Consider the following 68,222-nt stretch of genomic DNA (forward strand, 5'->3'; position numbering starts at 1 on the left):
TGGCCTAGATGTGATTGTGTGCATCTACAGCGATTTTTGCTGGACAAAGGGGTGATCTTTGCCACTTCAATGGTGGCATGCTATAATTACTGGCCGGAGGGGTTTGGTTTGGTAACTTTTGGGTTCACGTAATTGGTTTATATTTTGTGGTATTGGAGTTACATTTTTACCTTTTATATAAATGATTTTGATATTTTATAAATTTGAAAACATTGAATTGCTACTTATATATTGTTAAAGCCAATTGAGCTTATTACGTTTTTAAGTATAATTTTATATTATTTTTTGACATATATTTTCTTAAATGAAAAGCATTTAAGTTTAAAATTTATATCTGTTCAGTTATTAAACTTGTACATACCCATATTATTTTATATTAAATTAATTTATCAAATATAATGAGGGTGCTGACATTAGAATCCGTGATTTGATTGGTCAATGAAACTCTGGTATCATGTCAAAGAACCATCTTAATCTAAATATTTAAACTATTGATTAATATTCTAATATTAGTTTTATATTATTTTCTAACAAATCTCTAAAAATATAAAAAATTAAAACATCTAAAAAAAATAACAGTTGGAAAGTCATAAAAACCATGTCTTATTGCAACTCTATTTCATTTTATATATATATATATATATATATAGGTTTTACAAAAGTATATTGTATCCTTTATATTTTACAAGTTGTTATTATATTTCTCAATTTTTTTCGTTTTCTTCTCTCTAGTTTTTTTTTTTGGGGGGTGATTTATGATGTTTTAATGAATTTTAATATTAACTGTTCTTCTAGTAATTGTAGGGCTTTTTTCTTTTAAAAAAAAATGATAAAAGAGAAACATGGGTAAAAAAATAAAAATACAATAATATATAAAAGTAGAAAAATTCTTAAAAGATACAAAAAAACTAATATACAATATTAGAAGGTTATTTGTAATTGTGATAGCGGTGACGGTTCAAAATATTTTTCGCTTAAAAATATATTAAAATTATTTTTAATATCAACACGTTAAAATAATCTTAAAATATAAAAAAAATTCATTTTAAGTAAAAAAAATTCAAAATTCAAAATTTTTAAGAACGTAAATTGCACCATATTTCCAAATACACCTTAAATAAATATATTAACTCTATTTTTTATTTTATTTTATAATAAAAATGTTCTGAAACTAGTTTTTATATACTTGAATTAAATCATCACTAAATTTTATATTGCCAGACAAGACATAGATTATTTTTGGTATCATTTATCCCATATCCCACTGGACTGCAGGGTTCAAGTTTTTCTTTGTATACAGTAAAAAGAAAAAACCCTTTTTTTTCAAATCATAAAATCATATATGATCCATACAATGGATCCATGCACAAGTGACCATGAACCAAACATATCAACAAAAGACCTTTCCTAGCAACATGATCATGATCATGATGATAATCATGTCATCCTGGTCAATAAAATCAATATCAATAAAAAAAAATTAATTTGTAAAACTGGTTTACTCATATTAAACTTCGTTTTGTTAATTGATTTGAAATCATATAATCTATTCATAATTAAAAATATTATTAAAAAATTACTTTTCACATCAATCCATAAAATAATATAAGTAAAAATTAGATTTGTTTTTTGAAAAGAATTTAAAATAATATTATTTTAATTTTAATTTTTTTAATAGACCCGGTTTAATTTCCGGTTTAATAGCTTGTAAAAAACAAAAGAGATCTTGATACTATAGGGATTGATGGAGCTAAGTAGAAGGGATCATGTCATATGTAATGTCTGGCAATTGCTTACGTGGCTCCACTAGACAAGCTTTTGTAATCTTGCAGGATCGGATTGTGTGTGACAGGTTGTACAGTGAATTAAAGTGTGTCGGGGAATCTTTCTCATTTTTTTCTATAATGTTACTATGTGGCTAGCCATGTAGTGATGCCCTTCCAGTAAGGGAATTTTCTTCATATTTTATTCTTTTATGTCAGATAATTGATTGACTTAATTTTTTTTTTTAAAAAAAAAATTTCAAGGGTGTAATTTAACTGATCAGGTTTTAAATTTACTTTCTATAAATTACTAATTTTAGTCTCATAAATTTCAAGGTTGTTGAAAATTTAAATAGTCATTAACTTCAGGGTTTGTAAAATTAGTTAAAGTGAACATAAACTAGTTTGGATATCATGTTAATAAAAAAAAATTAATTATTTAAAAATATTAGGATTTTTTTAATGATTTTTCCAGTCTTTCTTCATCATGCATGTTTAATTAGTGTTTTAAGATTAAAAAAATAAATATAAAAAAATAGAAACATGCCTGGTTAAAAAATTAAAACTAAACTATCATTAATCGAGTCAAGATCAAACGGATATAATGAGTTATTACATGGCCATGCATGTCTGGACTTTTTGCAAGATTTCTTCCTTCGAGCGGGTAACTGTAATAACTAGAAAAGTTTGCTTTCGGTGTGAAATCAAAACTGTGCTCAATCGTTCTCATGGATGTAGAATGTTTCCTCCATTAATATCTGTAGAAAGGACCTCGTAGATACATACCAGCGCAATACATGCGTCATATACAGGTTATGTTGACCATTTGTCCAAAATTTAATCGAGACAATACGTTGTTAAGCATCACCCAAAATTTATTTGGGTATTCTTTTTATACATGAAAAAAACAAAACAAAAAAAGAAAAAGAAACTAGAACTAGTGTTATTAAACTCGGCTTAATATGTCAGCCCAACTCCAAGTATAAGCTGACTTTTAAATTAAACCAAGTAAGAGTTAACTTGATGTGATCCGATCGACTCGGCAGGTTAACCCGCAACCCAATCAAAACTTGATTTGATTTTTTTTCAAAATAATATTGTTTTAACTTAATTTTTTTATAAAACACCGTAGTTTTAAATTGAAATGAATTATTCCACTTAGCCTATAACCTGGTTGAGCTTGATAACTTTATCTGGAATAGTAAAACAAAGAGTCAAATTGAATACCTTTTAAGTATTGTTATAAAATTCAGACCAGCCTGACAAGTCGACTCAAAAACTAAATCAGTATGGGTTTCATATAAAATAAAGGAAGAAATTGACCTGAATGACTTGAAAAAAATTTAAGTTGACCCGCGACCCGGATTAACCCATTAAAATTTGGTTAAAACTCGATCAAAATAATCATTGTTGTTTTTATTTTTATTTTTTTTAAATGATATCATTTTGATTATTTTAATAAGAAATTGAGAATAACCTTCCTGACCCGTGACCCAAGATTCACATTAATTCCATCCTTGTTTTATAGCCAGGTAATTAAAGGTCTGTTTGGTATTGAGGTTGCTGTTGTGGTTGCGATTTTAGAAAATTTGTTTTATAAAAAGTACTTTTAGTTGAGGTTGGTTTGAAAAAATATATGTTTGGTTAAAACTGTGGTTGAAATTGAGGTTGAACAAAAAGTAGTTTAATATGTTTGGTAAAAAAAATGCTTTTCAAATTGAGGTTATAAAATAATTAATATATATATATATTAATGATTTTTAATTTAAATATTTTAGATTTAACCACTGTTATTATATCATGAAATAAATAATATTGATATCAAATATTTTTTATTCTTCCATTAAACTATGTGCAATGTCATTACATACGAAATCTATCCAACAAGGACTATATTTTTCATGGTTTCTTAAGCGCACAACAACAAAAACTGAATTTTTTTATTACGTCATTAAACGATCTCCTTTTAAGTTTTTGAATAAAACACAATTAAAATAAAAATAAAAAACTGAATTTCTTTTTTATGTAGTGTTGTTAAATAATATTAAATACTAGTTTTTCAAGTAAAACACATTTAAAAAAAATTACAATTTTATTATGTACAAAATTCATTCGACAAGAACTACATAAAAAATAATTATTTGAGCGTGCAATAAAATTAAGTAAAATATTATCAGGAATAAAATTGAGATTACAATACGAGTAAATTTAATTCACCTTAAACTAATTTTTTTAAAAATAATACTGTTCATGTTCAAGTGAACAATGCAAGTAAAATCAATTAATTGCACTAATTTTTTTTTTTTAAAAAAAACTAAACTTCTTGCAATGTTTTTCAAAAAAAAAAAAAAAAAAAAAAAAAAAAACAAACTAAAACTGTAACAGTGCGAGTGAATTAATTCACTCGCACTATTGCAACAGTGGAGCCATGCTCCACTGTTCTGCTTTTCTACCCCACGAGCAGCATTTTGCTGCTTCTCCAAAATATATGGTGCGGCTGAGAATTTGATGGGTCCCACCATTTTGCTGCTCCACTGTTCTGCTTTTCTACCTCACCCGCAGACACGCTACCAAACAGGCACTAAGTTGAATTCAACTTAAGCAGCACCTCGTAATTGTAAAGCTTCTAGTTGGAGAATAGTATCCATTCATGCACGCAAGTTCTCACGCGTATTTATCCATGTATGCATACTATTTTCTCGAGTGACTTCCGGGTGCAGATTTCTCCGATACAGATAAAACACTACGTGACAATTTAAAATTCAAAAGCAGGTGCATGATTCTTGATTCACCGAGGTCCCCTGGCAAGATTATGAGAACGGAAATATGGCCTTTTCAAAAGGCAGGGGAGAAAAATCATAGCAGCTGCAATAATCAAGAAAGTTAACGCGGATTATCAAAATGATGACCCCTTTTCCTCATCATTTACCGGATTAAATTTGCAATCAGAGGGGGAGAGAGAGAGAGAGAGAGAGAAGGGCAGGGAATTTGAAGCTTTTTCCAGGCTCCATTGGCCCACTACAAATCACTCTCTCTCTCTCTCCCCTAATTAATCACCTCACTAATCGCAAATGTCTTGGTTAATAATGGGTCTAAACTCTACTTACTAATTGCAGTGGAAATTTAAGAGCATGGTAGACAGAAGATTGAGGGTCTAATCACAAAGATATGATATTTGACGAGGAATTTGTTGACCTGTTTTTGATAGCTATCTCGAAGAAATTTGGTGGCTTTCTAGAGAGTGAGAAAGGAATCAATCAGCTTCGACGTGTCTTTCGTGCAACAAGCAAATCTTGAACGAGGTGAGAAAAATCCCTCTGAGATCTAGAAAAAATCTACTACAATTCAAACTTCGAAATTTCAAGGAAAAATAGTCATCAGTTTCCATGTGAGGATCCGTGCTGTTATTATCGTACGAAAAAGTTATTTCTTCAATTATATGCGTGTTTAGCACCGTGTATCTGGGATACAACGTATTATTATTATTATTATTATTTTTTTTTTATGTTGGGAAATTAAAATCACTTAATTAATATTTTTTAAAAAATAAATACACTTTTAAAACTTACCTAATTACGATTAGAAGCTCATAGTCTCCAGGTGAAGCTACGTGTTCTTGTTTTTCCTCGCGTCAACAATTCAGGTCCCTCTATTTTTGTAATTTTTTTTAATACAATCCTTCTACCTATCATTCGTTGCTTAAATAAGTTCTTCTGTTTAAATTCGTTCGCTGGTTCCTGAGTTGTTATAGCAAATGAGACCCACTGCTCACCTTGTTTTAATGCTTAAATTCTCTATCTACACAACAATTTAATTATAAAATCATGATAAAATCATGTTGATTGATCATCAAAATTGCTAATCAATATCTATCATGGTTTTATAAGTGAGTTGTGTGTCAAACTCCAACCTAACATCCAAGGAGCCTCGGGTAAGAAGCTCGAGCCCATGCAGGGTGCACGTCCAATGTGAGTATAACATGCCTAGTACCCTTGATCATGAGGGATGCGTCCTAACACCCTAATAGACTCGGGCTTCCACATATCAAGCCCAATATGTTTAGGTCCAAGTAGCACATCTAGAGCTATTTCTCACTTCTAATGGCTCGAGCTTGGTACTGGCCATATATTTTTTTTCGAGATCCCATATGAATTTCTTAATATTTTATATTGATTCAATACATATTATTCTGAGTATAATATAATTCAAAATATTATAAAGGTGAAATAACACTCCATCCTCTCATTTTCATAAAAAAATAAGATTCGTAAGCTATAAATACACTATAAATAATTTAAGTCAAATGTTCATAGCCAGAACATTTTTCTTTATAATATTATTATATTTTTTCTCTAAAAAACAATATTTATTTAAGCATCGAAGAGTTTTTATTTCTACTAAAAAAGATTTTTTTACAAGTACTAGTTATAAACCAAATACCAATTATAAGTTATCAACTACTTTAACTACAAAGAATAAATAAGATTATTAAGATAAAGTAATTAACTGATTATCCAATCTAGAATTATATTCCTAGATTAATTGAATTTTTTTAATACATCATTATCGATAACAACAATAAGAACAAGAACAATATCAATATTAATATCATTAACATGATGAAAATCTGACCACCCTCCTTGCCCTACTTCTTCTCTTTTTTATTATAATATTGTTAGGTTTCAATGTGATTAACACTTAAATTCAAGTGATAAAAAAAATTCCAAAAATACTCTAGTTGTTAATAAAACAAGAAAAAAAGTGGATAATCCGGGGACCAGTTACTTTACTAGGCATCCCAAAGGGTTACCAGTCCTTCTCCAAGCTGTGATAAATTTTACCAATACCAATTTATATGCTGCCTCGATCCCCATTACTGCGACATGCTTTCTCCAAAATTCAGCCCCTCGTTTTCCTTCGAGGGACCCCGACTCACCTTACCTTATTAAAACATCTACGAAACTGTTTAAATATTTTAGTACGGTGACCGGTGTGAATTTTCAAAATATATATTTTTAATTGAATAGATATACAATTTTTTTTTAAATTTTATTTACCAGCATATCAAAATCATCAAAAAAATATCTAAAAATAAAATTAATCCTTTTTTAAGATAAAAAACAATTTAAAAAACAAGTTAAACTGCTTTACTCACTACATTTTAAGAACCGTTTAGGAGTGCAACAACTTTCACTTTTGGATAATTTTGAAAGATAAACCTGCCTTGAAAAAACATCAAACTACTTTTTTTTTTAGTATTTTTTTATGGTTTTGATGAGTTAATATTAAAATTTTTAAAAATTATTTTAATATATATAATCTTTTTAAAAACACCTTTCATCACTGTACCTCAATCAGATAAAATATTTAAATTTCATGTGCTAAGAAGACCGATGAATTGCCAGCTCTCCAGCTCCAGAGTGTGGTTAGATGCATGAACGCATTGAACATGAAAACATGAATGGGAAGTGAGGATGGATATAAAGAAATGAATAGTCAGTAAGGTTTTATGATTATCTTATGAGCTTGTGTGTGTGTGTGTGTGGGAAGCAAATCTTAAAAGGGAATCAAGGCAGAAAATTGGCCTCTCTTTGCCCTCCCCACCTGCTCAAGATATGGTAAGAGCCACATGATTTCACATTAGGGAGAAAAAGGCAACTATGCTTACATCACCTGTATCTCTGGAGAGGATTTTCATGGGTCCCACTTCCACCCCTTGAGGGTTTTTTTTTTTTTTTTTTTTTTTAAATCCAAAACTTTCTCACCGTTCTCCCCATTTTCTCTCTTCCCTCTCTTTATTTATTTGTGTAGTCCTTCTCCTCCTCCTCCTCCCCATCTCCCATGTTCTACGCGCTGGTTGGTTCCATATGTAATTTGAACCGACCTCCCCATCTTCCCGTCTCCTTCAACATTTCCCATAAAGATTTTATTTGTTTATTTTATTCTTTTATTTTTATTTCTATTGGGTCGTTGTGCATTTCTTTAATGCATTGCTTACCCTGTAATTCAATTCTAAAATCTACTTGGAAAATTTGCGAGATTTGAAAAGAAATCTGGTCGGATCTTGCTTTGTGGGGTGTGTGGATTTTGTTGGGAAGGTATCGTTTCATTGCTACAAAACAGGCCTCTCTCCTCCCTCTTATTTCTTATTCCATTATAGAAACAACACCGCAAAAACCAAACCATCAAAACAGAAACAGAAACAGAAACTAAAACAAAGCAAAAACCAAAAATTCTCTTCTATATTTTTGCTCTGCTGAGGTGATCATATTGGATCTAGAATTTGATGCAATGGCAATAACAGGAGATTCACGCTCACAGTTTCATGTTTTAGCTGTTGATGACAGCATGATAGATAGAAAGCTGATTGAGAGGCTACTCAAGACATCATCATATCAAGGTACTAAATTTACTTTCTTGGTTAAAAAAGGAATGATTTTTATGAAACGGGTTGTAACTGTTTTTCTTTTTAGTGTTTTTTAAGGTGTTTTTTTTTTTTTTTCCTGGGTTCTGATTGTTATGCCTTCCGTTATGTCATGACAGTTACTGCAGTTGATTCTGGTAGTAAAGCTTTAAAATTTCTGGGATTACATGAAGAAGATGACCAGAGCAACCCAGATACAGTACCTTCGGCTTCTCCTAACGATCATCGGGTAAAATTTCTTTCTTTCTTTCCTTTCTGTTTTTTCCATTTTTTCCTTTCTCAATGCCAGAGATTCCTCTCCTTTCTTGATAATTTTCCATCTTTTCTGGGTTTCTGATTTTTTTTTCTCTGTTTTTTTGTGCTTTTTTAGGAAGTGGAAGTGAATCTTATCATTACAGATTACTGTATGCCCGGCATGACAGGCTATGATTTGCTCAAGAAAGTAAAGGTAAGCTTTTTGGATTTCTATTCTCTTGTCTTCATTTTGAGCAATCATATATTCCCTCTTCTTTTTCTCAATCTTTTCCCATTTCTATTTCTAGCTAAAGGGGTACCTTCAAAATTCTTTCCCAGCTTGAAAACTTTCAGTGTCCAAAATGATGGTCGTTAGTTTAGCTGTTGTCAACATGTGCCCTATTATTGCCCACTTGCTTGAGAATCTCGAAGAAAATCTTATTGGAACACTTTGCCACCTATTTTGTATCTAAACAAATCTAGCTCAAGATATTCAGAGATTCTCTTTGTTTCTCATGTGGTACCTTCTTCTGTCATGCCACCCATCGAAGATTTTTAATGCACATTTATTTTATTTTCCAAGAAAACAAATAGTAGTTAAAGAGATTTATGGATTTTTTTTTTTCCTTTTCTTCTGATCTTGCAGGAATCGTCATCTCTCAGGGACATACCTGTGGTCATCATGTCATCTGAAAATGTCCCTTCAAGGATCACCAGGTGAAGAGATAAAATCAAGCTAGAATTGGGTTCTTTCTTCTTTCCTTTTTGTGGAAAAAAATTTGAGGAATATACCATTTGATTTTTTGATGTCAAGGAACTGACTAATGCGTATAATTTCATTACAGATGTTTAGAGGAAGGAGCAGAGGAATTTTTCTTGAAGCCAGTACGACTGGCTGATTTGAATAGGCTTAAACCTCACATGATGAAAACCAAAATTAAGAACGAAAAACAAGAAGATCAAGAAAAGCTTGAAAAATCAGAAATTCAGTCAGAACAGCAGCCACAGCCACAGCCACAGCCAGAGGCACAATCACAACCACAACCACAACCATCACCACTACTACAACAACCCAACAATAACAAAAGGAAAGTTATGGAAGAAGGGCTTTCACCAGATAGAACTAGACCTAGATACAATGGCATTACTACCATGGTCTGATAAATCACGGGGAGATTTTTCTACAATGTAATTCAGATAATCTTCTCCCCCCCTTCTAGATATTAATGCTGGTTAATACAGGCTCATCAATAGAAGTGTAGAATAGAGTTGCTTCATGTATACAGTTTTCACAAGAAAATATTTCCTTCCAATTTTGTTTTTGCCAATTAAACTACAAGAAAATGAAACTTCTGAAGAGTTTTGGGGTTGATCCAAGGAAAATTATAAAATGTTAACGCCTGTAATTGCTAGTCTGTAATAGTTTAATCCTAACACCTGGTAATAAGATAGATTAAAACAGTCCAAAATATATAAAAAAGAATAAAGATAATGCAGTTCAAAAAGTGAAATCATCCTGTTTGCGGTTGAATCAAGCATTTGCATGGACGATGTTGTTATGGATGGTTACTGGTTAGACTGTCTCTCTATGAATGAAAGGGCGTGGTCATTGCTTTTGTTGGCATGGTCTTTAACTGTCTTCTTTCATCAATGCATTTACATGTGACTGACTCCGAGTTTCATGGTGGAACTGATTGGCAGATTAGGCCCATATTGGTCGCTGAAACAAGTGGCTTCCCTTTCTCTCTGTCTGTTTCAATTTCTATCTTACCAAACTGATACGTTAAACACATTTATCATTTCAGTGTCCCAAATCCCATGTTTTCAGACTATGTAGTCTGTTCCCATTCAAATTTCATTAGAAGCTAGAGTTCACACTCTCAGATACCTTGTTCACATTCAAATACACTACAAAAGGATGTTTGATGTAATTGGAGAAGAGGGTTTCCGGTATCATTTTCAGGTTCCTTAACTAGTTTTATGATTTTCCAAGTTCATCTCCCTTGAACAGATTCACGTTTCTCTATTTCATTACTTACACGAATCTATCAAATACTAAAATATCCAATGAGCTTTACTGGGTCGATATCATGCAGGTAAGGGAGTAATCTGTGCAGTTGCAACTTCAGCCCTAGGAACCTACTGTTACTCTTGACACAACTTGCATTAGTTGATGGATAACAAATCTGTTTGAGTAGCTTAATCCTTGTAGTTTAGCAAAAATAATTAATTTACTAATAATAATTATATTAAAAACTATATATTTGATCCCTCCATTTTTAAATTCATCGTTATCTCAATCTTTTGTCCATTTCGTAAATAAGAAAAGAAAATTCTTGAGAAAAAATGTATTATTTTTATGAAAAAACACATTAAAATATGCTTGATCAACACCAGCCAAGACAATTAATTATTTCTTATATTACAAGAATCAATTATTTTGTTTCGTTACAAAAATAAATAAATTCTGATGTCAAGCCCCAGAGAGAAGAATTATATCAAATTCAGAATCTAATTAAAAAAATGAAAACACAATTTTATTTAATGCAAAAGACCAATCAACAAAAGCAACCACACCAGAGCGCAAATAAATGCTTCTGCAAACACCTAGATATAGTATAAATTATCACCATGAATTCTCATGGTGCTTGAAAAGGTAATCTGTTGCATTCTTCTGAACTTTTTTTTCACCCTAAAGAATCCTAATGTCAAGAGTCATCACTACATACAGCAGTCAGCGAAATCTTACACACGCCAATCAATCTCCTGCTGGTCTACTTCCGAAGCTTCTCCCATGCTAAATTGCTATTTACAAACCTGTTCTATGGATGAGTTGGACCTGCAATAACAAAACTGAAAAAGGGAAAAAAAATGAAAAAACAAAGTAAATGCTATAACAAATTCAACAGCAATGCGACTCTATGCATGATTCCATGTTTGTGGAAAAAAGCCAGTATGAATTCCTTTTTCTTTCAGAAAATTATAAAAACTGAAGTTAGATGCAAACACAGATCAATCCAAACATATATGACATGAAGACAGAACCATTTCTAGCAGTCTTAGGTATATAGAGACAGCGCAGAGACAGAACTTAACTCTGATGCAGCAAAGATGTATCACAGTATACTTAGCTGATTGGTAAATGGTACAGATAACTATCTAGTAAACAATAGCAGCACAAGCAACTCAACAAATTAAAAAAAAATTAGCACAAAGAACTCACCACGGAAATTTTATGGTTATTCACTTCCAAAATCATCATAACTCATGCCTTCTGATATAGTGTCCAGCCTTCTGTTGTCTCCTGCAGAATCATGGCACCGAATTAGTTTCCTCCTTTCTGATGTACCAAATATTACAAAGCCTTAAAATAAAATAAAATAACCTGGATGTTCTCTTTCTTGAGAATCTGGGTAGTTATCATTGTCTGCTGCTAGATAGGGTGATCTTGGGTAGTTCTCCAATATTTCTGAAAACAGAAAATGTAAGCGTAAAATTTGTAAATTGTCTACTAAATATTCCATTACATGCACACAGGACCAAATTAAGAAATGACTCCGCCAACTTACTTAATCACCCAAACTGAGTACTCACCTAAACAGATTATAATTGAGTCCGCTGAAAAGCATGTTGCCTAGCTTTTCAGTTGACCAACAAACAGATAAAATAGCAATCTTGTGCAAAAGAAGTGTGCTAGAGAGGAAGTCAGGGGCTGGTAAATAAAGAGATGGAGAGAAGAGGGCAGGAGGGTAGGGAGACAAACCTGAACTCTGGGTAAAATCAGCTGTCAGATCTGAAAGACTGAAATTTCGAGGAATCTGACTCAAAAATCCAAATGAAGAGGTGTCTGCATCCAGAATAGACTCATTCAAGGCTTGTGAACTGGACTCTACACTACTGAATGATGCAACAGATGCATCCGCAATCGATGGGCGTGCTTCTAGGACATTTCCATCAGCACCAAACATGTAGGGAGATGTACCCGAATAACCAGCTTCTGATTTGATCATTCCCCCATTCATTCCTTGCAGCAGACCTATGTTTGAGCTCTGCATTGAAAGCATGTTTGGTGGTGCATCAATTCTACTGGAACGGGCAGCAATTTCAACAGCAGCATGCATGCTTGAGTGCAATGATGGTCCACCATTAGTGTATGCATTAGTCAAACTGGAGCCAATGGGGTGATGCATGCTCTCTGGCTTCAAGGCTGGTCCTGTATGATCTGGACCATAGCATGCAGTATTCTGGTGCCCTGTCAAAGTAACCAAAATCAGTTCCCAAAAAAGTACGAATCATATGAAGCATAAAAGGGTTCGGAGAAAGCATGCTCTACCAAGAAACTACAGAAAAGACTCAACCAAACTATCCTTGTAAATGCACTATGGTATCATTTTGATCCGGACATTCAGATAACATACATTCAGCAATCAATTAGTCACATGTCAAAAAACCACCTACACAAGCAAACTTAAAGAGATATCCAAAAATGACTTCCAAAAAGTTCAAATTCAAATCCAAAAATAGAGAAGGAAATTGTGTTATTATCACGTTATATTAAGCAAACCTTTATAAAATTGTGGATTCCGCAAATACTGATTGATTGAGAGTTTTCTGAAGTCTATTTTTAAGGCAAAAATCAAGGAAATCACCTTAAGCTCTTTCCACTACAATAAAAATCCAATTCCTCCAACTCTTCCCACAAGTGGACTCCCATGTTCTACAAAATCATTTAAACGAGGGGGAAATAACCAGTATGAAGTCTGATACAGAGAGTTAATTTGCTGCCTACCAGTTATTACTATACTGTAATCACTATTACTCGGGAAACTTTGAAATATGCATCACGAACTTGGTATTAGGTGTGGATTTAATACAAAACTCCACAGAGGCCCCCCGTTTCTCCTTTCCTTTAATCTCTCACTTATAGAACCTTGCTTTCTTTCCAACCAAACAGTCTGTTTGGAAGATATATAATGATTGTGAAATCAAATCACAACAATTAGGAAGCACAACAGCGAAGCTGATTTCCAATTATGTGGAAAGTTATATATTTTAATTTTCTAGATATGCCAATAACAGCAGTAAAAATGTTCACGAGAAGAAAAACAGTCTTACTTGGTGGGATATGAGATCCATTAGAAGAAGGCATTGAAACAACTCCAGTTGAATTCAGGTCACGCATCAAGTGTGCCTGCTGCACAAGCAGCTTGTTGAATTCCTCTATTTGTTGCTTTACCTTCAACCTCAGATAATAAGCCCTGAAGAATTCCCGATTCTCTTCTTCAAGCTTTTGCCAAACTGGAAAACAAATTTACAAGTTGTGAATAAAGTAAGATCACCAAACTTGAAGTTGTTCCTATGATACAAAATATTGGTTTTAGAAGAATGTGACAATGGACAAAGGGGAAAATAAAAGGAATCATATTTGATGGGCCTTTGCAACTTTAATTTTAGAGGAAAGAACAGATTTGACCACCTATTTACAATGAAAGCTGGAGTTAGCTCTAGGAATTTTTATTTAACACCAATAATTCCTACATCTAATAACTTTCTGTGTATTCCTATCTGGACAGAGAGACTAATGATGCCTGAAATGTTCCTTTCACTAACTGATAGACTCTTGAAAAATCTTGAGAAAAGCAAAGAAGAATCTTGTGGTTTGACTATTTTCCATTTCAGTGATGGTTTCACCTTTTTTTATTCCCATCATTTGTGTTTTTTTGCTCCATTAGCATTGGACTACATACTGTTTTATCAAATAATTACACAAAAACAAATCATTTAGGGACACTAAAAAAGGTTGGGAAAACTCAGCCAATACATCCCTAACCCTCCTTTAATCAGCACTCTCAACAGATCAGGGAAACAATTAGCAACCCTCAAAGGTGCCACCATAGGAAAATAGCATGAGTAGAATCTAATCATCAAACATTCTGCAACATGTAAAAAAGGAGTTCCAGTATTAATTACCAAGTTCAGTGAAACCAGGCTCAATCTTTGCTTGAGCTAACAATGTTTCAACAACTTCATTCTGGTTCATGTACAGTTGAAGACACCGCTCAATGAGATTTTGCACCTGGAAACAAACATCAATAAGCCAAAGGAGAGTTATGAAGATAGCATGGTTATGTCACAGTTTTAAAGATTATTTAATAATCCCTCAACTCCAAGAAAAGAGAATTCTGATGCAGAAACCCATTTTTTCAAGGAAAAAGGTACATGTGAGTAACAATCTCTAATTAACAGCTCTTCATAAAGGTATTTTATTGGACACACCGGATTGTGCATAGCAGATATCCAAACTATCTTATCCTCAGTTATTTACAGCTATCTTTTGCTGGAGAAAATAATGTTAATGGCTAACATTGACAAAGTGCTGATGAGTTGCCAACACACACACACACACACAAAGCAAAGCTATCAGCCAAGTATTTAGACTAGTCTTTTTGTCAATAAATTGTTTTCCTTACACATCCTTTGTGGTGGATCAGTATCCAAAAGACACTAAATCACATGCAGTTCAAACTGACAATAGCAAACAGGGAATTGCAGACAGGGAATTTCCATGATATAAAAAGGAGAAATTCTATCTCTTTTTTCCCCCCAACTGACTCGCACATGCAGGCAAACAATATTTGATGGAACCTAGGGCAAAACAAGAGCAATATGTTCATCTTTGATTCACAGTCTCCTCCAGATACTATGATCCAATCAGTATTCAAAACACCAGATTTGTACAAGAAATTTTTAAAAATTATTACAAATCCTTTTCCTCGACAACAGCATTTGACATGGAAAAATGGAAAGTTTTCAACCAATAATTATTGTCCATTAGTTTATAAAATCTTTAACACAAATTTGAGGATATTAGGAGCTTATGTATAACATGAATGGCTAGAATAGTGTTAAGAAAAGGCCAATGGACCTGTGATGCTTTGAACTCCCAAGGATCTATAGACAAGATTTATTCCCAATGGGTATCATTAGTTGTGACCTTTGCATGGAGAGACAATGTAAATATTGTATGTTTATTTGACAGAAGACTCCACTAACTTAAGAACCTGAGATGTAAGCTCAAATGTGGGTGATTATCAACTGCTACTACTTCAAAATTTACAGTTTATGATTTATTTTTTAATTTAAGGACCTAGATTTCCTTATTAAAACTCCAACTATCCATTTCAGAAATTATCAGGGCAAGGCCTGGCCGGAGGAAAAAATCAAAACACGCTGTTGGGTAATACATAAGAAACTGCTCTCTAGCAATGAAGAAATGTAATCACTTCAAGAATTTCTGCATCTATCTCCTCCAAAGTCAGCTAGATCAATTCCAACAGAGGAGCAACCAAAGAAAACGTTTACAGCTGTTATACAAGATGCTCGAGGAAGCCAAAGGTCAAAACTAATTCAGGACACAGTTTTTTGTCGAAAAATATCAGCATTTTCAACTAAATAATCCCCATTGGCTGCTTACCTTATACAGAATAATTCTACTGCTAACATTAGAATAACAAGATTGAACACGACAAAAGTTCATCAACTCTAAAATTCAAAGATCAACAGCTTACCACTTGTATGTCTTTTGGCGAGACCCTTCTCACTGGTCCACTTGACATCTCTTGATATTTGAAATGAAAAAGAGAACGAGCAGAATAACTCTCTATGCCACAATATCCTTCAACAGTTTATTTTATTTCACAGGCTAAAGCCTTGAGATTTGATGAGAAAGGGTCTAACCTGAAACAAGCATACACAAGAATCAATATCCACGAATTAGTCCTCGAATGTTATCAGATGTAAACAAAAAACCAAAGATAATTTCCATCAAAATCAGCTATGTCAATAATGCCAAAAACAAATTGATTGTCGTAGAGCATCAGAGGGCTGCACTCAAGCAAAGAATTAGGTAGCGGGAATTAGAATAAAGGCCGGAACTAAGTAAATTCCGCAACCAGTTTCATCCAAAAGCAAAAGGAAAAAGGTGCTAGTGCGTGCGCAAAAAACTGTCCCTTACAGAGAATTAAGTTGGACTTGAAAAATCAATAACAATCAATACCAGCAACTAAACCTCAGAAAAATCAAATGACAGATTCCAGAATTAACAGTGAAGAAACAGTTCACGATTGAGATTTGAATTCCACTGAATCCAACCATAATTCTCCTTACTAACATAGATTAACGCTTGATTACCTAAATCCCCAATTACAACACAACCAAAAAAAGGTCTTTAATCCTTATTTCACCGAAGTTCATGCCTTTTCAAGCTTAACAACACAAATTAAAACTCAATTTTCCCTCTTATCTCTCAATTTTGAAACTTTCACTGACATTGGAAAAACAGTTCATACAAATGATTTGTATTCCAATTCATACAGCCCTGATTCTCCTTAATAACGCAGATTAATACTTAAACCTCCCAGGTCTCTAATTACAAAAAAAAAAAAAATAATAAAACACCATTCCAGCTCAATTTTCTCAGAAACCTTACACTATCCCTCTCTTTATATCTCAATTTTCTCAGAAACCAAACACACCCTGTCATGGTTCAACAAAATCACAAGAAAAATACAATTGATCACCATAATTCATTAAAAGAACCAAAACCCTAGAATCTCAACAACAAAAACAATATCAGATCAGACAAATTTTTTAAAAAAAAAAACACTTGCACACACATTAATTTAAAAAAAAAAACTAAATTCAGAATAAAAAATTAAAATTTAATTAATATAAGACAGAATAATAAAAATAATTAGACAAAATACAACGTTTTACCTTAAAAAATAAAACTTGTTAGAGAGAGAAGAAGAGAGAGGGAGAGAGAGTTTTCTCTTCGTTTTGATCCGGAACAGGAATATTATTTTATTTTTATTTTTATGGGTGTGATCTGTGAAGAAGCATGGAATCATGCCGCGTGGATTTTGCGGGAGATGTGGGGACCAGAGAAGAGATCAGGTGGTGGTGATTGATTGGGACTTTCTAGTTTTGTTCCTGTACTAGTTGCTCCAATGTCGGTCAACGTTTTTGGATTCTTTCTTTTATTTTTCTTTTCTTTTTTTCGGATGTGAATTTAATTTTTGATGGGAAAACAATAAGAATTTGTAGTTATGAGTTGCCTATAAAGAAAATCTTTGAACATGATCCCTTTGGTTTTAAAGAGCTTGTTTTAATTTTTTTTCTCAAAAATTTTTAATATTAAAACTAATTTCCATATTCAATAATTTTAACTTGAAAGAACATTTAAAAAAACACTTTTCTTTATTTAAAAAGAAAATATGAGATAAAAATTATAGAGGATGCAATATTCAATATGAATTTTAATGAAGGAAATAAGGTGATAAAGTAATTTAATTTATTTAAATGATTATAAAATGATGAAGATTGTGCCTGGTTTTGTAAAAACTGGAAGTTGATTGTGGTACAGGAAAAGGAGCAAATAATTAAGATTTTAGGTGGACAAGACGATCCGTATGCATGATTGCTTCAAGTATTGTACTTTCTAAGTTGACCCGTAGGAGTTTCCAGGCCTGTGACCTGGGAAGAAGATGACAGTGATTGATTGCTCACCTTGATTGAAAATAACTCAGCTAATGTCTAAATAGATTAAAAAAAACCCTCAATTTACTATTTTTATACTGTTATTTTGGGTTAACTCAAACCCAAAATAACAGTATAAAAAGAGTAAATTTAGGGTTTATATATATATAACAGAAAAAATGGATAATGCATCTTAAAATGCTCGACACATCCCAGCTTCAAAATCTTTTTCTAGCTGCCATGATATGTACCCAGGAAAACTTCAGGGGCAGTCGTAAAGCAATGCTACTTGCCTCGTCCTTTGTCACTTAGCTAAACACTAAGCATCATCTTGTAGTTTTGATTTGTTTATGATTGTTATCGTGATGTGCAGTGTGTTTTTAAAAATATTTTTGATTTTTGATATTAGTATATTAAAATTATTAAAAAAGTATTTTTTAATATTTTTTTTAAATAAAAAATCAGAAACTACCGCAGACACCCACTCAGCTGATTGCATATACCATTTATAGAAATGGACAGAAGAATTTATACGAAAGCAGCTGCTCCGCTCACTTTTATTGTGGTGAATGCATCCTAAAGAACACCGTCTCTCCAACATCATCTTTCACCATGCAGATTTCTCAGGGGTTTAATCAATTGGATTTTAAAATATTACCCCCACAAAAATATTTTCAAGTCATGATAAGCTTTGAGTAGGAAAAATGATTACCAAAACTGATTATGCTGAAATACTTGGTAGTCTCAACAACGCGCTTTGAGAGTGCCGGTGACCCGTTAAAAAGCTAAGCACAGATCCTGCACCCTTTGCCTGCAAGAGCTGTTAACAAACAAAAGGGCTTTCTTATGTAAGAGGTTTCACACTGCAAGAACAAGGTTCATATCTAAGCTACAATTAAAGTCAGGCACACCTGAGAACAGTGCAAATCACGTCCAGGATGAACAGGAAGACCAGCATACTTTACTTTCTTCATCCGTGGATGTGATGAAAAGACTCCGCAATTTTCTGTGCATTATCCTGCCCGAGGTAAATAAGTATTCTGTGCATTCTCCTGCCGGAGGTAAATAAGTATTCTGCAAAAAAGTATTCTGTGCGAGGTAAACAGAATGAACTGTTTGCAAATGCAATAAATTGTTAGGCATTAACGTTTGCTCACAAGCTCTCCACTCAAAAGATCAACATAATATTTTCAACAAGTACACGATTATTAGAAAAAGACTTCAAGATAGCAAAGGAAACAAAAGACATCCCTTACAATTGCACTAAGAAATACACAAGTTAGAGCCACAACCTTTCACCTTTTACCACAAGCACGCCTGCCATGACATTACTATGTCCAGCTATAAATTTTGTCGCTGAGTGCATCACAGTGTCTGCAAGGACAAGAAAAATTCAAAACTAAGCACTAGGAAGAACAGCAGTTCCTAAAATGTTAGGACCACAAAACATCGGCCAGACCTGTTCCAAGTTCCAACGGCTGTGATAATACTATTCTTTACCAATACAAGTGCACCATATGCACGAGCCATCTTTGCAATTTTCTGAAACCTTGACAAGACCAGCAAACCATCGTAAAAAAACACAGATATAAAAACACAAGAACAATTGACAGCACTTAAAAACTGATAATAAAAAAGAGAAAGGGGGAGAATAGTTATGGACAATATATCACAGCATCACGGGTCACTATTGCTCAACCTTTTTAATTATGGAAAAGATATACCAACCATAACTCTCTTTTTTCACAGTATCAAGCACAATTACCAAATTTCATTTTTTCATACATGCATAATATAAATAACATAAACCATTAACAGCAAACACTTCCATATGAAAAACTCACAAATGGTCAAATAAGGACACTTATTGACAAACAAATTTCTTCACTTTGAGAAAGTAAGACTCTTACACGAATATCAGAAATTTGTTGACGAGGGCTAGCTGGGCTCTCTAGCCACATGAGCTTTGTTCGGGGACCAATTGCAGATGCAACTTCATGTAAATCACTTGTATCTACCCATCTGCACATTGCTAAGCATAAGTATCTCAGATTTCAGATACAGCAGGACCATGATAAACAAGAAATAAAGAAATCATACTAACTTCACCACAATTCCAGTTTTTGGAGTTACTTTTGACAACAATCGGTCAGAACCACCATAAATGTCTTCTCCAACAACAATTTCCTGGCCTAAGATGACATTTGAACAGGTTAACATAAGAATTTACACGCAACTTTTGGATTAACTATCTCTGGCCATATTAAGAATGAAGTAGACAAACCATCTAGTAGGTGGTTCAGTGTTAAGAGCTTGAAACCAAGGGGTTTGCTTTCCATGTGGTTTTAGGTTCGAGCCCTGAGGTTGCTAATATTGATGGCTACTAGAGGTTTACCTGGTCATTAACTTCAGGGAACGTGGGGATTAGTTGAGGTACGCTCAAACTGGCCTGAACACTCCATGCGAATAAAAAAGAAAGAAAGAAGTAGACATTCTACAGACACAAGTTTGCATAAACATGTGCTAAGTATGGACCTCATAACCTTGAACCTGTGGCAAAATGTTTAGAGCCAGTTACAGATCTCCAGACCATAACAGGCAGGGGCTATTTTGAAACATAGGTAATAGTGTGGCATGGTGGATAAAATACTGGTTGTATGTGGAAAGAAGAGACAGCCAAAGGAGTGAAAAGCACCTCTTTCAACAAGATGAGTGACAGCAGTCAAAGCAGCCATTCCACTTGTAAAGCAGAATGCTCGATCTCCTTTTTCTAGCTTTGCCAGGAGGCTAAAAATTAGAATAAGAACAGAAATAAGCTTACGAGAAGGGAGGTGGAAGGAGAAACAACTAAGTTGGTCCTATAAATACTTGTGAAGACGGCTTTCCAGCGTTATATAGACCAACAAACAAAACGTATACCTTAACGTATACCTTTCTAAGGCATCCCTTGTAGGATTTCCACTTCTAGTATGATCATAGATTCATATTGACCATTTTCTATAGCCGATGGATGCAATATAAAGCATGAAAAACAAATTCATTAAAACCCAAAATATGAAATGATGTTAAGCATGTGTTATGTATGAAATACGAACAAGAAAATAGTAGATAAAAAAGGGAATTACGTCCATGTCGAAAGCATCCGAACTTGCACAAGCTTCTTGTACTAATATTGTCCATGATTAATTGAGCTCTCTATCCCTATTCTCATCACATGCAGTTCAAACTTGATACTTTCTAGCCCCATTTTCGTTATAAATACGACATGACAAAAACATCAAAATTTCACTTTTCATCTACCCCGTCATCTATAACACACAATGGATAAAGATAACACTTGAATTTTTATATAAAAGAGAGAGATTAAGAATATTTATTTTTCTGACATCTCTATAATTTTATTTGTGTATAAAAAAAATATATTATAATAATAACAATCTTGAGTTTTTTATTCCTGATATTGCTATATCTTTGATACAGAATTTTAAGGATAATACAAGACAATCAAATTTGAATTTGACCTTATATTAAGCAGCTTTATAAATAAGCATAATTTTTAATCCTATCGGTACTTACAACATTACCTGCTAAAATGTAGTTGTGTGGTAAAGTGGTGTCCTCATTGCACCATATGGATCAAACTTTTTCTCAAAGTTCATCAATTTTGTCGAAATACTAAGTTTCTTAATCTCAATTTCTGCAAAAAGAAGCATACTTTTCATTATACCCGTAAATTCAAATAACAATAACAATAACAATAACAAAAAAAGGCTTACCATTTAAACACTCTGCTACACCACCACCCAAAGCTGGATTCCTAACATGAATATCTCAATCTTTCAAGCAATTGACTTCGAAATTCTTTGATAACATCAAATTCTTTCCCTTCAAATTATTTTCCTTTTTAAACCAAATACTTGCAGGCAAAAACCCACATGAAAAACCCTGCAAAAGCACCCACAGAAGAAAAGGAAATTCAGAATTGCTAACCCATTGAATTTTAAAACAAACCCACAAAAAAAATAAAAAGAATAATAAGAAGAAGAGGGTATATGTTACGTAAAAGGAAGTTGCAATGTTGGCTCAATCACAGCACCAGTCAACAAGCATTTAACTTGCGATCAATAGTGATGGGCCTGTGGATTTGTCAAAGAATATATTTTTTTTTTCATATATACATATGGACCATCTTTGAGAAGCAAGACACTCGACCTATTTACCAAAGGGCTTATTAAAGGACTAATAGCGATGGACCTGTGGATTTGTCAGAAAGCAGCGGGGCCCTTTTTTTTTGTGAGCTCAGGTGGGCCTATCACTTTCTCAAAAAAATAATAATTTATATAGCAAAAGAGGGCGGTGTTGTTATCGTTTTGCAGCGAACTCTCAAATCTCTCTAATGGCATCATCTCGCTTCCAGATTCAACCTGACGAGTCAGTCCTCTTACGAGTCACTCACTCCAATATCAAGTCTTTCTCTGCTGAAATTCGCTTCTCACTTCAGGTACAAAACCCACAAACACTTTTAGCTGAATCACAAGTTTCATTCACTGAAACTTGGATAAATTTGTATTATTTTTAGTCTTCAGTGGAAGCTGTTAAAGATAAGCTATGGAGAAAATGTGGGACTTCAGTGAATTCAATGCAACTTGAGCTTTATGATGATGCAAACTCAAAAATCTCTAATTTAACTGATGATTCTAGACCTCTTGGTTTCTACTCTCCTTTTGATGGGTTAGTGTTTTTTTTTTTAAAAATGGGTTTGATTGTTGGAAATGTAGGTTTTTTGGGTTTCTCGAATTGAGTGATTAATGGGTTTTTATTTGTTGGGTTAAAAGGTATCGGTTGCATATAATAGATCTGGATCCTTCATCAGTAACAGCTGGTGGGTGGCTGGAAGATATTTCATCGGTGGAGAAATATTCAATTTCTGAAGAAGCTTATGATAAACGTGATGGTAAGCAATTGGATTTTATTTGTTCGGATTAATTTCTTAGTAATTATTTTATGAATGTAAAAGGGTTTTTTTTTTTTTTTGAGTAAATGTTGTTCTTGCAGACCACATTTCGGGTTTTACTGGTTAAGGAATTTATTTCTTCTTTTGCGCTTTTCAGGCACTTTTAGAAAATTTAAAGAAAAAATGGCAGCCCAAAATCCATCAGCTTTTGCGCCTAAGGTAATCTTCAGTGATTTGAGGTTCTTTACCCCTTGTTTGTTCTTTAATTTTTTTATTTATTTATTTTGGCAATAATATGAGTGGAAAATTTTAAGGAGGAGGAACAACCCAAGTGAGAGTAATTAATTATTCAGTAATTTCGGTGTGCGTATACCCTTTCTCACGTTCACTTGGAGTCCATTTGTGGTAATTATGAGTTCAAGTGAGAAAGCACCATGCCATGTGAGGTGAAAATCTGCATCTAGTAAGGTGCTCTATTTTCAAATTTGTGCCTGAAAATTTGAATGTGCTATTTTATTCATGATTTTTGCTTCGATAATGTAGTGTGGAAGTGTATATAAAATGGCCTCTTTCAGTGTGTTTGTTTATCTTGATTCAAAAAGTGATATTTTTTGTCAGCATTCTATGAGCTAGTGAGGGGAAATTTAGTTTTCTCTCATTTGTGTTTCATTCACAGATAACAGATGACTACATGGAAGAGCTTTGTGCAAATATCAAGGTCAGTTATTCCCTTCCCAATTGTTTTCTTTGTTTTGGTGGTTTCAGAGATGGTTGAGACTTTGGGTTAAATCTTGTATCCACTTTTAGGTACACGGCGTGAATGGATTCTTAACTTTATTTCTCAATTGCATTTTGAGTTTTTCCTTGCAGCATATCTGTTGACCATTTTTGTCCTATCCACTTCCTTATTCAACAATTCTTTTTTATATATATTTTCCAATTCTCCAAATGATTAGGTGGGTGATAGATGTGAAATTGATCCAGGGGAGAAAAGAGGGGTTGTCAAATATGTTGGTCGAGCAGAATCTCTCGCACCAGGTTTTTGGGTAGGAGTTCAGTTTGATGAACCATTCGGAAAACATGATGGCATGTATGTATACTAATCTCTCTCTCTCTCTCTCTCTCTCTGTTATTAATAGGAACTTCGAAGTGTGGTGCAGGAAAACAGGATAAATGTGCTGACATACTCTGTTTCAGAATATCAATGATGTTGTGTAGGAGTAGATAGGCAGTCTTAAATGTTATTTTGATTCAATGTTGGAATTTCTTGCAAAAGTCAGTATTACCAGATTCTGGTGGTAAATGGTGTCTGAATTGACTGTACATGAGTATGTTGGGCATTTCACCAATTCCTTTTTACATATGCAGTTGGCCTGCCCTTCACAGAATTACTGTTCTTTGATTAGTCTGTTGGACTGAAAATTTGAATCACCCAGCCTTGGGTATGTGTAGGTATATGTATAGTTCATGAACCAAAACCTCTTGAGTGATTTTGACCGAGTTAGCTGTCCTCATTTTTGGTATCCTGGTTTACATTGTTGGTGTTGTACTATGCTAATAGGCATTTAAAATCTTTCTCACAGATCATTCTGTGCTGCGTCCAATTATTTATTTCTTTCTTGATCATTTTCAGGGTAAAAGGAGTGCGCTACTTTGACTCTCCTCCACTTCATGGTGCTATGATTAGGCCAGACAAAGTAAAGGTTTGTATAGAACTATGTTCTCATGATGCTTCTGTGCCGGGTCTGTCCATCACTGATGATCCAATGAAAGCACACATCATACTGCTGTTTGAGACTTGGAGTGGATATAATTTCATGCATATGAAATCTAGATCATTCTAATGTTAAATGTCTGATATCAAACTGCTCATTTTGCTCGTGGATTTGATGAACAGAGCCTTCTCTATATGATTTCAGGTTGGTGACTATCCAGAAAGAGATCCTTTCGAAGAGGAAGAAATATAACCCCTTCGGAGAAGCGAGAATTATCCCTCGAACTTTTATCTTCAACGTAATCGATTTGTTTTTGGTTTTAAGATTGAAGAATGTAAACACATACAGTTATTCAGGTAACTCTGAGAGCTTGATTGTACAACAAAGGGCAGGTTACCATGCTTCCTCGGTTGGTAGGAAGTGAAGATATCTTGTATCTGATGGAGAATAGATCAATTTCTGAAATAGTTTGACCTGTTTTTTTGCCAGTCTGATAACCTGCAAAGTGCCCGACATTGCTGCAAAGTGACATCGTTTTTGTTATCATACTTGAATGCAATCAGAGTCTTGCCAGTTGCCAAAGCTTATCTTTGCTCTTCGCAAACTACCCCTTAGTTTTACCTAATTCCCTAGTCAGGGACATTAATGCATTTTAACACCACGTTGACACACGAAGATAATAGTATAATGTTGATTTATCTCACTGAACGAGCTTCTTAATCGTAGCTTATACAGAGATGTGGTATCATGCATGGTTATCAGACCTTACAAAGCTTGGGGTATTGAGCTGTCATATAATTTCGAGTAAACAATATTATTTTAATTTTATTAAAAAACTTCCTTTGTTTTAACCCAACTAGGTTTATTCAGGCTTGGCAGGTTGCGAGTTAATCTATTATTAAGTAATCTAGAATCTAGCATCAATGTAGAAATGGTTCATAATAAAACATGGTCCAAATTAAGCTCTAAATTGCTGAGTTACTGTATAAACTTTTAGGTCAAATTGAGTTTAATCTTTTTCAACAGTTATTTATTAAACTTTATTATTCTAATACTTAATCTTATAATTAATTCCAACATATATCAAACATTTCCTATAATCTATTGTTAATTTCTCACCTTAGAATTACTGTGTGGGTATGTTTGCAAAGTCATGTGGGTTATGTTTGCTCATTTTGATGGTGTATGAATTCTATGGAATCATCTATGATATTTACCCCCTTTAATCTTATGAATTCTATCAAATTATTTTCAAAAGCTTGTTCTCTTTTGATTGCATTCATGGCGTTTCATGGCCAATGACATCCTTCTGTCTGTATGCCTTCCTTGGAAAACTAACAAGAGTTGTGTTTTTATACAGACAAGGGAGAAAGAATTGAAAAATCATAATAACATGGTTTTATGAGATATATAAGAAAAAAACAAATTGACCACACTAAAATTATAGTTTGAAAATCCCAGGCATGGTCAATTATTTCAAATCAAAACTGAGTATTTTTCTAAGGTACAGACGCAATTTATATTTTATTTTAAAAAAAAGTTCAGGTTATAAAGTCATTGAATTAACCTGCGGCTCATGAAATCAACCCAAATTTATTATTTTTTTCTACAACATTTTTAACTGAAAAAATCATTGATGTTGACCTATATAAGTCTACACCATGATTAGTTGAGTCAATTAAATAACAAATCAATTAAATCAATGTTAAAATCGATTCAACTTGAAGCCTATTCTAAATTAGAATTACAAATTCTTTTAATCAACCAAACAAACCAAGCCAACTTTAACAACAATGGGTTATAAAAATTCAAACCATCAGTGTTTAACCCTTAAACAGTAGCAAGATGCTCAAATCTTTTATAGAAGGCTTAATGAATGACACTAAACTGGAAACGCAATCTAACTTGTATTTTAAAAAAATTTGAAATTGTTTATTTTACTTAAAAATAATATTTTTTATTATTTTTTAATTATTTTGATGTACTGATATTAAAAATAATTTTTTAAAAATAAAAAAATATTATTTTAATATATTTTTAAATAAAAAATAATTTAAACCCCAATATAATCTCATAAAGAAGAGAAGCGAGGGCTGACAGTAATGAACCTTGTTGGAATGCATCCGAGCCCCTTTTTTTTCTTCCTTGTTTTCTCAGGCGGGCCTTCAATGCTCAATTTCTCAAAAAACAAATCAAGAAATCAATTTTAAAGAGTAGCAACGGCATTTGTTTTGCAGCACTCTCAAAATTTTATATTCCTCTAATGGCATCATCTACGACGAGTCACTTACTCCAATCTCAAGTCTTTCTATGAACAAGTCTTCAATGTGATTTCAGGTTTGTTCCCATCACAGATAGAGATGCTTTCTAAGAGTAAGAAATATAATATAAACCTTTGGAGATGCGAGAATCATTCCTCGCCTTTTACATTCAACATCAACGTAATTTTTTTTTTTTTGGCTGGAAGATTGATGCATGTCAGTACATACAGTGAAAATATTCAGGAGCAAAGAACTGAAACTGAGCTTGATTGCACAATCAAAAGCAGGTGACGATGCTTACTATGTTGGTTGACATGATAGTTGATATTGGAAGAGAAGAAAATATATCAATTTCTGAAATAATTCGTTTAAGACCTGTTTTTGTTGGATCGTTTTTCAAAAACAAATACCAATGTTGAGAGGTAATAAAATTGGCTGAGATAATCTAAATCAAATAGAATCTTTACAGTGAAAATCGTAGACGTAAGTAGTTTTTAATTCATCAAGCAAAAAAGGGTAAAAAGTAAAACCTTAGTTCCAGAACTGTGTGGTGCATTTTTTCATTACACAAATGCATACAGACTGCAATACATCTTTGTAGCCATTCTTTAAGTAAAAGAAGCAATATGCTACAAATACCTTCTCAAAAACTTGAAACTTTACTTTTCTTCATTTATGGAAAAGCAAAGACTGGTCTGCAAGCTACCCCTACTTCTCTCTTTTTTTCTATCTGCATGATCACATAAAAAATTTGTCACTCTTTTATAGACCTGATACGGTGAGCTAGAACTAAAAGGTACTGGACAACAGCAACAGCTCTGACAATCATGGGTAAGGCCAAATTCTCGTGGATTGTTTTTTCTTGTGGAAATTTGTACACAAGAGCATGCGGCACATACATACGCATGGAGATAATATTTTGAAACCTACCTTTGCTTTGACCTGGCGGATCTTCTAGTTGATGCAGAAATATCACCACTCTCACCCTTCACTTTGCTTTCCGTAGCTCTAGATTTGGAGGCCACTGTAAAAGATAGCAGATTATAGCAACAGTTGAAAACAGTTGACTGTAGTTACAATAGAGTCAGAGAACTTGAATGACCTTTTGACTGCACTTCAGTGCCATCTGACTCCATGCCTGTCACCTCACTTGAAGTACCTGAATATTCACCTGACCTGTCGACCTCAGAATCCGATGATTTAACCATTTCTTCCATGGATGGATCATCGATTTCACCATCTGCATCATTGGTTACCAAGCGTAGGCAGAAAGTGTCATTTATAAGCACAGATCTTACAAACAGGAACACAATTCTTAAAAGGCTAGTTGAACCGAACATTCTTGGCTTAAAGGCCAATACCATATCCACAAACAATGCAGTGCGTCCAGGTAATATGGCCCTAAAAGGCTACACCTTCACTAAGGTTCCATCAATTATTTAACCCTTTGGAACGAATGAAGCCTATTCAAGATGGAACTAAATTTTAGAAAACAAAATGTGTTACATTGAAAAGATGAGATGTATTTGACATTAGTTGGAACCAAGGTACTGAAAGAGAAATTAGAATCAGTAAATAGTTCACCAAATTTGCGTTCCACACTAAAAAAACAAGATATTAATAACCTAAAAAAAAAACAGTGAAATCCTGAAAAAGACATCCGAGTCAACAAGTTATATCTTGAACTGGCACACAATAAGCAAGAGTACGATGCCTGGCAATATATCCTAGCACAATCCAAGGCTTAAGTACATCTAATCACCTAAAGGGACGAAGATTTGATCAGACCTATAAAGCATGTTGTGGAAAGGCTGAATCTACAAAATATCCTATCGATACTTCTTACCTTTTAGGGGTGTATTCATCAGCAGAAAAAGGATATCAAGAGTGTCATCTGACATGTACATTGTTTTAACTAGGTAATTCAAAAGCTTCCAAAATATAGCGATGAATGTCTTAGGAAAATCTGGAAGCACGGGGAAAGTTCCAAGGCATTAAACATTGAAACTAGCACCCCCTTCCAAAAAAAAAAAAATAAAAATATATATATATATTACTGTACCAACCTTCAATAACATCTGATCCTTCACTCACTTCTCCTTCATCTCTAGCCACCGCACAACCTTCCATGCCACCGATTTTCTGCTGATGAATTTGGGCATTTCTTGCTGTCACTTCCTGTTCTTTCTTCTCCATGTGGAACTTAGTAAGCTTCTCCTCAAATTCCTCAATGCACAATTTAAGTTCTGGTTTTGCAAACTTCTTAGCCTGTTTGCACATAATGAAAATGGAAAGCATACCATTAAATCATTACAAATGATGGGATGGAAGAGGAACAGGATTACAGAAATCCAATACCTTAATGATTATGCTTTTAAAATTGTCCATGACAGAATCCTCAGACAGGACATGTTCAAACGTCTTAAATGAATCAATGAGTTTTTTCATTCCCTTTTCAGTAAATGCCAGCTGGGAGAGGCAATACGAGATGTATTCCCACTGCCTAGTATCTGCAGCAATACAGAAGTCCACACAGTAAGGAAAAAATCATCTTTATACACTAACAAGCATGGGAGAAAATCATGTGCTACACGTAAAAACAAAAGGAACATCTCCATCCATGCATGTTTTTCTTTTTTTTCCTCTGTTTTGTCCTAAAAGCAGGGAGTGTAAGATTAGAGACCAAGTAGTCCAGGAAAAGTCTGCATGCAATTGTAAATAATAATCAAAAATGAAAAAGCAATGAGCATCTCCATCCATGCACAAGGAAATGAGAGTACATTTACAATCTCATGCTTATAAAGGAGATATGGTTTCATGCATCTACGTGAGTGATGGTTTTTAGAACAAATTTGAACAATAATTGAAATAGCTGAATTTGCAAGTATGGTTTAGCACATGCACCATACAAAAGTCATAAATCACTTAAACATTAAAATCAATGCTATCAAACAAGTTCGAATAAGATCATATTTTCTCAGCCAGTAAGTTCGTACTCAGTGTACTATTGCATAACGCAGCAGACTTGTATGATCTGACACCATACGATCACACCAGCTTGGTAAACACTATGTACAGAAGCATAATGAATAAAGACATACCTGTCACTCCACTGAACCTGTTGCAAAGCTTTTCAACAAGAGACTCCATTTGTTTGTCCTGGGGAGAATCAGGGAAGTATAATGTTCAAGTCATTGTTAAGGGCAAATACTTGCTAAATCAACTCAGTTGAGCAGTCTATACCTTTTTAATGGACCCAATTAAAAACTGCATGATGTTGCAGAAAGTCTCCCTTTTCAGCTCCTGGTTGGATAATTTGCCAAGTATATCTGGAAGTAAGTTGTATATAGGATTGCTTCCTGCATTATAGTTACGAAAACAATTCAGCATCCATTTTCCAAGAGAAATGACCAAATGACTTGGCATGGCATTACTAGTTAAGTATCAATATTTACCTTTCTTTGACAGCTCATGAAAGAAAAGTTTAGCGAGATTTGAAATCCTCTCCTGTTCATCTTCTAATCTTATAGCCATCTCATTTATATAACCTTTAACCTGATAAGCAAATGCCCAGAATCAGATATTGTATCATTAAAATAGCAGAGAAAGAACGGTAAAAGAGATTAGCAGGTTCTCTGACCTTCATCATATCATTTAATATGAGATGTGAAAGTACCAGCACAGCATTTTTCCTAACAGAAACCGAAGGATCTCGTAAGCGAGCATACATGTTTTCAGTCCATGGTTCTAACAGATTAGGAAACCGAACTGCCAAATCTCCAAGAGCAATAGTGCAGTTTGAACGAACAGTTTCTGATGGTGCACTTTCCACAACTGTGAAGAGAAGCTGGAGATTTGCATCACTGAGAACACATTCACCCCGAAGTTAGGCATAAGCTTTTCATGAGCGTGAGTGAGAGAAAGAGGACGGGGGAGGTCTCACCAAAAATCTGGATCAATAATCATAAATCGACAAAGAGCAAGCATTCCAGATGCCTGTAGTTCAGGATACTGAAAAACATAAAGTCCTGTTAGTTTCACTGAAAAATTGGAGGATATTCAATTATTCATGGAAAACAAAAGATGATGATCGCATCATGTCATACACAAATCTCTTAAAGAAGAAAGCAAACGTGAAGGCTTTGTAAAGCCAGAAAAGCTAATAGAATCACCTTTTGCATCAAACTAAAATTTCTACAAAGCTTCGACAGGAAAGGTGCACAAAGCCCTATCAAATATTTCTCTTTGGAACCACCAGCAACAATCTCTTTCTCTGCTCTCTCAGAGAGTGTATCCAGAATTGCATCTTCAGAGGCAGAAACACCGAGCTCCGCATTGATGTTATCCTGCAACAAATAGTCAAAGAGATATTCCAAATTAAAAGCTGGAGTTTGTTGTACATGACAATGATGTATAGTACGAAATGTTCAACCTACCTTTGGTGTATCATCTTGTTTTACACCATTATTTTGAGCATTCTGTCCATCAGCTCCCAATCTATCCCTCTTCAGCTTCTGTTTTTGGATCTTCCGAACACAGGTTTCTATGTATAGTAACTGATTCATGGCAACATGACTTGTGACAAATAAATATCTACTAATTTTTGCTACTTGAACTGTTGTAAGAATATCAGCGCTGCCACTTTCAATATCATTCTGCAAGTCATCTCCTCCACTACAAATGAAAACAGAACTAAGAGACTTCTTTACAAGATCAGCAGCTAGGGTTTCCGGAGTGGGATGAATTGTATATATGACACCTATTGCTTTATCAGCAGCAGCATACCATGTGTTTTCTGGAAGCCAAGAGCCACTAATCAAGTTCTCTAAGAAACCAAACACACGGCTACCATTACTAGCCAACAGCTTTTTCTTGTCCTCTTCTGACAATCTCTGAATGGCAATGCATGCTGTCCTGGCAAGCAAAGGGTCCACTTTAGCCCAACGGCCAAAGCCAATATCAATAATATCTTGCAAGTGTGAGCCAAGAACTCCAGGGGACGCTTTTGCAGCCATGCAAAGCACTGATAAAGCTCCACGACTTTGCTCTGGGGTTGTACCACTAATGTTAAAGCAAAAGAAATCCCATAATGCTGATATCTGCAAAAACAAATGCTTTATGAGAGATCTAAATGTGGCATGAACAGATGAATATTAAGTAAAAGAATATAAAGTAGCACCTTTTAACTTTTAATTAATTACTAACAGCAACTAAAACCTCCAAAATCATATGATAAGAGACTCACTGTGCTTGTGGAGATATCACCTTTGGAAACCAATGCATTGACAATAAATTCCAGAGCTGCAAGATCTCCTATATTTGAATCTATGGCAAGATCCAAAAGATTCTTAGCAGTATCTACTGGATTTTTCCGGACATAAATTGTAATGAAGGCATTCTCCACAGCTTCATAGATGGATTTATCCTGAGAGAATACCTGCAGAATCCAGCATTGATGACAGCATTAATTTCAACAGTTCAAAATATAAGTACAGAGTAGACAACCTTAAAATTAAGAATACATCATCTTTGCTTCCTAACTTGCAGTGTCACTATTTCCCAGGCATGACCAAAATTAAAAACATACCAATGGCAACATCTTACGGAGGCAAGCCTCTGCACCATCAATTTGGAACTGTTTGCACCTCATCAGCAACAAAATTGTGTTCTCAACATCGGTGGCTGAAGATGAAGCCATCAACTGGACAAGCGTAGGCATTGTGGCAGATACGCACTTGGAAAATATCAAGCCAGCCTCCAGAGATGCAACCAAAGCCCTGGTTTGCTCCAAATTCCCAATATCTGGCACTGAGCTATCCTTCTGAGGAATCCCTTCTTCCAGATTAGGCACACTGTCAGTTAAACTCTCCTGCTGTTCCTTAACTGGTTCTTCCATATTCACATCATCCACCTCACCTCCATCATAGGTCTCATTATCAGATTGCAATCCATCCAAAACACTTTCTGCAATTTTATCTGGTTCAAGCTCATTCAACTTCTTATTGTATTGTTCTAATGTTGCTTGAAATGAAGCTATTCGAAGCTGGGGACCAAATGGGTTATGCTGCAACATCATGATAAGCAAATTTAATGCAGCTTTTCTAACTATTGCAGATTTATCCTCCAATCTCCCAGCAGCAACTGCAGCAACCTCATTCCACAGACCAATTGAAACAGAATGCTCTTCACATAGTTCAGCCCAAACTTGAAGAACCCGACTCCTGGTATAGGCAGAAACATCTCGGCAGCGCTCAAGCAAGATTTCCAACATGGCTTGCTTTGTGCGGAGACGAACAGATTTAGAACTGACATCACCCTCAACATCCTTAAATGCCTTTGCCACCAACTTCCCCAGAACAGCAACAAGAGCATTCCTTATCTTATAAGATTCTCCTCCAAAATGTGGGACCAAGACCCCAATGTTAGTTGAAATCAACTTTGGTAGCCGATCAGCAAGCTCTACAAGAAAACGCCCAAGATTTTCAGCCCCAGCAGTGTCTTTCACATAAGCTTTTGGATTAGTCCTCCCAACCTCTCTGATCAAAGAACTGGCAAGGGTGCCATCAGCATACTTCTTCTCAGCCCCAGCAACCGCATCAGCCATGTGGGTAACAACATAGTCATATTTGTGAACTAGGTGCATGATTGAAGCACATGACTGTGCTGTATAGTGGTATTTCGTAGCACAAGCCCCAATTATTCGGCAAAGGGCATCTTTTGTCTCAGAGTCCTTTATAAGTGTTGCATTCTCAAACAAACCAAATGCATTTCTGTAAAACCCCAAATCAAAAAATTTCAAACACAGCACCAAAACATAATTATGGCAAGTCAAAGCAGAACAACATTACTAAGTAAGCTTACTTTGTAATGAAAGAAAGATAATTTTCATCAGGGTCTGTCGATCCAAAGAGCAACGCAAGGTTGATCTCTAGTGAATTAGCAATCAAATTAAGTATCCGACCCCTCTGTGGTTCCCAATTCCATGAATGTACCGACTGTTTCTTCCTATTAGGCCCTGTCATCTAAACCAATCCAACAACAATATCACACCCGACAAGTCACACACGCACAGGCACACACAAAATTCAAAAAAAATAAAACAGCAAACCCAATATCACTCTCACACCTAAAAAACCCTTGAGGTAGCATAATGGCAAATAGATTACCTTAGTTTTGTTATTTGAACTAGCACTTGACTCCTCAGATAGAACAATACTGACGAGGAAAAATGTGTAAATTTTAAGAGCATTTCGATAAGAAGAAACTCGATCAAGCACCGGAGGAGTCTCATTCCCCTTGTCATTATCATCATCCTGACCTTGAAAAACGCGCAAGAGAGAATCCACATTTGGTAGCAAAACACTTAGATTCGACCGAAGACTCTCCACAAGATTGACTTTACCAGATGGAGTTAGACTAGAAAACCCTTTAACTAACGAATATACGTGATCAAACACTTCTTGCTCCTCAATGCAGAATATCTCTTTATCCGACAAATCAAAGGATACTCCTAATCCAACCAAAAAAAAAAAATCAGAGTCTAAAAAAACATTAAAATTGAGCACTTAAAAATTGAATTTTCCATCAGTAATTCAATACATTCACAATTAAAATTATTTCTGATTCCTTTAAAATTAATTGCAAAAAAGCGTCGAAATTGAGCACTTTAATTACATTTTCAAAACACCTAATCCTATAAAAATTCAAAATTTTAAATAATATTTTTTAAAAAAACTAAATCTTTCTGTTTCACTCTGTTATGATTCATAAGAGCAACTAAGTTAAAGAGTTTATTTTCCCTATTATTAACAGTTCACTAAAATATGAAAAATTCGTTTATTTTCCCGCACCTTCTCGAGAAACAAACAAAACCAAACCCTTACCTTCTGAAGAAACAAACAAAAACAACAAGAAGTCCCAAGTTGAAACGAATTAAGACCTGAGGGAATGAATGTAATTAGTGGAATTGAGTAAGGATAGAGCTGACCTTTGACAAATTCTTCGAGTTCAGGAAGACGGAGAGAAGCGACGTCGGTTGGGTTCAGAACGTGGAGACGATTGTCTTCGTTTTCTTCTTCTAAGGATTTTAGATTTTGTGGAAACACAAAATAAGGAGCCATTTTTAGAGAGCCGGGGGGGTTTGCTCTCTGCTTCTCTTTTCGGATCTTCTTTCTTTGCTTGAGGTGGGGGATGAAATTTGAATGGGACACTGAAAAAGGGGAGGGAGCGGGAATTTGCTTGAAGTTATGGGCTCAGACCATTATATTACAGGCCTTTGTATGGGATAAACGGGCCTGGCCATAGAAGGCCCGATAAAAATGGCCCAGTGTGGAATCCATAAGATAGTCGTAAGCAGGTATTAGGGCTTTCATCTAAGTGGCCGTTTGGGAGTGTGTGGTTCACCCGCAACCACATATGATAGTGTTTGGTTAAGGAAAACAAAATGCATCTTGCTGGCGGGACCCGTTAAAATTAGAGATTGAACCGCAGGTTTTGAGAAGCAGCATTTTCCTGCTTCTCGTGGTGGGAAAAGGACTTAACAATGGAGCATGGCTCCACTGTTCACTTGAACAGTTAGTTTTTTTTTTTAATTGCTTTAAAAATTGTTGATTTTTTTTTAAAAAAAATTTATGTTTTACTCAAAAAACTAGTATTTAATATTATTTAATAATACTATATAAATTAGAAGGATATCGCATGATGACGTAATATTTTGTGAAATTTGATTGCAATTCCAATTATGTTATTGCCGGGTCTGGCCCAGTTAAAAAAAATTCAGTTTTTATTTTTATTTTTATTGTGTTCTTTTTAAAAAATTAGAAGAAGATCGCTTGATGACGCAACAAAAAATTTAGTTTTTGTTGTTGCGCGCTTAAAAAACCATGAGAAATATAGTCATTGTTGGATAGATTTCGTATGTGATGACATTGCACATAGTTTAAAGGAATAATAAAAAATATTTGATATCAATATTATTTATTTCATGATGTAATAACAGTAGTTAAATCTATAATATTTAAATTTAAAATCATTAATATTAATATTAATATATATATAATATTATTTTATAACCTCAATTTGAAAAGTATTTTTTTTAACCAAACATATTAAACTACTTTTTCTTCAACCTCAATTTTAACCACAGTTTTAACCAAACACCTATTTTTTCAAATTAACCTCAACTAAAAGTACTTTTTATAAAACAACTTTTTTCAAACCACAACCACAACAGCTACCGCAATACCAAACACACTCTAAACCAATAAGCATGACCTTGACCTCTTTTTTAAACTGTTTTTCATTTAAAGAAAATTTAAATTAATATTTTTTATGTTATTTAAATAAATTGAACTTGCAAAATCATATTACACCACATTAATAAGCACACACTAATTAAAAAATATCTTTATTTGTTACTAAAAATATTCAAGAAAAAACTCAAATAGGTTTAAAATTCAGGAATAAATGAGATTTAATTGAATTTTTTAAAAAATAATTATCTCAACCTATCTTAATTAAAAAACTTGGACACCATGATTTAATTAAATTTTAAAATTTCTAATCCGAATCTAACTTGGTTCAAAGTACAGGAGAGATAAAAACAACACTTCATCAGTAAATACCATACCTTTACTTCTCCTTAATCATGATTAGATAAGAGACAAGATAATAAATATTTATTTCTTAATATCATATAATTTAATTTAATTTTAACATGTAAACTCGAGATGTAACATCATCTTTATTTTATTTTATTTAAAAAAAAAAAGTTGGTGTGGGAGCCAAGAGAACTCTCGCCCAAATAAATATATGTTTTGCAACTTTATTAAAGATGTTACGTGTATTACTTATGGGTTACAGCTTTTCTTTATTTAATGCTTTTAACAATCAATGCTTTTATTGACATGGGTCTCATTGTCTCACTCGACAAGAAATGAATCCTTGGACACCATGCCACGTGTCTTTCATTTGCCAACCAGGTTTTTGTCCAAAAGGGCTCAGCTGAGCTTCCCTTGTAACATCAAAGATTGCCCCTGTTTTTGGGTGTAATTTTCCACAAAACCCATGTCCCAAGACAGAGCACTGTCCTTGCTTGCAAGACTATCAACCACAGCAAAGAAAGAAAGAAAGAAAAATCATTAAAAACAAAACTCCTAACTGGCTAATATTATTTTATTCTCAAATACAATCCTTCTAAGTTTCAATGGAATTTCTCAGCTTATTTGATAATTATGATAATTATAAATGAAAATAATTAGTTCTAACTAAATTAAAATTCATCGGTGTTACTTAATAAACTAATTATAATCAAAATAAATTTTAATTGCATTTTTAACTTAGTAGAACAAAATTTTGAGAATAAAATCACTTTCACAGATTAGGTGTTTTGACAAATAGAATTTTTAAAAAAATTCTTTCATGATAGATGACTAATTAAGAAATAGACAAAACAATTATATATATATATATATATTGAATTTTTATTGATGATTTTCTCCAAAAACTTTAGTTATCGAACTAACTCATTTTATTTTTAAAACTTTATTTATTGATTAATCTACTTAATTAAGAAATATTATTGAAATCTAACTTACAACAACTAACCTATTAAGAAATTCTATTGAATTTAAATAGACTAAAATTTATTATTTTCATCGATAATTATTTAAATAATAAGTTAAAGAATCTTAATAAAATGTAAATAAATTATTATTAAGAATAACATGATGTTAATCATTTTAGAAGAAGAAAAAAAAACCTTTATATTAAAAAAGAATTTTTTTTTTTTTAAAGAAAGTGTTGTTACTAAAAATACATCTGGAGGTATGCTAGCTTATCAAAAATTTTGTCGGGAGGTTATATTTAAAAAAAAAAAAAAAACAAAAACCCTCAAAAGTCTTTCCAAATCTTTGACTTCACCATCTGTAACTAGCAACTTTAGACAACAGGCTGTTGATCCTGAAATGGGGTTATCTTTCTCTCTTGAAAGCTGAAAACACAAGAGTGGACTTGGTGTCTTAAAAGGGAGAGGAAAGGAAAGAAAGCAACAGAGAGAGTGAGAGAGGAGAAATGGCAATGCCATGGAGCATGGCTATATGGATTGCAAATATGGTGTGGGTGGGACTTATAGGATTGGTTTCTACTTGCTTGACTGTTGCTGATGAGCTTGCTAGTTCTCTCAGAGCTGGAGATATTGGTCCTTTTCATGTTGGCTGATCCTCTTCCTTCAAAACTAGGTGACTCTCTTTTTGCCTTGTCTATTGCCTTATCTTTTGTGTACCTGCAATTTTCTCTCTTTTCTAATTCAATCGGGCAATTGCTGTTTCTTTATTGGCCATCCCAAATATCTTTCTTTTTCTTTATTGGGTTTCTGTTTGATACTTTGGTTTCAATTATTTAATCAATCTGATGTCTTGTGGTTCTTGTTTAATTCCACCACGGCTGCTTAACTTTTGGAATTTAAAATATCAAAATATTTTGGTGGTTTTGTGTTATTTTCTTTTATTAGTCTTGAAAGGCATATGATTTTTCATGTAACTCAATTGCTTCTTTAGCTCCTGCTTCTGCTAATAAATAACAGTTGGATGCATGATGACCTTCATCTTGTCGGCAGCATGGCTTTCTGTCCATGTTTGTGTTTGTGTCTTTTGAAGTATATGTGTTGTCTAGCAAATTATTGGTGATAATGATAAAGGAGACTACTTTTACGGTTCATGTAGTTTTCAGTACTTGCTTGGTGTAGAACTCCCTTTGAATGTGACATTGGAAAGAGCTGAGCTTGACAAAAATATGAAACTAGAATGGAATTGGAAGTTAAACTGATTTGTTCCTTGACCCATTGGACTTGTGGGGGCGGGGGTGGTCCTGCAGCACAAAGATGGGGTTATTCATGATTGTATTGTTACCAGGTTTCTCTGGCAAGGTTTTGGGAAACTTTGCTTTCTCGTCTGACACATAATTTTGTTATGTGTGCTTTGCATCTCCTTGTATATGCCTTAATATGAACCTCAAAATTTGGCAGATTGATCTGTCTTGTAATTGTTTCTGGTTTTCATGTATCATGGTGGTGGTGGTATGGTCTCATTCTGATCCTCTTAAGCTCAGTTGAGATATGGTTTTAGTATGTAGCTCAGTTGTTGCTTTCCATATTGCAAAATTTTGGGGAATCTTTGTCCTAGTTCTCTAGTTAGTTTATTGACAAACGACTTTTACCCTTTTCAATGGATTGCTAGCGTTGCATATCAAATGAGAATGAAGCTAGGTTCTTATAACTTGGTTGGTCTCATAGGTGCTTTTATGGTTCTTCCATTGCTTCAGGTTTTTGTTGGTTTCAATAGAGGACCTTTGCATCCTTGAGACATATATTCCATGTTGGTCTCTATGGTTTGTTTGACCCTATCCAATGTTTTTTCTGTTCCTCATAATCTGGTTATAGCTTCTTTTCAAATATCTTTGCAGCATATGGCCTTGTCTTTTCAAGGCAATCTTAACAAAAGTGAGAAATTTGTTTGGTTTTTGGTTATTGTGTTAGTCTAATTTACTCGTGCACTTGACAGTAATGATACAGGTAGAAAAAAATTAAAAAAACCATGATGAAGTTCACCTGCTGAAAAGCTTGCCTGAAGCCTTAATTGGCTATTCTTCTAGCCATCTTTTTCAGTGTCAATCTTTCAAATTTGTGCAGAGAACAAAATACAATCATAAACAGAGTGGCATTCATTACCTTGACAAATTATGTAAATAAACTGAAAGGCGTTCATATGCCAGAGATGTGATTCTTTAAGTTCCTACATTCTAGTTGTTTAGTCGAGTCTGCATCCTGCTTACACTTGAACCTTTGTTTCTCACTTCATCCACAAAACAATTGGTGACTGTCTAAAGTATTTTACTTCACAGATTAATTTGACTTCAAGGATACTAGAAATAAAGTGATGTGTATATTGAAACTAGGAATTCTTCCAGGATGCTTCGAGTTTTAATTCAAACATACTGGAATTGTATATCTCTTTTAATTTGACTTTCGAATATCATATCCACAGAAAGTGTAAGAAGATCAAGAGGAGATGATTCTGCAGAAGTTGGAGCTCTTATTCTTTTGTAGATCAGACAGTGAATAACAATAGCAGAATTTTCGTGACCAGAATTCTGTCTGACAGCAATTGTATTACAAATGTTTGCAAGGCATGAGATTTGAAAAAAAAAAGGTTTATGTTTCAGTTGTTTTTTCTATTGCACTGATGGTTGAACTGTTGCGATTATGAACTGTATATAGATTGTGGGGCACTGTAAAAATACCAACGAACGTACATTAGATTTAGTTTGTTCTTTTTATTTATTTATTTACGTGGGTGTCCGGGCCAGCTTGCGCGCACCACGACTAATCCCACGATTCACTGAACATCCTGCAAACCCAGTGAGCATGGAAGGCACCGCGGGGTGTATGATTTAGTGCTCCTTGCTCCTGCAAAGCATCACAGATATGAAATGAAATATCGCGTTCAGTTCTGCCTATGTCACTTTATGAGAAATGGAATTTAAGGCACGCCAATCTCTAACTTTTTTGTTTGTGCCACAAATTTACGCAAAAACCATCAAATGACCTCCTCTATTGTGGTGCTTCCACAGCTCCACTGGGTAGAGGTCTATTCTTCGAGTACATATGTGGGCGGGACTAATTAGACATGGAAATACACCTTTACTAAGAATCTAGTTAAGATATTCGAATCTAGTTAAGTTTATTAAAAGAATATTTGTGAGTTTAGTAGTTATTATTTTTAAAAAATATTTTTTAAAAAATATTTTTGATATTAATACATTAAAATAATATAAAAATAACATTAAGTAAAAAAATATTTAAAATTTGGCAAAATGGTAGTTGTAATGCCAGCCACACACCTCTAGGCCTCTATACCTGGGGCCCCACTCCCACCCCCATTGGGCTCTGGGCATGTTCTGTTAATACCCAGCGGTTATCCCATGCATTGCCCTTGAAAAAGGTGAAGGTATTCTTAGCTCTCAAATTCTCAATCAATCATAAGTTTTAAACTTTTATCCTCAACAGAAAAATTTCTTAATGAAAATCACATGATATATGATAAATTGATATTATTCTGAGATAAATATAGTTATCAACCTGTTAACTTAATGGTTATTGGGTTAATTATTTTTATTAAAATAATATAATTTATTTTTTCATTATTTTCTTTAATGCTGACCCAAACAATCAAATTTAGATTGAGTCAACAAGACACTTAAATATTTGAGTAGAAAAACCGAGTTTAACAAAATCAATTTCATATTTAATTTAATTAAAAATATAATTCGAATGAGATTTTTAAGTTTTAATTTTTTAGAAATTAAATTAAATTAAATAACAATACTTAAAAAATGATGCCCACGGTATAATGTCCCATAAATTGCCACAATGCTGGTGTGACGTCCTAACAGAATTTGTCTAGAAGTACCCTTCAGGAAAAAAGAAAAAAAAAATCTATTTCTTGTAAGCCTCTTGAATTGGAAGAAAGGTCTTTAGAGAATAATAGCGTATATTTCAAATTGTTTTTCATGGTATTTTTTTTAATGTTTTTATGTGTTTTTTTTATATATAATTATGATAATTAATGTAAACAAAAAACTAAAAAAAAATAAATTTCAATATATTTTTAATTAAAAAGTATTTTTGAAAACCACGCAACAAACGCATGCATTACTAAAAACGTATTGAATGCGTTGAAAATGGAGAATTTCTAATTTCTTGTCCATATATTATGGGTTGAATGGATAAGAAATAGTATAATTTTCCTGTAAAAAAAGGGAGTTTTGGATTCTAACCAATCATAAATCCCTTGGTGTTCATTCTTACCCTATATCTAGTTGAATTACCCTAAAAGCGTTACAGAACCATCTCCATCACCGATCTCAACTACCATTGTCGTTGAAATTTCAGTATTGTGTCAACTCGGAGCAGTTTCTTCACGACAAGTTACGAAGGATTCAAGCAAGCGGATGTGATGGGTATGTTCAATTCCATTATCGACTCTGATCATCTATTGCTTTTTGTTCCTCTTCCTCTTCCTTTCCCTTTATTTATTCTAACATTCATGATCTGTTCAATCTGATTCACGATAACATGACCTTTGTAGCCCTAGTTGAATCTTAGCCATGGAACAAGTTGACAACATGTGATCAGCTGAAAGCATTCTTGGGCTTTAGCCATACCGATTGGCAAGCCGGATTGAACATTCCCACTGGGTCACAGCTCATGTACTGCATATAGCTGTGATCACATGTTTTATACCAAACTGTAGCAAGCAGGAATAGAATCCTTGGACAGCATGTTTGTGTATCAGTACCATCTATGATGCTGTCAAAGATTCCACACTGTAACATTCAAGATGCTTCTTTTTTGGTTCATCATTCCTGCATTTCTGGATTTTGAAGATTGAATGAATTTTTGATGGCAGTTGCAGCCCTCACTCAAAATCTAGATGAAGTTCAAACACTAGACATGCCTGTATCAGTTGTGTTGGTTAATGTTCCAGGACAAAAATGATAGATATAGAAAAACAAAAACGTGTTTAGTTGAAGAGACAGAGATTGATTGAGATATAAAATAAAATCATCTCTGAATTTCAGTACTATCAAAACAACCAAATAACCAAATAGTACATGGAAACATGCTATCTTCATCTCTCTTGTCCAAGATAGCAACTAAAATGGACATCATGGGGCAATCTTATTATAGTTTCTCACAAATTATTTCATCTCACTGATATTATCGCAGCTACCAAAGCTGGCTAATCAGAGATTGGTTCATCATATGCAATTCTGAACACTGATATAGCCATTTCCCTTTTGTTTTAAAGACTTTGTTGAGATAATAGCAGAGCAGAATCCATGCTTCATGTTTTCCAGGCATTCAATTTGCACGTGCTAGCATTAATTTTGTGGACCAGAAAACTTAATGAGAGTTTCTCATCACCAAACAGTAATCAACCATCACCCACCTATGATATTTACTCTTTAATTGTTCAGTACATTTCTCAAAGTGGAGATTGATAATGAAGAAACCAATTATAGTAATGAGTAGATTGACCTAACAAATTTGATGAAACAAAAAAAGGGTAAGCTGGAAATTCCACGAAAGAGAGAAGAGGGATTACAATAACTTGAATAAACAAGAACAAGCACAAAAAATGTTGATTCGTATTGCATCCTCATTAAAGAGATGAGGAGGAATTATAGCCAACAGCTTAACAAATATGGCAAGAAAATATAAAGATCATGAAGATAAATAATTTCCAATGGCATTTGTAATCACAATAGTAAGATGAAGTTGCAATGTTGTAGGCAAGCACAAAAAGAAAGCATTAATTACAAGCATCGTCTATGAGCAGCAACCAGGGCAACGAATCAAGCCATTCTCATTGCAATCTGTGCACTTTCTCAGTTGCTCCTCTTCTTCATCAAACACTTTTCTACTTCCATTACAATTTGGACATGGCACAAACCTTGCGTCCCCACAACCCTCGCAAACCAACCTTGGATCTTGAACAGGAAAACCTTCGAACAGCTTTGCCAATTCACCAGCTTCATTTAGCTGCCTGATTTCCTCCACACCGCCAATATGATTTCCTCTAACAAAAACTTGTGGCAAGATCATTGCTTTCCCTTTAAGCAAACTTTGCAGCTCCTTTCTATATGTGGAATCCATTGAAATATCTCTTTCATCAACTTCAACTCTGAAACCTCTGAATATCATTCTAACTGCACAGCAATCCTCATAAGTCTTTCTGATTCCTCTCAAACTTGTAAAATACAGAACAATTTTTCCATCTTTATCATTCAAAAAGGTCCCCTTTTTACTTGATAAAGTATCACTCATGGAACTAGATTTCACTGGTGATGCATCCTTGGACTCTCTGTAACACCCCAGTTGCCTTGATGACAATGCACGCATATAACTTGAAGCCACATTAGGATCCATCTTTGAAAGCAATGATTCCTCAGACAAATGCTTCCATAATGGCTTTGACAATGAAACAGGCTTTTCAGCAACTATCTCTTCAAACTTCAGTGAGTCAAAAGAATCATGCAGCTTTCTAACAAACTTATCAGAACCCGGATGATGAAAAGAACTAGCTTTGGAGACAAACTCAATAGAATGACCAGAAAGTGAAGATCTTGGCTTAAAAGAGTTGTTCATTTCAAATTCAAGCTCATCATTCTCGACAAGACCATCCATGAGCTCCCAAGTGTTAATGACAGAGTCAGGGGATAGACACTCACAAGGGTCTTCATTAATTTGTGTTTTATGTATCTTTTTGGTAGATTTTCTTGGTGGTTGTGGCTGATCAAAGGATTTTTGGGTGTTCACGTTGGGGTCAATGAGGACAAGAGAGCCATAAGTGGTGGAAGTTAGAGACACAAGGTGATGAGAGTCACCTTTTCTTGAAGGTGGGTGGTGGACTAATGGGGTTTGAAGAGAGAGAGCTCTAGGGACAGTTGGTGAAGAATACTGTGGAGAAAACATGGAGTTATCTTTAGAAGGAGAAGCATAAGATAGGGTCTCTTCAGGATGGTGATTCTTTGTGAGGAGGGTATTTGGTCTTGAAGCAGAACAGCCCATGAATGAAGAGAAATGGATGTCTCTGTCTCTCTATAAGCTGCTTCTCGCTTGCGCAACTTTTTTGGAGAGCTTTTGCTTGTTGGAGAGCTTTTGCTTTCTCCAGTCTTTCTCTTGCTTTTTTGGTTCGAGTTTTAGGCCTGTTGCTTTGTCGGTATTAGAGGGTGATGGAGAGAGCTCTGGAGGCAAGTTCGGATGAAGAAGAGCGTGCGTGCTGGTGACAGAGAGCTTTCATGGGGGTTGGAAGTGGAAGATAGATCTCATTAAAGCTATTGGAAAGTAGATTTGGAGGCTTATTTTTGTAATTGATTGAGGATAAAAAGTTTGGTGTTTTCAAAGTTGGATTTTATCAGAGTAGGTGCTAAATTAGGAAATAAAATTTAAACCAAAGGATAAGATTTATCTTGGGCAGTCATGTTGATAATCCATGGTGTTTAAGATCTATCCTTTTGTCTTCTAAATAAGTTTTTGTTCGATGAAAATAAGAGTCATTTGAAATAAAATTACTTTATTTATTAATCTCAGTTCAAAAGGTTGATACTTAATTGATTTGATTTTTACATTTAGTTAAAGTTTTTTAAAAATTAATTTGAAGTTGATTTTGGTTGATTTAATTAAGACCATGTTTGATTTTTTAATTTGTTTAAATAATATTATTTTTAAATTTTTAATTTTTTAAAAAATATCATTTTAATTTTTTAAATCAATCTAAATTAATTTATTAAAAGTTAGTCGGGCTTAATTAACTTTAGAAATTACTACTATAATTAATTTTGATGGAAAAAAAATTAAATGTTAATCTAAATTTTTTATTATTATCGTTATCATCTAGGATCTTAAGGGTAAATGCATTCTCGAGTATTTGCGTTGTGAGATTGTTATTTTTTAGAGTGTAGGTAAAAGTGTGAGTATGATAGTTTTTTAAAATATTTTTTATTTAAAAATATATTAAAATAATTTATAAATATTAAAACATATTAATTTTAAAAAAAATTTAAATTTTTTAAAAATATTTTGAAAACACATAAATAAATGTGATACAAGAGCTGATTTTAAATTAAGAACAGAATCATCTTATCTTAGGAAATTATTTTCTTGAGCTTTGTTTTAATCTCGAAGAATAAAGTGAGGAGTGTGTCAGTTCTCGAGGAAATACTGAAGAGTCTTTTTCACTGTCAGTTCGCGGAGAAAAAAAAAAACATATTTTTCGCATCATGATCATGTCTTATCATTTCCCTCTACTCATTTACTCTGATCTCTCTTTTTTTTTTTTTTTTTTTTTTTTTAAAATCACATAATAAATTTAAAACATTTACAGAATAGTATAGTTTGAAAAAGAAAATAGGTGGAAATGCACAGTTTCATCATGTTGTAATTAAAAAAACACAACATTTCATAAAAGTCGTGATTCGAAATAGAGACATTTAATGAATTTAACCCCAGCTTCTCTCCTTCTTGATATCTAAAATTATATTAAAATAATTTTTTTTATTTTTTAAAATTATTTTTAATATAGCATATCAAAATAATCTAAATATATATATATATAAATAATTTTTAACAAAAATAAATTAAAATTTAAAATAATACAATTTACATTGTGAACAAATACTCTTAATTTATAAGTCGGCAGGTGCTAAGAGAATGATCACCCTTTATCAAAGAAAGAAAAAACATTATGATAAATATTTGGTAATTGGTTTTAATGAAGTGCTTAATAAAATTAGAAGCAAAGCAAGTACAATCACCAAATGATCGTGCCTGCATCTTATTTTGCTTGTTCGTTAATCAAGTATTCACACAACTTATTCATACTCGTGTGCCTTTTAGAGGGGCCACAATAACTTCCGGTTTTAATCATAATTATTACACCGCTTTTGATGGATGAAGATCTGGGTTATGAGTTAAATGAATTTAATATATTTTTTAAAAAATATTAAATCAAATTTTAATTAAATTGATTAAGTAATAATTGATTTATCATGGTAGCTCCAAAATTGATGTCATTACATATTTATTTTTAATATTTTTTTAAAAAATATTAAATCAAATTTTAATTAAATTGGTTGGGAGGGACATATTAAAATTAACCTTCAATGCTTGGTTCTTAGCTCCAAGATGAAGATGGATTGAAGGGCTTTTCAGGGAGCTTCAAATGCAGAATCCCAGCTCGAAATAGTGCTTCCAGCCAGGAAGAAAAGGAAAGAAAGCCGTGATCCGAGGTCGGAGGTCGAACCTGAACTTGTGCTCGTGACGATGACAGAGGATGCAAGGATGAATTTTTTCTGGGAATTTGAGTTTCCACGCCCTTTTCTCATCCGTCTCCAACTCTACTATTCACACCAACCACTCTGAGAATCCGTTACCAGACATAACACAACTTGATTGCTAGGGCATCGGCAATTTCAGTCACTGGTTTTTTTTGTGAAATTTCAAGAGTCAGGAACCCTAGAAAGTATTGGTCAGGAGGCTTTAGCAGAAGAAAATCATGAGCAACAGCAGCATTTGCCCAGAAAATCATGATGAATCCAAATTAATCCGTGTCTCTGTGTGTGTACACTAGTCACCAGGGGCGGAGCCTTTCACAAGGCTAAAAAGGGCTATAGCCCAGGGTAAAAAAAAATAATGGCCCACTTTTCCTTTTAATTTTTACACAGCTTACGTTTTATTTTCCTTATCTTTTACAGCAAATACATAGCATCTTTTCCAGCAAACCTAGCATCCCACTTTTCCTTGCAATTCAAATTAATTACTTGCCATCAGCCGCCACTTTACTTTCCCAGGTAATTAGCCACCAATCTTCTCTTCCAATACTAATTAATTAGTTATACTTTATAGTAAATTTATCTAAATATAAATAATTAATTGATTCATGTTTTTTAAATAACTTAGAGTTTTTAACTATTTTTTCTTCTCAACAATATATAGTTTTAGCTTGGATTTTAAAGAAGAATCTATACAGAGAGCCGCAAAAGTGTAAAATCATCAGGTAAGAATTTACAAGCCATGACTTTTCATTTTGAATTCAATGTTTCATATTCATTATAGTAGATTGTTAGTAGAGTAAACAGTAGACTGTATCCTAGAAATGAATGCATGCTAACACACTAGTAGTCTAATACTAATAATTTACTGATTATTTCAAAGTTAAATTCTCTAAATCTCGTAGTAGTTTGCATCACTAGTTTATCTTTGTATATTTTGTATTTTATAAATATTCTATTGTGGCATTAGTATCTTTTCATCTTGCATCTGACTTCCCTAATCCTTTTTACTTGAATAGGTTATAAATTATAATGGAAAATCAAGGAAACAAGAGAGGAAAAACTTTGTTTTCATTCTTTAAACCAAACGAACAAACATCAACCAGTAAAGGACATTCTCCTTCCAATGTTGATGTGTCAAATCATAGTGAACAACCCCCTTTCAAATCTCAAAGAGTTGAAATTGATGTTAATACTCTTGAACGAGATCCTAGGTTACGAATTCCAGTGTGGAGACATCCTATTAATCAACAAGATGAAATTAGAAGAGTTTATATCAAAATGGGTCCATATCAACCTAAGTTAGCAGAGTATCCAAGGACTGAATCAGGGAGACAATATCGTCGATTTCAGTACACTTGGTTTGATCAATTTCCTTGGCTAGAGTACTCTCCATCAAAGGATGCAATATTTTGTTTTCCATGCTTTATCTTTGAAAACAAAGTGCCTCGTCATCTCACATTCACCACCGAAGGCTTTAGAAGTTGGAAGAGGGTTAATGATGGAGTTAGATGTGCACTTTTGATGCATGTGGGAAGTCCCACTTCACCACATAATAATGCTGTGAAATCTGCTGGAGATTTAATGAAAGTAGGTAGACATATTGATAAAGTGTTGAATGCACAAACTGTTGAAGAAGTTCAGAAAAATCGATTGAGACTTATGACAACAATTGAAAGTGTTCGATGGCTTAGCTTACAAGCATGTGCATTTAGAGGTCATGATGAATCTTCAGCTTCTAATAATCGAGGTAATTTTTTAGAGATGATAAGACTTATGGGGAGACTGAATGTTGACATTGATGATGTTGTCTTAGAAAAAGCTCCGAAAAATGCAAAGTATACCTCACCTACTATTCAAAAAGAGATTTTACATATTCTTGCGAACAAAGTGAGGAAAAAGATTTGTGAAGAAGTTAGAGATGCAAAGTTTTGTATTTTGGTTGATGAAGCCAAAGATGCATCAAATAAAGAACAAATGGCTATTGTTTTGAGATTTGTTGACATTCAGGGTTTTGTACGAGAGTGTTTTTTTAGTATTGTGCATGTTTCAGATACTACTTCTTCAACACTTAAAAAAGAAATTTGTGATGTGCTCGCTCGATATAACTTGCATATTTTCAATATGCGAGGTCAAGGGTATGATGGTGCTAGCAATATGCGTGGCGCATGGAATGGATTACAAGCTCTATTTCTCAGAGATTGTCCTTATGCATATTATGTACATTGTTTTGCTCACCGACTACAACTGGCATTAGTTGCAACAGCTGGAAATGAGATTTTTATTTGGTTATTTTTCTCAAAATTGACAACCATTATCAACCTTATTTGTGCTTCTCCCAAACGTCATACCGAGTTACATTATGCTCAGGCTATAGAAATTGCACATATGGTAGCTACTGGAGAACGTGAGACTGGTAGAGGGGCTAATCAAATTGGTAATTTACATCGAAGTGGAACTACTCGCTGGAGCTCTCATTTTGATTCTATTTGCAGCTTAATAGACATGTATGGTGCAACTATTACTGTGCTTGAAAGTATGGTTCAAGAAGGATCTTCTAATTCTATACGTGGAGAAGCTGGTGGTTGTTTGATTGTGATGAAATCTTTTGGATTTATATTCATCTTATATTGATGCATAAAATAATGGGGATTACTGATTTACTTTGTCGAGCTTTGCAGCAAAAATCTCTTGACATCTTAAATGCAATGGATCTTGTATCAACTACTAAAGCATTGCTTCAAACTTTGAGAGATGCCGGATTTGATCTTCTCCTTGCAAATGTGCAATTTGTTTGCATAAAATATGAGATTGACATACCACATATGAATGCTTCGTATAAAAAGGCTACAGGTCGTTCATGTCAACAACAAGGTTCGGTGACAGTTTACCAGCATTATCATTATGATATATTTAACTCAACAATAGATTTTCAGTTGGAAGAATTAAATTCTAGATTCAATGATGAGACAGTGGAACTCCTTGTACTTAGCTCTGCTTTAGAACCTAAAGACAACTTTAAATCATTTAAAGTTGATGCTATTTACAAGCTTGCTGAGAAATTTTATCCTGAAGATTTCAATGAACAAAGATGTATTATTTGAGATCTCAGCTAGAGCATTATCAGATTGATGTGATTCATCATGAGAGCTTTCAGAATATGTCTACCATTTCTGAATTATGTCGAGGATTAGCTGAAACAAATAAGTCGCAGCACTATCATTTGATTGACAGGTTGATTCGTCTTGTTTTGACTTTGCCTGTTTCCACTGCCACTACAGAGCGAGCATTTTCAGCTATGAAACATGTTAAAACTGTGCTTCGTAATAAAATGAAAGAGGAGTTCTTAGCAGATTCTATGATGATTTACATTGAACGAGAGCTTGTTGAAGATATTGATTCGGATTCGATCATAGATGAATTTTATTCTACAAAACATCGAAGGGTGCAACTTTGATAGTATAATTTATTTTTATTTTTATTTTGAATTTTATGTACTTTAAATTTTATTTTTTATATATTTTATGTTATGTATTTGAATTAAAACTTTATTGTTAATTTGATAAATTTATATATTCGAGTGAATGATTAATCTTAAAAAATAATTTATGTATTTATATTATAGCCCAGGATAAGAAAAATTCCTGGCTCCCCTGCTAGTCACTAGTTTTTTTTTTGAAATTTCAAGAGTCAGGAACCCTGGCAGGTATGGTCAGGAGGCTTTAGCAGAAGAAAATCATGAGCAGCAGCAGCATTTTCCCAGAAAATCATGATGGATCCAAATGAATCCGTGTCTCTGTGTGTGTACACTAGTCACGACAGGAACCCTAACAAACAAGCTGAAAGGGACACATGACAAATTTGCTGGGCCACCATAGCCAGTAAGCAAAATTGCCCAGAACAGACCACGATTCATTTTTTTTGCAAATGTGAGGTCGAGCTGGTCGAGTCATTGTCATGCGATGCCCACTTTATTGCTCTTTAACCCTTTAAGCTTTGAAAAAAGAAAAAGAAAACCTTAAGAACCTAGCAGCACTCGTGCACTCTGTAAATTGTGTCTCATCTTAGTTTGCTGGAAAAACCAGGAATGATTCCATGCTTGATTCCTCTACTTGCTACCTCTGGTCATATCAAGCCCTCTACTTTAAATTGGATCAAATAAACTCCTTTGCTTCCATTAAAGGTGATATGAGCCCCTTAATCCAACTTTATTACTACATAAGTGGACAGAAGGATGCCATGGGTTATACTATAATTGGAAAAAGGGTACCATACCGTATTCAATTGAATGAAAAAAGGGGTTGATATGGAACAAGTTAAAGTGAAGGACTTGGTTTGAAGAAAACCACAGAGTAGAAGGACCAAATGTGATTTCAGCCCGTTTAGTTTTTTTTGCCCTTTTTCAGAATCTAGCCAATCTAGTTTTGGTGATGTAGAATATTATTGACTTGCAGGCTTGCAGCCGATGCAATAATTATTTTTGTGCCGTGGACCAAAATTGGTTCGTACAATAATTTATTTGTCCTTGGCTAAAGCTGCAGGACAGGAATTAATGAGCCTCGTTAATATAAAACTCTGGGGTCTCTCTCTTTTTTTTTTAGCAGCAATCCAGCCACATTCATGGTAGACGGGCAACGCCAATGGCTAGAAGGAAGATTGCGCCTACAGAACAACTAATTGATGATTATTAGTCCCTCAGTTTGACTGAATTTATAATGCAGTCCTTCTTCATGTTCGAAAATATGGATTTTGTTTCCTCGACTCCTGGTCACCTAGCCTCCTTATGAGAGCATTTGTTGGTGTTCTTCTTTATCTGAGAATTTTAATTCTTTGAGAAAAACCTCCATGGTTAGGGTTCGGAGGAAAATCAATAGACTTATCAAAAAGACGGCAGTCAGCAAGAGTAAACGGACTGTGCTATTCTTTCTCAAACTGCAATATCTTCAAGTTTGGCATCGGCCACCACCTGGTTCAAGTCTTCTGAATAAGACAAAACAATCCTTGCACTATATGAAGATCAATAGATATTTATTCCATCTTGCTCTCGTTGAATGCTACTTGAAGGGCATGCTTGATATCAGGATAAAAATTGCTTTTTAAAATATTTTATATTTAAAAATATATCAAAATAATATCTTTCTTGATATCTGCATATCAATATAGTTTAAAAAAACTACAGCAAAAACAAATAAATTTACATGTTTGGTAGTGTGATAGCAAGTTGCTTTTCAAATAGCTTTTCGTGCCGAAATACATTCAAATAATACTTTTTTTTATTTTTAAAAAATTATTTTTGATATCAATACATCAAAACGATCCAAAAAGTACAAACCGCACTCAATTTTAGTAAAAAAAAAAAAACTCAAAATTTGTCAAAACACAGGTGTAAATGCAGCCGCAAACGGGCTCGCCACGATTTCACACACTTTGGCAAATTCAAAATTGTCAAAGGCTGCTGCTATAGCAAATAATAGAATCTAGTTACAAAGAGTTAATGATTCAAAGATGGCCATACGGTACAACCAATTCATAGCTCCAGCCCCTCCTATTGTGGTAACTACAAACGTTATAGCATTTGTAACATAGAAAAAACTGAGAGATGCTATAGTTCACAACCTAGAATTATTTAAAAAGTTGAAAACAACAGGAGAAACTTATTTTTTATACATATATATGTATTTTTATGAGCATTGTAGGGGTTGAGAGTTGTCATTTCTTGCGAGCCAATGCTGCAGCAATTCCACCAGCTATCAGTCCCACGGCAGTAGCAGTGATGCCTATTCCAATAACACCATCTGCGTTTTGACAGACACATTTCGTATTGTTTAGATAAATCCCTGTGAAATATATTCAGATAGATGTTATCAGCTCTAATGAGAGTAAAAAAATTCAATGTATGAGCATGCCTTTAGCAACCCGATCTTCAAGTGTCTTCTTCAGGACCAAAGCCTGCCTCCAATCAGGTGCAATCTACAACAAGTTGAAATTCAGAATAAAGAACCAAAAATGAAAAGAAAACAGTATGCATGCACACACAAACAGAAGAGACCTCCAAACACTGGTCCACCAGCTGCCTGCTCCTTGAATATTCACCACTTCTGTAATATCCCACGGCCAGAAGATAAATCTTCTCTCTCTGTTGCAAAGGGGGGCTACTATTTGCCAATGATGCTGCAAATAACAGGGTTTTTAGTTCAAGAAAGAGCATGCAAATTATACATAAAGATATAGAAGTTAGAATCAAAGAGACTAGGCACAACTTCAAAAGGAATTTGCTGACAAGAAGAAGCAATTACATGAAAGAGGTGATGATTTATCGATGAATATTGACAGATCAAGGACTGTCAGTTCCTCAACTACATGGAACCCATTAGGGATTCACTGTCATGCCCACGATTTTCTTTACCTTTTCTTCTTTAAATACTTTCTTCTTTTTAGAATAGATTTCTCCAATATGCCTGCTATGGGTAGCTAGTTCATAAAGATAACATTTTCATTTACTTACAATGAGATGCCAAATGAAGTAAGAAGATACTGCAAATATTCCATCATCTGCAAAACTGTAGTAGTAGCAAGCAATGGACTTCCTAAATGATTTTAAGATTTTCAGTAGGAACATAATCACTGTAAGACTCCAAATCTAAATTCTTACAACAACGGGGATTATGGGTGAAGCAGAATAACAACTACTGACATAATCATGGTGACTGACAAGGCAATCCGTTAAACCTCAGAAACTAATGAGGATTTTGCCTAAAATACATACCCCAGATAAACTGCAAGAAATTTTCAAGAAAATGAGAACCCTAAAATTATGCTGCAGAATGCCATCCATTTTCTCCAATTACCATGCATGCCTATACAATGCTTTCCTCATCAATAAAGCCTTTCAAAGTGAACAACACATTTCAATATTTAGCCGCTGTACCTAAAAACCTGAAGCTTAAAATCTGTTTCAAATCATCAACTCCTTGCCACCAGCTTCACTATTCTCTAAACATGTTCAGATCTTGAACAATTTACACATTTTGCATCAATTAACCCTAAAATCCCCAGTTACTCCGTTTTCAAACGCAATGGGCAACTTTATCTAATTTGTCCTACTTGATGGCATCGAATGATGAAGTTGGATGAGAGAACACAATTTAAGTCGCTCACCTTCAAGCATAGCTATCCCACGCTGCACATCTTCTGGTTGTTTAGAGTGAACAAGAGCCCATGACAATCGCATTATGGTATCCCTTTTAAGTTCCTCTGAGTCACCCTCAGCAGCTTCTGCAACCTCCCTCTCACAGCCCTGGCATCAAAAGAACAGTGATAACCAAAATACGAAATTATGGAAAAGTGAAATAACCTATAAATTCATTGCTTGCAAAAACTTGAAGGTCCACTGGTATTTTATAAACAGCAAAGCTGACATAAAAGCTAAGACTTGAGAGAAAATGAAACACACAAACACACACACACACACACACATCACATCCAGAGAAAAAGCATTCCCACCTCCTTTCCGTTTTCTATTAAAACTATTCGCATTTCTCATGCTAAATGTAGCTGTTACATAACTCCTTTAGCAAACTAGGGCACTGAAGTTATTGAATCTAAATTCAGGTGAACATGTGGCATAAAAAGAGCAACACGTAAAATATCCAAAAGCAAAAAACAGTATGACATAATTCCATTCCCACAAAAAAAAAAATGACACTAACACACAAACTTTCAATCACACAAAATTGGATGATTTACAAGACTCGATAGGAAATGCCTCCAAAATAAATAAGAAGAATGAATTGAGGATCTTAAAGGGATACAAAGACCATACATTAAAGAAAAGCGAATCAGCTCCCGATGGATCTTTATTTTAGTAAAATTGATTTCCATTGCACCTTACTTAAAAACAAAAAGCCTGTCTTCTCTATCATAATTTTTTCACTCTTTCCTCGCATACCTCTCATAGTCAACATCAATTACCAATCCATGAATAACCCAGAAGAAAAATCTTCAAAAAGCATCACCAAGTTTTAATCTTTCTTTCATAACAATATTGAAAACACCAAAAATTTCTTGAAGTACAGCATGATTAAGCAGTCTAACATGTGTAGAGCATGAAATCTGAGTCTACATATCTTAAAATTAACAACTTTTACAAAATTTTCAAGCTCAAAATGAAAAATAACAAATTCTGGAAAACCCACAATTGTACTTACAGTAATGATGTCACGGTCGCACCATGGGATATGATCGCCGCCGGTGAAGAAGGAACCGACGGACTCGAAGGCCCCTCTGATCTTCGCTTCCATTAAATGATGATTTGAAGAGGTTTTGGTGTGTTTGTTTAAGGTATGTTTTTGTATTCAAGGTTTGCGTTGGGTTTACTTTGGTTTATGTATGTGGTTTTGGAGGCAAGAAAGCTTGCAAGAGAGGATGAGGATGGAGAGGAGAGACCAAGGATTAAGTAACTGATTTTTGTTTTTGTGTGTGTTTTTTTCTCTAATTTCAATTTTATGAAAAATATGGAAAGTGACAGTTATTAATTTTTTTTTTTTTTTAAGTTCCATTAGGACCATTACACTTATCTTTTATATATGTGTGTGTGTGTAGAATTACTATAACACAGGTAGTTAATCAGGTTATTTCATGTTTTAACCTAATATCTTTCTACATTTTGCCTTGATAAAATGATTCTAAATTTTAACCGATCTGATTAAAAAAAAAATAATCTAGTTCATTCCTTAAAAAAATTGGTTTGATTCATTGACCAAACAAAAACTTGATCTATAATTCATTGATTTTTTTTTAAAATTTGATTGAAATGATATATTTTAAATTTTTTAAATTTTTTTTATACAAAGTTGACCTAATAAGTTTTACAACATGTATCATGCATAAATTTATTAGTAGAGTTTTAGATCTAAAACATTTAGATCCATTTAAATTTTATTTAAAATCTATTTGAAAGTGTAATTATAGTTATTTTTTAAAATATTTTTATGCTGAAATATATTAAAATAATATTTTTTAATTTTTAAAAATTATTTTTAACATCAACGTATCAAAATAATTCAAAATGTAAAAAAAAAATAACTTTTAATAAAAAAAAATTAAATTTTTATGAAAACGGTGCCTTAATATTGGTTGAATCGTAGTTTCAAAAATTAAAAAATTATGTACTGCAGCATACTGCCTTTAGCATAGTTCAACCTATGTTGTGGTTCAACCGTGATTTTGGCAGTGGATGCACCGCAGCCCACCGCCTTTAGCAGTGGGAAACTTGGACTAAAACATTTATTTAATGGAGTGTTGTATTCAATGCTCTAGCTGAGATACCATCCTGTATAAAACTTCCATTATCATAAGCAGATGGAACAGTAAAGGATCTCTTCTTGCTTTCACTACATTAGGTGTATCATGAATCGGAAGGGAGTGGGTACCAATTGGATTGGATCTGGTATCCTACTTCAGTGCCTGTACAGCTCTCATCATGCTAATGATCTGCACCTTGAAATTGTTTCCGACATGTGTTAGGAACACGGCCTCGTCGATGGTGAGACAAGAACTTGTACTTGGAGCTGTGTTTAGTCCAGTTTTGATTTCTGCTTGGAGTACCACCAAGGTTTTGTCATATGGAGTGTCTGGCTCGGTGATTTTGTATTATAGAGTGTTTGTTTTCTGTTTGCCAGAGATAAGAGGTCTGACGCTCTGTGTACCATAGATGAACAAGAAGACCAGCTAGCTATGTGATGGCTATAGAGAAAATTAATGCTATTGACTTGGGCAAAAAGATCCGAGCAGAAATTCTGGGCTGTACGAGGTTACCACATCTTTGGTCCGGACCCCTGTGAACGGGTCACCATTCATCATAAAAGAAACGGAAACCATGAACTACTTCTTCAGTTTGGTGCCATGGAAAGAACTCGAAAATCAAACCAACAAAAGCTGAACAGAGAGATTTTCATTAAGGAAAACTGAACAACTGTGTTCAAAGAAATGGAAACGTATCAACTTTCAGTCTGAGTTGAACCGGTCATCATTCATCATAAAAGAAACGGAAATCATGGACTGCCTCTTCAGCTTGGTGCCATGGAAGGAAGTCAAGAATCAAACCAACAAAAGCTGAACAGAGAGCTTTTCATTAAGGAAAACTGAACAATTGTGTTCAAAGAAATGGAAACATGTCAGCTTTCAGTCTGAATTTATTTTTCAGCTACCTCGTTAACCATTTGACTTGCTATCTCATACGTTTCCCACCTTGCCAATCTTCAGGTGAACAGGAAACCTGACAACTTTCTGGCCATGCCCATCTTCATTCCAGGCTCGCTTGAAACTTTGAATCACATCATCTCTCAGTAGCTCCACACCCTTTGCCTTAGCTGTTTGATACGCAGACCATGACCTTATGTAGGTAAAATACTCATCTAAATCCATCATCTTCTCTGTTACAAACTTGAATGGTCCGGTATTGTCAGTTCCTTCAACTGGTTCAAATGGAAAATCAATGCTCATATACTTGTTGTCGACCAATTTACGCTGCGGTTCCCAATAAGGATCAGAATCAATGGAGTAAAACGGATTGAAGACCGAGTCGACAGAGTCATTGACTTCAGGGATTGTGTAGCACCAAGCAGCAACGACTCCATGAGGTTTTTTGAGCACCCATTTTACTTGTTGGTAAAACGAAGGAAGATCAAACCAATGCAAGGCTTGGGCAATAGTCACTAGATCAACACTAGATTGTGTTGACACAGTCTGTTCAAGCTCACCCATTGACATCACAGGAGGAGTCTGTTGGTATCTCACATTGGCAAGTTTTGGTGCAAATTCTAGCTGTTTTAGGCTCGTGTCTGTGCCTATTACATTCTTGTAAATCCCAGCTAGCTGAAAGAAACTTGTATTAGAACTTTACAGGTCTAAACAAAAAATACAATAAACATAAAATGTCATCCTAGTGGCTTGTAATGATCACTTCCATGCCCTTAATTTTCATAAAAAAAAAAAAAAAAACCTGCGCGCTGTCAACAGAGAAATAAACAGAAGAGGGAGGGTAAGAGAACTCACAGATCGAGCAGCTTGTCCACTTCCAGTGCCAGCATCCCATACGAGGTCACGAGAGGGTGTTTTTGAGGCAATGAATTCGAACAATTCTTGTGCATAACTTGGCCTTGTCTTTGCATATTGTTTTGCTTGCTCAACGAACAATTTTGCCATTTCTTCCTCTCTTTTTTCTGGGTTTTTTTTGCTCTTAAAAATATATGTGATTTGCTCGTCCTCCTCCTCCTCTTTATATAGCTTTCATTTTTCAAGTGTGGAATAATAAATAAATAAAATATTAGACTGCCGGAAGTCCAGCAAGGTAGGAACGAGGGAGTAACTGGGGGTGTGTTGTCTATTTTTAATGGGCAGCCAATTTTGACGACGTTGATAAAAAAAAAAAAAAGGAAACAAAAATTGGTTTGGCTACTTATTGTCTCTCTATGATTATTATAGTATAAACGAAAAGAAATAGAGGTTTCTTACGTATCACTGGATTTCAATATTGAATGTTTTAAAATGTTTTAATTAATTCCTCAAACTTTTATTTTATACTATTAAACCATTTTTAGCTCAGAATTAGAACTTTGGATAGTGTATTTTTTTTTTCATTTTAATCTTTATTATTATTTTATTTTTTTTTATTAACGTGAGTGTATAGGCCAACTTACGCATACCACGACTAATCCCACGGGTCCTGAAATTAACGACTATGTAAGTCTCTAGTGATCATTATATGAGCAATCACAAGGCTCGAATCTGATACCACAAAGAAAGTAAACCTCTTAATCCCAAGCTCTTATCACTGGACCACCTCCTAGATGATTTAATCTTTATTATTTTGGTTTTTTTTGTTAATGTTTTTGCTATTTTCATTTAACTCTCAAAGTGAAAATTTGTTATTTCCTTTTAATTAATTAATTTATTTTGATTTTAATCTTTATTTTTTTTATTTTAGCTTTTTTATGTAATATATTTTTTTTCTTTTAAAGTTTCTTTATTTAATAGAGATTGAGCTTCATAACATAGTTTTGAAACCTGATCCGGCGGGTCGACCCGAGACTGAAACCGGACCGGGTTAAAGAAAAAAAGAAAAAAAGAAAAAATCCAGTATGACCTTGCGGGCTGACTCGGCAAGACCCGGCCGCAAACCCGTTGAATTTTATGTTTTTTTTACTAAAATAATATTATTTTGATTTTTAAATTTTTTTTTTGACCCGACCAACCCGGTTAAAATCCAGAACCCGGATCTTAGACTGAGTCAGGTTTTAAAAGTATGCTTCCTGATATCTTCATTGGCTTGAAAGGCTAACTATTAACATCCTCTTTTTTTAATCTTATTTTATTTTTAATATTATTGTTTGATATTATTTTTTTAAAATAATTTTATAAAGAATGTTGCTGACATATATGGTGACGAAGGCAATAGAAGTTCAATTCTGTTCATGCAAGTTATTGTTATCTTATCTATCACGGTATGTTCTCGTCTTTTTGCGTCTGCCTATCCGGGCAATTGCTTGGAAAACTCGTAGCAACACAGTGCCAAAAAAGCCCCTCCATAAAGGAGCAATGTCTAGATGCAAAATCCATGTTTTGTAAACGTGTGTATTTGAGATTGTATTAAAAATTATTTTTTATTTGAAAATATATCAAATTAATATGTATTTTTTGTTGTTTAGAATTTATGTTTAATATAAGTATACTAAAATAATTAAAAAATATAAAAAATTAATTTTTCTTTGTAAATACTATTATCTTTTTATACATAAGAATATGGTCTAAAGCAATGATTTGGAGATGATATATTGGTCCAAAGACTTTTCTGCTGTGAATGAGTTAAAATAAATAAATAAATAAATATTGTACCTCTCTTTAAAGTAAATAGAAATGAGCAAAATTTGTTTTTAATAAATCTCATGTTATGTTGAGAATGATATATGATCAATAATGGGCCTGTTGGTATGCTAGCCCAAGTATCGTGCAGCCAAAACCCATAATGGGTCATATGGTGCTAGCCCGAGTGCTATAATCATAGCCCGGCCTAATACAATTTATTGACCTTCATGCTAAGCACAACCCGTATACAATCAGGTTACTCATACTGTCCATGGACCAACTTGAATATTTTATATATTATTATTAAACTCGGCTGTCCAACCAATTCTTGATGTAGGTTTGATTTTAAATTAAATTTTGTAGGATTTATTGAACTCTACAAATCACAAATCAATTTATGATCTGATTAACTCCATCAAATCTTAATTTTATTTTTAATTTAATATCTTTTTATTAAAACAATTATAGAATAATATCCTTTGATCAATTTATTTGAATCAACTTTTCAATTTATAAAATTAAAATAATTTTATTATCCTATGCACCATAAATGAGAAAGAGATCATCGGTATATCCACCAAAATAGTCTGGTAGATCGAGATGAACAAACCACGTTGAACCTACATAATTTTGTTAATTTTTGTATTTTAAAAGTGTTTTTGAAAAAAATTAAATTTTTTTTATTTAATTTAAATAAATATTTTTTGGTATTTTTAAATTATTTTGATATGTTAATTTTAAAAATAAAAAATTATAATTTTAATATATTTTTAAATAAAAAAATATTTTAAAAAATAACCATAACTATACTTTCTCCAAAATAATGCTTCGATGTACAACTGAGCATACTTGAACCAACATATTGAAGAGAAGGAGCATTTCTTTTATCAAATAGCAACAGCCACGTTGTTCTTTTAATTTTATTTATTTATTTTTTTGTAAAATCGAAGGCCAGAGCATCAATTGACCTAACTAGGAATCAAGATTGCTTCCTTTTGACCCGCTCATAATGAGCATCTCCCGTTGCTCCTGGCTCTTTAACATCCAATAAGTGGCTCAAAGGAAAAAAAAAGAAAAAAGAAGAAGAAAAGAGGCCGTAATGTGTAAACGTAACTTGATCAACAGAATCAAATCTATGAAATATTTAGGGTAGCTGAACGAATTTGCTGATAAGAAAATGCATAATTTTTAATTTTAAACATTGGCTTGCACTAAAATTTTTCAAGCATATTTTACATGCTTGGTTTTATATGATATCAACTCTCTAAAGCTACTTGAGTTTTATTTTATATTTATATTTGACTATTAAATTAGACTAAAATTCTCTATTTAAGATATATAGTGTCAATTAAAGTGGTAGAGAAGTTGTACCTTAAAACAAAAAAATAATAATCCCACACCCTACAACTAAATGACTGAATGAAGACATGAATAATACAACAAAATAATCATGGATAAATGCTCATTTTGTTTTTAATAAAAAAATAAAATTTTTAATAATTTTTGATGTGATGTGATGACTATTTATGCATGTCATATACTATTGGACAAATCATATCAATATGATATGAATGTTGTGCATGATAGAAGACATAATAATATATATATATATATATATATATATATATATTATTTTGAGAATTGATTTTTGATCGATAAAGATCTAAAAGGATTCATGATTGTGACATCATGATTGCTTGAACTTAAGGATGAGTTCTTATCGATCCATAAAAAATGATATAGCCAAGTTTGTAGAGATTAAAAATTCTGAGTAGTTGTCCATGGATTTATTTTAAACAAACCGTGTGGATAACCTAATAAATACTTTAATAGACCAATGTGATATATTTAGGTTCAAAAAAAAGATTTAATCACTTCAGATCAAGGTAGTTGCTAATAATTATAGAGATAATAACAGATTTGAACGTTTAATTAAATTGAGTTTATATTTTTACAGGAGATTCTACAAGCTATTTTTCTTTTATTTTTTTATGAAGAGATACTAATTTGTTACTCAATAGATTAATGGATCTCCCAAAATTAGACATAGAAGTTACCATTTGGGTCAATTTTATTAGTTATTTTTCTACTTATTCTTAGATTTTTTGTTTTATTTCAGATTTTGTGTTATATAATTTTATTTGTGTTAGGATTCTGATTTTTTTTTTTTCTAATCTAAGTTGTTTTATCTGGCCTAAAAATACATTGTAAACCTCCACTTGGTTATGTTAATATTTAAGAAATAAAATAAAGTTGAAGAGTCATCTTGATGTTTTAAGTACCCTATGCGTGTTTTCATACTATTTTTTTTTTTTTTTTTAGCTTTAGCAAGCTGCCTTTTTCTGTACCCTTATGCCAATATGGGATTTTTGGTGTCCTAATAATATAACCTCAGCTTTAACAAAGTAAATAAATACTAAATAATAACTTGATCCCTATTGCCCACGCTTTATCTAACAAAGTTGGGGTGGACAATGCTAGCTGTGTCTCTTTAATTATCTCTTCCATGCATTTCGCATTTTAGCCTGCAAAACTGATCATCAAATCGGGCCAGTGATCACTTTTGCCTCAAGCAATCTCATCTATCTTGATTTCTTCTCGGTTCTTACTAGCTAGCATGCTTGAATAGCTCGAGCTAGCTTTAGGGTTTTCTCCACAAACGTACGTTAGTTCACCTTATCTGCAAGTATTCAATTTGCAGAATTCTTAGGGCACACGTTTTTTATTATAGAATAACTTTAGAGCTCTCTGTTCTGCCACTATCTCGCATCCATTCTTTACTATCTTTAAGCTTTAGTATCTGTTTCTTCAATTTTTGGTTGCTGAAGCTTTAGCATGTCTGTTCTTTAATTTGTGCTGCTTTCTTAAATCCAAAACTGAGCTTTAGAGCAAAGAATATAAAAAAGCATATATAGAAGCTTGATTTCCACATAACCTACAATTCTTGTTTACTGGTGTTAAACTTTGATTACTACTCTGCGGAAAAATAATGTCTTTCAGCATGTCTGTAAACCCTATATTTTCCTTTATTCTTTTCTACTCAAAACTTGTTAACTTTAGGCTTTTCATTAAAATTTGATTTTTTTTTTTACTTTAAATTAATTTTTTCAGGTATTTTTGGATTGTTTTGATGTCCTTATATCAAAAATAAATTTTAAAAAATAAAAAAAACATTATTTTAATGATTTTTCTAGAAAATACAAACTTGTAAATAACATTTTAGACAAGGTTTAATTAGAATAGTTAGATGTGAATTTATTGCAATTGAACCACATGAAAGGCATAGCTAACACACTTTGCAACCGACAACAACCATTATAAATAGGAAGACTTGTCCTTTATTAATTCTTCATCGCTAGAGTGTAATGGATGGTGATCAGTGGTGAGAAAGGTCAGTGAAATTTGTGAAAATTTCTGCGTTAGTAATGTTCTTAATTACTCTTCTATTCTACTAATATTTTACATGATGCTAATTATCCCCGTTTTAATTTCTTTAATATTATTTCAGTAGAATTCCAACAAGCAAGGGATAGCTAGGTTTCCTGGAAAAACTTCTATCCACGTTCTGTTTGTGTGCGTGTGTATGACTGCATGAGATGCACTAGTATGCTAAACTAAAATTCTTGCAAAACACAAACACGAGTCCGTAGATAAATAGTCCACATATTAATACGTATGTATATATGTATGCATGTCTTCTTCTGCTACTGGTTCCCTTCTATGAACTTCTAAATCTTATCTTTAAGTGTGTGTTTGTGTGCGCAGAAAGTAAGGGATCGAGCGCTGCGCAGAAACAAGGAGCACAGCTTGGAACAAGGGGATCTTTCTTGTATCGAGTCTAGTCTTTTACTGCTGTCCTTCAGCTATTATCAATATTTTTTATTAATCCTCCAACACTGGATAGTAGCCCTGTTCATTAGTCTGTGATAGCTGATAACAATGCCCGAAATGCAGCTAAATGAAATAAGAGTTGATCCGTTGACGAACAGGCAGGGAGATCCTCCAGCAAACAGACCTGAACAAGGGTCAAAGATGGCCATGTCAGAGATACAAGGCACCTCATCGCAAACAAATGAGCGTTCTTTGTGGCTTAGCGGCATAATGAGAGGAGTTGAAGACGCTAAAACCAAGCAACGGTACTCAGGGCCAATGATTCCAAAGGTTCCAGATAAACTGATCAAGCATGAAAACGAGGATTGGTACAAGCCCTCGGTCGTCTCAATTGGTCCTTATCACTATAAGGATCGTCAAAACAAGCTCCATGAGGTGGAGAAACTGAAGGTTCAGATGGCTCGTCAATTCGTCCTGGATAGTAAGATTAAAGACATAGAAATCTTATACAGTGAGGTTGCAAAGGTGGCAGAGAATGCAAAGAGATTTTACGAGGGGTGCTCACTACATTGCTTTGATGATGAGCAATTCACGCGGATGATGTTTCTTGATGGTTGCTTTATTCTCCAATTCATCCGTGATGTTATGTACAATAAATTGGATATGAGTGATCAACAAATTATCGATGTTAAGCGGGACCTGCTATTGTTGGAAAATCAGCTCCCCTTTGCAGTCTTGAAGTCATTGATGAGCTTGATCAAGAACGATAAAGATGATCGTGGAATGGAAATCAATATCAATGATTTTCTCGAACTCCAGATTCTCCAACAAAGTGATCAACGACGTCCAGTGTGGGTGCTCAATTGGCTTGTTAAAGGGTATCTCCTGTTACTTCTTATATATACTTCAGTAGTTTACCCTTTCCATATTCTTCAAGGCAAGCTGGACTCCTTTTTTCTCTCCCCTCTTTTTGGCATCTTGGTTGCTGGCGTGATTTTTGTTTGCAAAATGGCCGCCTCGCTTTTGAGGTCACTCCTATGTGGAAAGAAATGGCAGGCGGCGGAATATAATTGGCCCCCTCATCAAGATCCTGCTCATATTCTTGAACTTCTACACTCCATGTTCACACGTTCTAAAAAAGAAAAACATATGCAGTCTCCAAGAAGCTGGTGTATTTATCTCTTGCCTGAGCGTCTTAGGAATTTATTTCATAAATCCAAGCTGGGCAAATGTGGCCACAATTTGTATTATTCTGCTAAGGATCTTCAGAAGGTGGGAATCCACTTTAAACCTAGCAGGACAAGCTCTTTGAGGGATGTCAAGTTCGTGTCAAAATTTTTCTATGGAAAATTGAAAATTCCTTCAATTACTATAGAAACAGCAACCAGCTCCATGCTGTTGAACTTAGTGGCCTTCGAAACAGCTGCTTTTCTCGATGATCTTTGGGTCACCTCTTATATATGCTTCATAGACTCGCTCATTAATGATGCTGAAGATGTGAGGGTGTTGAGGTCAGAGGGCATACTTGTCAATTATCTTGGACCTGACCAGAAGGTAGCGGATCTCTTCAATCAAATTGGCAGTTCCCTAGGACCTAACACTAATAGTGTTTATAATAATGTTAAAAGAGAGATTAATGTTTCGTGTGATAGCATGTGGAAGAAATGGATAGCTGAGTGGCTGCAAACTTATTTTATCAGTCCTTGGGCCTTTATTGCATTTGTTGCTGCAGCTGCTGTCTTGATTCTAACTGCCACTCAGACATACTATACAGTGTATCCCCGAAAGTGAAGTGATTCAACTATGTCACTTGGAACCTGACAGATTGTCCGTTCGTGGGCTCCAGTTCTGCCTGGTGGTTTGACCATTGCTAGAAAATAAGGTAATATGGGCCTTGGAGAAGTTCTACAACTAAATTGAGCCTTAATTACCAGTACAGTTTTCCTAAGAATGTTTCGAGTGTGGCGCATCGTGTGCTAAATCAGCTTGTTAAGAGTATCTTTTTATTGATTTTTATTTTTATTTTGAATTTTGCTTGAGGGCTTTGCAATTGTTGGGATTTTTTGTGGCTAAAATTGTTTGTGTGGCTTGTTTTAAAGCTAGCGTGTATTGAGTTTCATCCTTCTCTCCACATCCAAGAGAATCCGAAGCTTGTTTGCTAGTTTTTCAACCTTGGTTTGGGACTTAAAGTGTAACTCTCCTTTCCAGCTATGAAGATTATTTCTTGTCTGGGATCGAGTGCAGCGATGAGTTTATGAGGACGAGTTTGTAATTCTTGTGTGTGTGTGTGTGTATGTTGCTTGTCGAGGAAATTTCTATAATCATGAAACCATATGACATATGAGATAGAAGAATAGGCTTCTCTCTCTCTCTTTTTTCTAAAATATTTTCATCAGAAAATGTTAAAAGCTGCATAAATTATTTAATTTAAGCATACGAAAGAAAATATAAAATGAGCTTGGGATATTAATTTTATATTATTTGAATCAATTCATATGCTCAAAAATATAAGATTTTTGGTCTGTATTATTCTTTAAAGTATTTTTTGTATCGAAATGCATCAAAAATAATATATTTTTTTTATTTTTTAAAAATTATTTTTAAATCAACGCATCAAAATGATCTAATATATATAAAAAAATTAAAATTTTTAAAAACACAACTATTATCACATTTTTAAATATAAATTTACTGTAATTTACTTCTTCATGGATTTCTAGTAAGCATGTATTTAAGCTTTTAATTAGTGGTTTGACAGCAAAAGCAATAAGAAATGTTGTAGTATATATAGAATAGTATTTCCAAGGTTACATGATTGATTAGCAAAATTAATTTTTTTAAAAATATAATTTCAACCTCTTTCCAAACGCCACTTTTGCTAACAATTATGTAATTACATAATTTTTTTTAATAATATTATACTTAATTTTATAGTCACTTCCATTTTACAAATCCCGTATAGATCATAATAAAGTCAAACCTTAATCTCTCCTAATTAAATTATACTTTCTTCAAAATATATTTTGATTGAGAAGACAGTTTAAAATAAGGATTTGGTTAAGAAATAATAATAATTAAAAAGAACAAAAAATAGTAAATCCAACCCAAACCCATCAAGCCGCTTATGGGAGCCTAAAAACAGCCGCCCATCAAGACTTTGCTCGTAACTCGACAATCTGCACGCACACAGTACATAAAGCAGAAGACTTCTCATTTGTCTCAGCTTCAGTGAACATCAGCCTCGTATCAGAGTTCCAATAACAAGAACAAGAAAATGGAGGCGACACAGTTCTTAGCTATACAAACAGAGACATACAAGTTGGGTTTTATTGGAGCAGGTAAAATGGCAGAGAGTATTGCTAAAGGAGCTGTTCAATCTGGGTTTTTGCCGCCTCCTCGTATCTCTACGTCAATTCACTCCAATCCTGCTCGCCGTCTCCCTTTTGACTCTCTTGGGGTCAAAGTTCTCCCTCAGAATCGCAATGTAATTAGAAAAAATATATTCTTTATTTAACTTCTTGATTTGTGATTGATTACTTTTTTTATTTTTATTTTTTATTGCTGTTGTGGTATTTGCAGGTTGTTGAAGAGAGTGATGTGGTGATTTTCTCCGTCAAACCACAAGTTGGTAGGATTTTTTTTTAGTGAAAAATTAGACTATGCGCTAAATATGTTTTCGATGATGATTTTTTGTGGCTATTTTAGGAAAGTTGTGATTTTTTATGGGCTACTAATTATGCTGTTAATGATTATTTCTTTTGGGGTTTGCGTGGTGTAGTGAGAGATGTGGTTTTGGAATTAAGGCCATTGCTAACGAAGGACAAGCTTTTGGTTTCAATTGCGGCTGGAACAAAATTGAAAGATTTGCAGGTTTATTTGTTTTCTCACATTTTTAGAAATTGTTGCTATGCTTGTTTTATTAGGAAATTTATCTGTTCTTGGCTATCTTTAAATTGTTTTGGATGTCTAATATTTGTTTTCTAATTGAAGTAGAACATTTTTGTTTAGTTTAGGAATGGGCTGGTCATAGCCGATTTATCAGAGTGGTGCCTAATACTCCTTCAGCTGTTGGTGAGGCAGCTTCAGGTATAATTTTTTTTTTTTTTTTTTTTTTTTATGATTCTTACTGATTGAGCAACATTACACATGTTATTGCATTAAAGAATACCGTGTTCAATGCTATATATTACCGAATCATGAACCACGTTATGTTGGTCTTATTTTGTCTTCATGATCAACTTAGCAGCTGAAAGATTTTGCCTTTTTTTGTTGCTCAGAATTTTCATCCATTTCTTTGTGTGATAATATGCACCTTTCAACTCTTCAAGTCCCGCTGCAGTTCATGTTTGTGATCAATTATTTACATCTTAAGTTTGTAGCAATTTGGAAGAAGTGGTTTTAATTTGCCTGTTTCTTGGATAGTTATGTGCTTGGGTGGAGCTGCAACTGAAGAAGATGGAGAACTGGTAGCTAAATTGTTTGGATCGGTTGGCAAGATATGGAGAGCTGACGAGAAATTGTTTGATGCAATTGTTGGCCTAAGGTATGATGTTTCTGCAAAGGGTAATAACATACTGATTTTGTTAATATCTTGAGAAAGGCTCTAAATCAATCAAGTGGCATGCACTAATTTCTGTTGCTTTGCACATGTTTTTCTATTTAAATTAATAGAGATTGTATAATTGGATTCTGCTATAGTGTAACTCTCTTTCTGCGTTCATGATCAGTGGAAGTGGCCCAGCTTACATA

At 33.8% G+C, this 68,222-nt stretch overlaps 12 protein-coding genes and 1 long non-coding RNA gene across 18 annotated transcripts in view; 7 read left to right on the forward strand and 6 right to left on the reverse strand.

Annotated features, from left to right (window-relative positions):
• The first annotated feature begins 7,583 nt into the window (after positions 1-7,583).
• LOC118053098 (two-component response regulator ARR9) lies at positions 7,584-9,790 on the forward strand. The gene is made up of 5 exons (XM_035064257.2): positions 7,584-8,163; positions 8,307-8,416; positions 8,558-8,635; positions 9,068-9,138; positions 9,267-9,790. The coding sequence occupies exons 1-5, from the start codon at positions 8,055-8,057 to the stop codon at positions 9,580-9,582; spliced, it is 684 nt and encodes a 227-aa protein (XP_034920148.1). The 5' UTR covers positions 7,584-8,054; the 3' UTR covers positions 9,583-9,790.
• Positions 9,791-10,936: 1,146 nt separating this feature from the next.
• On the reverse strand, positions 10,937-17,537 carry LOC118053048 (uncharacterized). Its single transcript, XM_035064184.2, has 8 exons — positions 17,197-17,537; positions 15,990-16,158; positions 14,392-14,497; positions 13,537-13,719; positions 12,185-12,673; positions 11,807-11,890; positions 11,645-11,725; positions 10,937-11,274 (listed from the first exon to the last, which is right to left on the reverse strand). The coding sequence occupies exons 2-7, from the start codon at positions 16,035-16,037 to the stop codon at positions 11,661-11,663; spliced, it is 975 nt and encodes a 324-aa protein (XP_034920075.1). The 5' UTR covers positions 16,038-16,158; positions 17,197-17,537; the 3' UTR covers positions 10,937-11,274; positions 11,645-11,660.
• Positions 17,538-18,893: 1,356 nt separating this feature from the next.
• LOC118053136 (cystathionine beta-lyase, chloroplastic-like) lies at positions 18,894-22,029 on the reverse strand. 4 transcript variants are annotated; one of them, XR_012170128.1, is made up of 8 exons: positions 21,735-22,029; positions 21,543-21,655; positions 20,654-20,745; positions 20,063-20,150; positions 19,869-19,980; positions 19,418-19,507; positions 19,251-19,332; positions 18,894-19,032 (listed from the first exon to the last, which is right to left on the reverse strand). XR_012170128.1 is itself a non-coding variant. In XM_073409914.1 (8 exons), exons 3-7 carry the CDS (start codon positions 20,691-20,693, stop codon positions 19,290-19,292), a joined length of 366 nt encoding a protein of 121 aa, XP_073266015.1. In that variant the 5' UTR covers positions 20,694-20,745; positions 21,543-21,655; positions 21,735-22,029; the 3' UTR covers positions 18,894-19,032; positions 19,251-19,289. The 4 variants fall into 4 exon arrangements, 2 of the variants coding, with proteins under 2 accessions (XP_073266015.1, XP_073266016.1); XM_073409914.1 differs by having other exon boundaries at positions 19,418-19,500; XR_012170129.1 differs by having other exon boundaries at positions 18,979-19,032; positions 19,258-19,332.
• Positions 22,030-22,299: 270 nt separating this feature from the next.
• LOC118053052 (tubulin-folding cofactor B) lies at positions 22,300-25,115 on the forward strand. The gene is made up of 8 exons (XM_035064190.1): positions 22,300-22,459; positions 22,538-22,689; positions 22,794-22,912; positions 23,070-23,131; positions 23,589-23,630; positions 23,869-24,002; positions 24,546-24,615; positions 24,832-25,115. The coding sequence occupies exons 1-8, from the start codon at positions 22,355-22,357 to the stop codon at positions 24,877-24,879; spliced, it is 732 nt and encodes a 243-aa protein (XP_034920081.1). The 5' UTR covers positions 22,300-22,354; the 3' UTR covers positions 24,880-25,115.
• Positions 25,116-27,324: 2,209 nt separating this feature from the next.
• On the reverse strand, positions 27,325-35,078 carry LOC118053037 (condensin-1 complex subunit CAP-D2). 2 transcript variants are annotated; one of them, XM_035064167.2, is made up of 17 exons: positions 34,876-35,077; positions 34,055-34,398; positions 33,750-33,910; positions 32,476-33,658; positions 32,134-32,325; positions 31,325-31,987; positions 31,061-31,234; positions 30,832-30,899; positions 30,529-30,751; positions 30,344-30,443; positions 30,132-30,247; positions 29,990-30,047; positions 29,247-29,398; positions 28,955-29,156; positions 27,991-28,128; positions 27,819-27,912; positions 27,325-27,618 (listed from the first exon to the last, which is right to left on the reverse strand). In XM_035064167.2, the coding sequence occupies exons 1-17, from the start codon at positions 35,006-35,008 to the stop codon at positions 27,615-27,617; spliced, it is 4,005 nt and encodes a 1,334-aa protein (XP_034920058.1). In that variant the 5' UTR covers positions 35,009-35,077; the 3' UTR covers positions 27,325-27,614. The 2 variants fall into 2 exon arrangements, with proteins under 2 accessions (XP_034920058.1, XP_034920059.1); XM_035064168.2 differs by lacking the exon at positions 27,325-27,618 and having other exon boundaries at positions 27,815-27,912; positions 34,876-35,078.
• Positions 35,079-37,781: 2,703 nt separating this feature from the next.
• Positions 37,782-40,111, forward strand: LOC118053057 (uncharacterized). Its single transcript, XM_035064195.2, has 2 exons — positions 37,782-38,125; positions 39,929-40,111. The coding sequence occupies exon 1, from the start codon at positions 37,959-37,961 to the stop codon at positions 38,103-38,105; it is 147 nt and encodes a 48-aa protein (XP_034920086.1). The 5' UTR covers positions 37,782-37,958; the 3' UTR covers positions 38,106-38,125; positions 39,929-40,111.
• A 2,963-nt stretch (positions 40,112-43,074) lies between these two features.
• On the reverse strand, positions 43,075-44,870 carry LOC118053047 (uncharacterized protein At5g39865). The gene has a single exon (XM_035064182.2). It carries the CDS (start codon positions 44,515-44,517, stop codon positions 43,276-43,278), a length of 1,242 nt encoding a protein of 413 aa, XP_034920073.1. The 5' UTR covers positions 44,518-44,870; the 3' UTR covers positions 43,075-43,275.
• A 1,768-nt stretch (positions 44,871-46,638) lies between these two features.
• On the forward strand, positions 46,639-48,424 carry LOC140955748 (uncharacterized). The gene is made up of 3 exons (XR_012170230.1): positions 46,639-47,297; positions 47,443-47,503; positions 47,798-48,424. It is a non-coding gene; the product is annotated as an uncharacterized lncRNA (long non-coding RNA).
• Positions 48,425-48,554: 130 nt separating this feature from the next.
• LOC118053137 (uncharacterized) lies at positions 48,555-50,235 on the forward strand. Its single transcript, XM_035064294.2, has 3 exons — positions 48,555-49,373; positions 49,460-49,871; positions 49,973-50,235. Exons 1-3 carry the CDS (start codon positions 48,555-48,557, stop codon positions 50,233-50,235), a joined length of 1,494 nt encoding a protein of 497 aa, XP_034920185.2.
• A 1,985-nt stretch (positions 50,236-52,220) lies between these two features.
• Positions 52,221-55,285, reverse strand: LOC118053054 (mitochondrial fission 1 protein A). Its single transcript, XM_035064192.2, has 5 exons — positions 54,986-55,285; positions 53,937-54,075; positions 52,828-52,949; positions 52,685-52,748; positions 52,221-52,573 (listed from the first exon to the last, which is right to left on the reverse strand). Exons 1-5 carry the CDS (start codon positions 55,076-55,078, stop codon positions 52,488-52,490), a joined length of 504 nt encoding a protein of 167 aa, XP_034920083.1. The 5' UTR covers positions 55,079-55,285; the 3' UTR covers positions 52,221-52,487.
• A 1,425-nt stretch (positions 55,286-56,710) lies between these two features.
• On the reverse strand, positions 56,711-58,046 carry LOC118053050 (uncharacterized). Its single transcript, XM_035064188.2, has 2 exons — positions 57,834-58,046; positions 56,711-57,653 (listed from the first exon to the last, which is right to left on the reverse strand). The coding sequence occupies exons 1-2, from the start codon at positions 57,981-57,983 to the stop codon at positions 57,012-57,014; spliced, it is 792 nt and encodes a 263-aa protein (XP_034920079.1). The 5' UTR covers positions 57,984-58,046; the 3' UTR covers positions 56,711-57,011.
• A 4,784-nt stretch (positions 58,047-62,830) lies between these two features.
• On the forward strand, positions 62,831-65,745 carry LOC118053043 (UPF0481 protein At3g47200). 2 transcript variants are annotated; one of them, XM_035064177.2, is made up of 2 exons: positions 62,831-63,033; positions 63,408-65,745. In XM_035064177.2, the coding sequence occupies exon 2, from the start codon at positions 63,582-63,584 to the stop codon at positions 65,262-65,264; it is 1,683 nt and encodes a 560-aa protein (XP_034920068.1). In that variant the 5' UTR covers positions 62,831-63,033; positions 63,408-63,581; the 3' UTR covers positions 65,265-65,745. The 2 variants fall into 2 exon arrangements, with proteins under 2 accessions (XP_034920068.1, XP_073266005.1); XM_073409904.1 differs by having other exon boundaries at positions 63,434-65,745.
• Positions 65,746-66,608: 863 nt separating this feature from the next.
• Positions 66,609-68,222, forward strand: part of LOC118053049 (pyrroline-5-carboxylate reductase) — a 2,872-nt gene continuing 1,258 nt past the window's right edge. Inside the window, exons 1-6 of the mRNA XM_035064187.2 lie at positions 66,609-66,957; positions 67,053-67,101; positions 67,252-67,343; positions 67,487-67,559; positions 67,896-68,016; positions 68,201-68,222. The exon at positions 68,201-68,222 is cut by the window's right edge and continues 84 nt beyond it. Coding sequence (XP_034920078.1) covers positions 66,748-66,957; positions 67,053-67,101; positions 67,252-67,343; positions 67,487-67,559; positions 67,896-68,016; positions 68,201-68,222 — 567 coding nt within the window. The 5' untranslated portion in view covers positions 66,609-66,747. The remainder of the gene's footprint in view (positions 66,958-67,052; positions 67,102-67,251; positions 67,344-67,486; positions 67,560-67,895; positions 68,017-68,200) is intronic.

The sequence above is a fragment of the Populus alba genome, chromosome 6, assembly GCF_005239225.2.
Source record: "Populus alba chromosome 6, ASM523922v2, whole genome shotgun sequence".
Lineage (NCBI taxonomy): Eukaryota > Viridiplantae > Streptophyta > Magnoliopsida > Malpighiales > Salicaceae > Populus > Populus alba.

Coding starts and splice junctions, on each gene's coding strand:
- LOC118053098 (XM_035064257.2), top strand. CDS start 8,055: ATGGCAATAACAGGAGATTCACGCTCACAGTTTCATGTTTTAGCTGTT. Junction 8,417..8,557: donor CTTCTCCTAACGATCATCGG/GTAAAATTTCTT, acceptor GTGCTTTTTTAG/GAAGTGGAAGTGAATCTTAT. Junction 8,636..9,067: donor ATTTGCTCAAGAAAGTAAAG/GTAAGCTTTTTG, acceptor CTGATCTTGCAG/GAATCGTCATCTCTCAGGGA.
- LOC118053048 (XM_035064184.2), bottom strand. CDS start 16,037: ATGTCAAGTGGACCAGTGAGAAGGGTCTCGCCAAAAGACATACAAGTG. Junction 14,498..15,989: donor CGCCAAAAGACATACAAGTG/GTAAGCTGTTGA, acceptor GTTTGTTTCCAG/GTGCAAAATCTCATTGAGCG. Junction 13,720..14,391: donor GCCTGGTTTCACTGAACTTG/GTAATTAATACT, acceptor TTTGTTTTCCAG/TTTGGCAAAAGCTTGAAGAA.
- LOC118053136 (XM_073409914.1), bottom strand. CDS start 20,693: ATGGCTGCTTTGACTGCTGTCACTCATCTTGTTGAAAGAG. Junction 19,981..20,062: donor AAAACTGGAATTGTGGTGAA/GTTAGTATGATT, acceptor AGCAATGTGCAG/ATGGGTAGATACAAGTGATT. Junction 19,501..19,868: donor AACAAATTTCTGATATTCGT/GTAAGAGTCTTA, acceptor TCAAGGTTTCAG/AAAATTGCAAAGATGGCTCG.
- LOC118053052 (XM_035064190.1), top strand. CDS start 22,355: ATGGCATCATCTCGCTTCCAGATTCAACCTGACGAGTCAGTCCTCTTA. Junction 22,690..22,793: donor TTCTACTCTCCTTTTGATGG/GTTAGTGTTTTT, acceptor TTGGGTTAAAAG/GTATCGGTTGCATATAATAG. Junction 24,616..24,831: donor TTAGGCCAGACAAAGTAAAG/GTTTGTATAGAA, acceptor ATATGATTTCAG/GTTGGTGACTATCCAGAAAG.
- LOC118053037 (XM_035064167.2), bottom strand. CDS start 35,008: ATGGCTCCTTATTTTGTGTTTCCACAAAATCTAAAATCCTTAGAAGAA. Junction 30,248..30,343: donor TCATGAGCTGTCAAAGAAAG/GTAAATATTGAT, acceptor ACTATAATGCAG/GAAGCAATCCTATATACAAC. Junction 29,399..29,989: donor CAGGTTCAGTGGAGTGACAG/GTATGTCTTTAT, acceptor GTATTGCTGCAG/ATACTAGGCAGTGGGAATAC.
- LOC118053057 (XM_035064195.2), top strand. CDS start 37,959: ATGGCAATGCCATGGAGCATGGCTATATGGATTGCAAATATGGTGTGG.
- LOC118053047 (XM_035064182.2), bottom strand. CDS start 44,517: ATGGGCTGTTCTGCTTCAAGACCAAATACCCTCCTCACAAAGAATCAC.
- LOC118053137 (XM_035064294.2), top strand. CDS start 48,555: ATGGGGAGACTGAATGTTGACATTGATGATGTTGTCTTAGAAAAAGCT. Junction 49,374..49,459: donor AAGCTGGTGGTTGTTTGATT/GTGATGAAATCT, acceptor CGAGCTTTGCAG/CAAAAATCTCTTGACATCTT. Junction 49,872..49,972: donor AGATTTCAATGAACAAAGAT/GTATTATTTGAG, acceptor GTCGAGGATTAG/CTGAAACAAATAAGTCGCAG.
- LOC118053054 (XM_035064192.2), bottom strand. CDS start 55,078: ATGGAAGCGAAGATCAGAGGGGCCTTCGAGTCCGTCGGTTCCTTCTTC. Junction 52,950..53,936: donor TGGGATAGCTATGCTTGAAG/GTGAGCGACTTA, acceptor TGTTATTTGCAG/CATCATTGGCAAATAGTAGC. Junction 52,749..52,827: donor TGGTGGACCAGTGTTTGGAG/GTCTCTTCTGTT, acceptor AACTTGTTGTAG/ATTGCACCTGATTGGAGGCA.
- LOC118053050 (XM_035064188.2), bottom strand. CDS start 57,983: ATGGCAAAATTGTTCGTTGAGCAAGCAAAACAATATGCAAAGACAAGG. Junction 57,654..57,833: donor GTGGACAAGCTGCTCGATCT/GTGAGTTCTCTT, acceptor AGTTTCTTTCAG/CTAGCTGGGATTTACAAGAA.
- LOC118053043 (XM_035064177.2), top strand. CDS start 63,582: ATGCCCGAAATGCAGCTAAATGAAATAAGAGTTGATCCGTTGACGAAC.